The 71101-nt window shown below is 48.7% G+C and overlaps 1 protein-coding gene and 1 long non-coding RNA gene across 3 annotated transcripts; one reads left to right on the forward strand and one right to left on the reverse strand.

Moving 5' to 3' along the window:
* The first annotated feature begins 2415 nt into the window (after positions 1–2415).
* On the forward strand, positions 2416–49203 carry STEAP3 (STEAP3 metalloreductase). Of its 2 annotated transcripts, none has more exons than XM_049615736.1 (5): positions 2416–2520; positions 27999–28498; positions 30140–30667; positions 37835–37999; positions 46373–49203. In XM_049615736.1, the coding sequence occupies exons 2-5, from the start codon at positions 28007–28009 to the stop codon at positions 46652–46654; spliced, it is 1467 nt and encodes a 488-aa protein (XP_049471693.1). In that variant the 5' UTR covers positions 2416–2520; positions 27999–28006; the 3' UTR covers positions 46655–49203. The 2 variants fall into 2 exon arrangements, with proteins under 2 accessions (XP_049471693.1, XP_049471692.1); XM_049615735.1 differs by lacking the exon at positions 2416–2520 and adding an exon at positions 8945–9385.
* LOC125911684 (uncharacterized) lies at positions 48109–50063 on the reverse strand. The gene is made up of 2 exons (XR_007454410.1): positions 49337–50063; positions 48109–48550 (listed from the first exon to the last, which is right to left on the reverse strand). It is a non-coding gene; the product is annotated as an uncharacterized LOC125911684 (long non-coding RNA).
* Between the last annotated feature and the right edge of the window lie 21038 nt (positions 50064–71101).

Below are 71101 nucleotides of genomic sequence, written 5' to 3' on the forward strand. Positions count from 1 at the left end.
GCTCTCGCTCTCTCTTTCAAAAATAAACATAAAAAAAAGAAAGAAACAGGGCAAGGTACATGGATGAGGGGACGATGGGGTAGGTCTCACTGAGATAATATTTCAGCTAGGAACTGAGAGAGGGAGAGAGGGCCATAGAGACGACCAGGGTCCAGGCAGAGGGAATGGCAAGGACTGTGGCCTGCCTGAGGACCCTGCCAAATCTGAGGAAAAGGGAGGAGGCCATCCTGGCAGGATGGGGGTGAGTGGGAGGGGGGGAGCAGAGAAGTAACAGGATCTGCCCAACATCTTGCAAGGATGGCTCTGACTGCTCTGCCCTTGGCCTGACCAGACACGAGGCCGACGCAGAGGAGGTGCTCAGCCAATGCCAACATACCGTCCTCTCCCCTAGATCAGGACAGAGCTCATCTGCTTCCAAAAGTTTGCCTCCCCACCCCCAAACATTCAGGAAACATTTCTTGAACCCTCATCCACACCGGACCCCATGCCAGATAAGCTTCCACTCAATGTGCTCCCAATCCAGGGGGAGACGGACAAGCAAAGCGCCAAAGGCCGACAGGGTGGGTGATGTCTGTCCACTTAAGGGCATTCAATTACCTACGCCCCGTCCCTTTCAGGCCCCTGGATGTTCTTCCGAGGAAGCTCAAGCTTAGGACATTCCTCCCTCTGTAGCCCTCTGCCAGGCCAGCCTTCACCTCTCCAGCTCATGGGGAGCCCCACAAATAGCCCCACCAGGTATCCTTGGAAGGATGCTGGGCAGATCCAAGGGTCCTTCCAAGAATGGCAGAAGACCTCTGAGTGCCTCCATTTCTCAAGCTCAGTCTCCTCCTGCCGTCCGCTGGCATTGCAGGAAGGATGCTCAGAGATGGCCATCAGCCAGATACTTAAAGAACACCTAGTGCGTGGGGGTCACCAAAGGGGGCTAGGAACTGGTTCCTATCTTCCCAAAGTTTATAACCCACTGCAGCAGCGACCCACCATCCAAGGGCAGGGACCAGGCATGGGGCACCTGGGTCCCTGGCACATGGAACACTGTGTGGTATGGCAGGATTCCCCGAGTGTTGAACGGAAAAGGGAACTTTGAGAACTGCTGCAGGAGCTCAGTGGGTGTTGCCTTGGGGTAGGGCGGGGCAAAAGGAGGTGCGAGAGGATCTGGCCCTTGGGGCCTCACAGCGAGAGCTGGGACGCTGGGTATACTAGGCAGGAGGAAACTATGGAGGCGGGGCAGGCTCTGGCTCTCTGGGGCGGATCTCAGAGGGGGGGGGGGGTGGGGAGAAGAGGCCCTTCATAGCAGCCTTCCCACCAGGAGGAGGTCGCGATTCTGCCTCTTCACCCCTCTATTGTGCTCTTTGGGATCCATTTGCAGGGCTCAGCCCCTTGTGTCTGACCTCGGGGCTCAGATAACTCCTCCCCAGGGCTTATCTCCCCGCCCAGCTTGGCTCACCCGGAGTAATCAGAAGTTCCTTATCAGGAGCTGAAGGAATATGTCCCCCAGGCATATTCTAGACCGAGTCCCAGGGTCTGGAAACCCCCAAGTCAGCCTCCCAGATGACGGACCTTAATGCCAACAGTACCCCACCTAACCAGAGCACTCTCACCTGTAAAGGGAGGGGAATAAACCAGCAGCACCTGCTGTGAAGTCGCAGGTGAGAAAGGGCTTCAGATGGGAGCACTTCTAGAAAGATACCCCTAAGGTATTCTCGCCTTACAGCCACCCACATGGGGGAAGGGAGGCCAGCAGACAGTGTTGGGGGCCACCTTTCTCAGGGGCAGGGGATTGTCTGGGGGCCCAGCAAGTCAAGAGAGGAAGGCAATCTCCATTGTCCCCAGCAGCTCCTCCCAAGGGTCCTCCACAAGCTCCCAGGCCTTGAAACCTGAGGACTAGGGGCAAGGACCAAAAGTCTGCCCAATAAGTGGACAAGGGACAGAGAAATGCCAGGACCGTTGTGCCTGGATGCTGCCTGCCTTGCTGAGAAGGGGCCTCTATTGCCTGCTTCCACTGCAAAAATGACGGAAGCAGGATCCAACCTGACACTTTGGTCTCTTACCATCTGTGCAAACCCGACCTACCACTCACCCCCGGTTATAAAATGGTAATGGATTTGAGGTGTCCCTCCGATTAAGGAAGCGGGACACAGAAGTCACCCTGGTCTGCGCGCCCTCATTGTCCTGGTTAAGTGGTGGCCCAGGAGTTTTGCACACTTGAGCCCCGGCGGGGAGGAGGGGAAGTAGATCAGGAAGGGGGCGGTCTGGCTCTGAACTTCGGGCCCGGGGGCGGAGGGTCGTAGGGCGCCGCCGCCCGGCTGCAGGGCCAGAGCACCCTGCAGCTCCCCGATTGCGCTGCTGGGGGCGGTGGCTGAGGCTGATTAGCAGGGGCGGGCTGGCGGGCGGCCACCTCCCCCGCAGGTCCGGCCCCGGGGGCGGGCGGGGCGCCGGGAGGGGAGGAGCCTCCGGGCCGAGCCACCGCCTCCAACGCGGACCTTCAGCCGCCGCCGCTGCTCCGGGTGGCGCGCCGGATTGGTGAGTGACCCCCTCCGCCGCGTTTCGCGGGGCTGTGGGCTGCGCCCTGCCTGGGACCCCCCACCCCGCCCCGGAGGCTGCCCCCGCTGCACCCCTGCGCCACCGCCGCTCCGAAGCCGGGCGCCGCCACGCGTCTGCGGGCGACCGGGGCCGTTGGGACCGAGCCACGTGCGCCCGGCGACAGAGAACCCGGATCCCCGGTCCTCCGCTGCGCGCCTCCCTTCCCTGGGGACGCCAGCCGCGTGCGCGGTGCCGGGAGACAGGGCCCGGGGACGCCCTGCCCGGGGCGGGACTAGGGAGAACGCGCGTGCGGACCCGGGTTGCAGCCTTGCGGACCGGCCAAATGCTCGGGTCCTCGGTCCCCGAGGCTCCGGCCGGCGGGTCTCAGGGAAGGGCGGGGAGTGGTGGGCGGGACCTTCCCCGCCAGGCCTCCCAGCCGCTTGTCGGCCCCAGAGGAGCAGGCCGACCGGGGCGGGGCGCCCGACCTTGGACTGGAAGGGCCAGGCTGACCAGTGCCTGCCTCTGGCCACGAGCTCTTGCCTGGGAAACTCAACTCTCCTGCCTATTTCCCCGAAATGGGGCAGGCTGCCCACAGGGGTGTGGTTGGAACTTTGGGCGCTCTGGGTAGATGAAAGGTACACTGAGCTAATGTCTTTGGGGCCCAAGAGGCGGAAACCACGGAGAAAATGTAGGCAGGTCCTGAAGAAGCCGTGGCAGAGGGCAACGAAAGGCCTCCCAGGTGTCCAGGGCCGCCTCTGAAACAGACTCTGGGAAGTGGGGTTCTGGAAATAGCCCCAGGGAAGTATTTCTATCAGAGTGCAGTGATGATATAATTAATAGCGGACATTTATTGTGCATTTATCTGTGCCAGGCAGCTTGCTACGCATGCACTGTCCCAGTTAATCCTCAGGCCAGGAAGGCACGACTGTCATCTTGTTACAGATGGAGAAACTGAGCCCCAGAAAGCATGGCTATTTGGCAAAGATACGCAGGTAGCAAGTTGCAGAAATAGGGATTTGTACACAGATTTATCGGACTTAGAAGTCCAGAGCCTGCCAGTGAGACCGACAGGCCATGTTCTCAGAGGTGGAAGCCCAAAAAATGCAGTGATGGGGTCCAGGATATCCACAAGGCCAAAAGGGTCTCACAGGGGTGTGCCCCCTCAGCCACCTGCATGGTTTGTTAAAAATACAGATGCCTAGATCCCATCCACCGGCACTGAATCAGAGTCTGCATGACCCTGCACCCAGCCAGAAGCACCTGGAGGACTGAGACTGTCTTACCCATCTCTGTGCCTGTCTCTATTCCCGGTGGCCTGGGGGAATGGGGAGAGGGGTGATGGGGCAGCTGGGAGCATGTGCTTGATCATTGTCTGATGGAGAAATGGACTTAGCGGGGCATCAGTGAGGTATAGAAACTTTCCTGAAGGAGGCTTTGAATGATGGGCAAGTGGCCTTAGCCAGGCAATCTAGGAGGAAGGCCTGGAGTGACCTCAGAGCCAGCCCAGAGCTCATTCCAGGCCACCTGTTTACTAGGAGGTTGGACAGCCAGTCCCAAGCCTGCTGAGCTCCCCAGGACCTGTGGTCACCCTGGGATCACAGATGTGCCCTCTTCAGTTCATTTCCGTTCCTTGCCCCCTGGCCCTTCTCTCCTTGTGCTTATCAGAGTATTGGGCAGGGCTCCAGGTAATTAAACAGTGAGAGTTAAGGACTATAGTCCAAAGCTGCGCACCTGAGCCCTGGGGGGGGGGGGGGGGGGGTCAGGCAGCTTCAGCTGCCTCACGGTAAGTGAGAGCCCCTGGCTTTGCAGTCAGATGGAACCGAGTCTGAATCTCAGCTCTTCACCATGTGACCTTGGCCAAGCCCTCAGCTCTCCACACTTGCTTCTTCATCTACCTTGCTAAAGGACGCTGCACTTGATATCTCTATAAGACAGTGACAATAATACCTGCCTGAGGGATTAGTTGTGTGAAGTGATGAGTTTTAGGAGTGCAAAAAATATCAGATCCTTCCCTCTTCCCCCAGGATTTGAGTGTTAATCAGCTGGAGACCTTCTAGGCTCATTGCTCTTCTAGTCTGAGCCCCCTCAGTTCCCTAGAAAAGGTAGCTAAAGCCCAGAGAGTGGCCTCCACATCCTCTTCTATGTTTCAGAGATGGCCGCGGGGCTCAGGCCTCGAGGCTCCCTGCTTAGTGTCCTGGCCAGTGTCTTCCAGACTGGGAGAAAAAGTCTGTGCCTCCTGCTTCGTTCTCTGACCGGTCTGCAAAAGAACATTTCAGTGGCTGGGGGTGATTTTCAGGCAGGTTGGGATGGAGCCGGGGAGCCGGGTCTGCAGGGATGTCTGGGCTCTCTGCGGCTGGGTCTACCCCTCCCTGCCCTCCCCACTGGTGTGGTGGCCACGTCTCCCTTGCCTGGGCGGTCCAAGCTTCATAAGATGAGCACTCCGTGAAATTGCTTTCTAGCATCTGGGCTGAGGATAAGCCTCTTGATTTAAAACGAGGAAGCTTGCCTTTCAAACCAGTCATTAAAACCTAAAGCCGAGCTGGCTCCTTTCCTCCCTGCCGGGGGGGTTGGAGGGAGGGTGTGCTTCTTTTCCCACTCATATCCTGTCCTTGCCAACCCAGTTCCGAATCCAGGAGGCTGTGGAGGTTCCAGAACTTGGAGAGGGGAACCAAGGCGTGGGGAAACCTCTCTAGGTGGTTTCCAAACATTGGACTACAGAACTCTCATTTCCTCCTGCTGCCCTCTGCAGCTGGGCCCACCAGCTTTCTGACCTGCCCAGACATCTACAGACCAGCCCTTCACATCCTTGGCATGCCATGGGCACTGCTTGGATTACACCTGAAATGACAGTCATCGTCACTGAACATTCAGTTCCCCACCTGTCAGGCCCCAAGCATGACGTATCCATAAGCACATTTGAACCTTCGAGTCTCTTAAGGAGATAGATGTAACTTTCCCAAGTTAAACACGAGACCCCAATCCGTTCTTTCCACCCCAAACTTGAGAGGCTCCTAACTACTAAGTATATCTGCTTGTCCAAATTCTGCCTCATCATTTATTCACTCAACAAAGGGTACTGAGCACCGTCTTGGTGCCAGGTACTCAAGACTGAGTCCCACTTCTGGTGGGATGAGTGTCCATGGTCATTTCTAACCCAGTAAAACCCCACACTCTCCACTTCTTTGTGTTTTAAGTTTTTATTTATTTTGAGAGAGCGAGAGAGAGCATGAGCAGGGTAGGGGGAGAGGGAGAGGGGGGAGAGAGAATCCCAAGCAGTCTCTGCACTGTCACCACAGAGCCCAGTGTGGGGCTCGAACTCACAAACTGAGATCATGACCTGAGCCGAAATCAAGAGACATACGCTTAACCAACCAAGCCACCCAGGCGCCCCCCTCACCCCCCTTATTTCCAATTAGAAGTGAGGGGGCTCAGCATCATTGAGTCCCAGGTCCCACAGCTAATGTGAGCCAGGATCCAAAACCAGAGACGGCAGAGGGCGGGCGGGAGCAGCCACTGCTAACTTATGCAGGATCAAAAAGGCCTGTATTGTCACTTCAACCCCCTGGGCAGAACCCCCCAGGTTCCCCCTGGGGTGTGGAACTCTATCACCGGAGAATTACCTGCTGCTCAGCTCTTCCCAATCAGTCCGTCCTTGTAAATCACCACAGTCACCTGGCAGAATGTGCAACAGGTGGGCACTAATTGTCCTGCAATCAGGCACCAACTTCTTCCTACCCCACCCTTTCGCTTAATGAGAGCCAGGTGGGATGGAAGCACACGTTCCTAAGCTTTCTAGAGCTATCAGATTAGGATAGCTCAGATGTTTAAACTGAAAAACAGAGCCCCAAGAGTATAATAAAATCAATCACGGGTAAATGTGAAGGGATTTGGGGGCTGGCAAACGGGCCATCTCAGTTCCCAGGGAAGACAGCGGTGTCCCAAAGCCGGCGTGCTGGGGTCTGTGGTGGCTGACCCTTCCTGGTGCCGTCACCCCCGATGCTTGTGGTGTGGCCATCAGGCCCGTGGGGAAGGTAGGCTTGTGATTTTACTGGTGGGCTTGGGAGGTGACAGTATGCCCTGCAGTCCGGGTAAGGGTCTCTCTGAAGGTGAATCATGCAGGCACACAGCGGGAAGGTGTTGGCTGGGACACGGGCCCTACAGGTGGAGTCTGCGCAAAGATGGGGTGGCCTGCGGCGTCAGGAGGGTGGGCCGTTTGGAATCCGAGGGGCCTGTGCGGGGACTGGGTGACCAGCCAGGCCTGTACGTGGGATACAGTGGGCAGGGTGGGGGAGTCGATCACCACTGCCCTGTGAGTCAGCCACCAACAACCTGGGTGCAGGGCTGGGCGGCCACAAGAGGTTAAGACCAGGCGCTTTGTGGTTGGTCCCTGCAGATGGCTGCAGGGTGGCCAGAAATAAGGTAGTGGCCGGCCCTGGAAGGGAAGGAAACAGGCCGGTGCTGGGTGGGGCCGCCAAGGATTGTGTGGGGGGTTGGGAACTTCTAGCCAGGAAAGCCCTGCCCTCTCGGTGTTCCTGGATTGGAAGGCTGACAACGCTCTGTTGTGTATTGCCTCTTGGGCCTGTCGTCCTCCTGTAACCTTTGCTACAGTTCTTCTTGGATGTTTTAATCTAGCATGGCTGTGTGTGGCGAAGGGGGAGGGGGAACTCAGGGCACAGCTGAGGGCTCACTGAAAACCCCAGGAGACCGGGAACCACAGCTGACCTGGACCCCTGTGGGAACAGGGGGCGTGCTCCTGTCCACTCACAGCTGGGGGGTTTGCTTTCCAAAGAAAGTGTGAGTTCCTGACAGTACAGCTTCCTCAAAGGGATCAGAGACCACCCAGAAGCTGTGATAGGGACAGAGAGTGCTGAGCCCGCCCGAAGTACTGATTCGGGGCAGGGGTGGGGGTGGGGGGGTGAGAGGGGCCCTCTGGGACTGCCTGGAAATCTGCAGCCTAAGCTCCCCCGCTATCCCGTGTTCACTATGACCCCAATCCGTGTTCACTACCGTTTGAGAACACTGCCTGAGCCCCCGTCAGCCCAACAGGCATCTACGGGCCTCACGGCAGAATTACCGCGAGCAGGGCAGTGTGGATGCACAGGGGTGCGGGACACCAGGTCTCTGCCCTTGGAGAGCTCACAGTCTAAGTGGGAAGCTGAGTGACAATACACAGCACCACCAGGCAGCAGAGGGAGAAGATTCCGGGACAGCATGCAGTGAACGGTCCACAGCAAAACACAGGAAACGTGTAAACCAAAGCCGTCCTGAGATGTGGGTTTGGGGGCTTTCATTGTCACTGTTTTGCTTAATCATCAGAACAGAGAAGGAAAGGAACCTGCCCAACGTCACACTGCTTACACAGCTGAACCTGAATTCACACCTAGGTCTGCCTACCCAGACCCTCTGTGAACACAGAGCCGGGAGAGACAGTTGAGGGGCTATGGGGGCTGGGAGGCGACCTCAGTCCCCAAGGAAGGGGGATTTGGCTGGAGAGGATGTCAAGATGTGAGGTGGAGGTAATAAGCTTTGGCAGAAGTGGGGGGGGTGGGTGGCAGAGACCAGAAAGAAGGGAATGAAAAGTGAGCTAAGGCAAGGGAAGTCTGTCGGTGTGCACTGGCCGACGCTGGACTTGGGAGATTCAGGAATACCCCTGCCCACAGGAGGTTTCTGGTAGAGGAGACAAGGCACTGGGCCACAGCAGTCAGATGGCCATGCAGGTGCTGTTCGGCTTGTAATAAGAGAATAAACCTGCCCGGGGCTCGGCCGTGCATATTCTCGTTATCCAAATGCCCAGGGTGACTCAAAGCTCCTGTTTTCCAAGGTCACCAGTTTTCGAACAAGTTGGAAGCAGTTGCATATACTTGTCCTAAGACTGGGCTTGGCATCATTAATGTCAATGATAAAAAAAGCCTCGAAACCTCTGACCTCCGTTTGTGCCATCAGCCTGGCCGTCAGCCTGGCCCCCAGGGTCACTAGAAAAGCCATCAGCGGCAGGAAGGCACACACGCATCCCTGCTTTGCCCTTGGGACAATACTGTCTTCTGTCTGTGGGTCCTTCCGTCTGTCTTTCTCCACACTGTGGGTACCAACAGGCAAATAAAGGCGACCATGAAGGCTTTGTTGGCACAAAATGCTGAGAAAACCCATCACAAGCCAAGGACAGCTGCAGTGATTGCAATAAATTACCCCCACAGCAATTGATAAATTGCCACTTTCTGCAGCCATTATGTTTGTCTTTGTAATCTGAAGAATAAACACACCTCTTTCTCTTTTTATTTCTTTCTTTCTCTTTCTTTCTCTTTCTTTCTCTTTCTTTCTCTTTCTCTTTCTCTTTCTCTTTCTCTCTCTCTCTCACTCTTTCTCTCTCTCTCTCTCTCTCTCTCTCTCTCGCGCACACACACACACACACACACACACACAGAGGCGGCCCACCCTGCATTGGATGACATTTATTCATTTTATGCATCCTGGGCTCTGCTGGCTGTCCTGCCTCAGTTCCTGTGGCAGAGACGCTGGAGTCTGAGCCACTAATTATTACCAGTGAGGTTTCCTCCCCAAACAGGAAGTATCAACCAGAACTGCTCTCTCCCAGCGCGCTCTGTAACCAAGCATCAGTCACCACTCCCGGGCCAGTCCCTGTGGCCAGGAGCTGGTGTGTAGGCTGAGGGGGGCAGCAGCACAGCTGTCCAAGCCCGGCAGGTCCCTCGCCTGTGAGGGTCAGCCTGAGCCCTGACTTCCAAGACAGGCTGCCCGCACACCGGAGGGAGACCAAGCAAGAAGCTGTGGCCTGGATCCCCGTGGGGCCATCAAGGGACTCATGCGTCAGATACTGGCATTGGCCAAATGTCGCATCAGCCCGTTGTGGGTAAGTCTGGTTAGGGCACAGATCCAGGGGGGCGCGGGTGGTGCATGGGCCTCTCCCACCAGCACCACCAACCCCTGGTCCGCTACGGGTGCCCCAGTATCTCGGGGAGTCAGAAGAACTAAAGCTTCGTGACCTCGGTTCTGGCACCGCTCATTTGCAACTGGCGGCGAAGGGTGAGTGTGGTGAGATGGATGAAGTTCTTGCCAAAAGAAAGTGGGAAATACTATCATCTGTACGTGAAGTCAGGAACGTTACTCAGAATAAAGGGCTCGAGGGTGGATCAGACAATGCCTTCAGTTAGTGAGAGCGGCGGCTTTGTGGACTCTGGCGGGTCAAAACAAAGATGTTCGTGTTTATGATGCAATTCCGTGGAAGGCTGGCTCAGTGGGAATCGTAAATTTTACTTATTGGTAACTATTTCTGGGTTGGTTTAGCACAGAACTGCGGCTCTAAGTAATCGAACCGGATTTTTCTAGAATAATTTTTAAAAATCTAGATGTTTGGAAAAAGCCCTATCAATTATTCATTCACTTCTACTTTGCAAAGCGGTATGGCGAGAAACCTCTTTTTCCTGTCAGCCTAAACTTGCATGTAGATATATATTTGTGTGTGGATGGGCCTGTGTGTGTGTGTGTGTGTCTGCCCAAGCTCTTTGTATTCTCTTTTGTAGGAATTCTCAGTCTTTCTTTTAAAAATATAATGATTTTTTTATAATGTCGAAATAACGATTCCAGGCAGTAGTGCAAGAAATACAACAGTAAAATGTTTGTAAGAGTCCATCAGCAAGGAAAAATGCCCACAGAGAAAATAGAAATGTACCAATTAAGACGTGTGCGGCTCTAACCCAGCTTTTAAACCCGGATTTGAGACTGGCCTCCTCTGTCCTGTCCCCGCTGAGGTCAGCTGTGAGGGGTCTGGGGTGAGTGCCTGGACCCAGGTGGAGCCTCCTTCTTGCCTCTCAGACCCCTCAGGGAGAGGGAGACGGAGGGCCTGGGACCCGTGCTGTGGTGGTTTGGAATCCAGGATAGAGGGCAGCCCCGGATTTGCAGAAACAGCTGAGAATGAGAGGCTGGAAAGTGTGAGTCTGGGCAGCCCAGCAGGGCAGACGGAAAGGCGGGAGGAAGGGAGCAGACCACCCCAGAGCCCCATGCAGACCAGGTGACTGGCTATTATTCATGCCCCAGCACGAGCTGGCCGCCCTCACCACCCAGGAGGCAGCTTGAATGCAGGGACCCAATGGGACTCAGGCAAGAGCCAACTCTGGGACCTTAAGGAAGTCTTAACTGGACCTCAGTTTTCTCATCTGCAAAATGGAAGTGATGATAGCCTTCGCAGGCCAGACCCCAAGGGTGCAAGTCCACTGTCAGGATCTCTCTGCACTGTGAGTCCGGCCACACCTCCCAATGTCTGCTGTTCATTTGACGCCTGATTATTGCAAATGTGCCACGTGCTAGGCTCTTGCTAGGTGCTGGGCTGTGTCTGTCCCACTGCCCCTGTAAGGGAGGGTGGACCTCACAGCCCTGGGGAGGCCCGGAATTTCTACACGATGTGACTTTAGGGGCAATCATGTGGAGGGAAGAGGGAACTAGAAGACTTCCTTTAAGCTGCTTCTATTTGCATAGCAAGTATTGCATAACAATAGATTGTTATTTCAGATTCATAAAATGGGAAAGGTTTTACAGAAGCTGTTGTTCATTTCACCGGACTGGGAATTTCAATATGAATTATATTAGTTTTACTATCAACATTTTTTGTCATTTTTTTTAAATTTTTTTAAATTTGTATCCAAATTAGTTAGCATCTAGTGCAACAATGATTTCAGGAGTAGATTCCTTAGTGCCCCTTCCCCATTTAGCCCATCCCCCCTCCCACACCTCTGTTTGTTCTCCATATTTAAGAGTCTCTTCTGTTTTGTCCCTCTCCTTGTTTTTATATTATTTTTGTTTCCCTTCCCTTATGTTCATCTGTTCTGTCTCTTAAAGCCCTCATGTGAGTGAAGTCATATGATTTTTGTCTTTCTCTGACTGACTCATTTCACTCAGCATAATACCCTCCAGTTCCATCCACGTCGTTGCAAATGGCAAGATTTCATTCTTTTTGATTGCCGAGTAATACGCCAGTGTGTGTGTGTGTGTGTGTGTGTGTGTGTGTGTGTGTGTGTACTACATCTTCTTTATCCATTCATCCACTGAGGGACATTTGGGCTCTTTCCATACTTTGGCTCTTGTCGATAGTGCTGCTATAAACATGGGGGTGTATGTACCCTTTTGAAACAATACGCCTGTATCCCTTGGATAAATGCCTAGTAGTGCAATTGCTGGGTCGTAGGATAGTTCTATTTTTAGTTTTTTGAGGAACCTCCATACTGTTTTCCAGAGTGGCCGCACCAGCTTGCATTCCCATCGTTTTACTTATCAACATTAGCACATGGGGAGGGGTGATCAGGGACCCCATCACCCTCTACTCCTAAGGGAAATTACCCACCATTGTATCTGCCAGACCTTGAATTTTGTCATTTGGAGGGAAGGGGCTTTCCAGGCAAAAAGATTAAATCTGGGCCTCACCTGCCCCTGGACACCCCTGCCTCATGCAGACTGGGCAGACCATTCCGAATGGTTGTTCCCTGCTGGGTCAGAAGCCCAGAGGCTCTGGAACCACTGACCCAGCATCCCTGAAGCCCTCTTTCATGGGTACCCACGTACCAGGCTGTTCCCCGCTCTGGCTCACATCTGGTGTTTGGTTTTCCACTTTGGCCAGAGCTGTGTGAGTCTCGTTGGGTTTAAACCCCTCTGTGCATAATAAGTCTTCTGTGTGATTAAGTTTATCAAAGAGTGAAATGCCTTGCCAGGTCTGACAACCTGATCAGGCTGTGGTAGGGATTAGAAATTATGGTAGTATTTAATCACCCCGGGGTATGGGAGGGCCCGCTAGGTTCTGAGAATGGCCAGGACTCCTAAATACACTCTGCCCTCAGGCACAGAAACTAGCGGTGAAGTCATTCAAGCTGCAGACATTAACTGAGCACCTAGTCGGTGCCAGTCCCCAGTCTAGGTGCTAGAGACACAGAAACGAGTAAGAAGTGACCCTATTGTAGTGGGGTGACAGTGCCAGATACAAAGTGTGTCCCAGAATGCAAGATCCCCTAGGATCCGGGAGGAAGCCGGGACATCTCCCAGGGCTGCCTGGACCAGCTTTTTGAGCTCTCAGGGATTCTTGGCGAAGTCAGAGGTCTGCCTGGAGCCAGCCCATGGTGGGGGGAGAGGTGGGGGGAGTAATTGCATGACCCGCCCCACACAGAGCATTTGGAGAGCGGAGGCTGACTTCCAGTGCCCTTAGGAGCCCAGAGAAAGATGCTACTGGAAGTCAGGGCCTCTCAGAAGCTTCTTTGAAAAAGTGGCCCATCAGCTGGGGAAGCTTGCATCCCCAACCAAGCTCAGGAACCAGGCCAGGGAGGCAGGCTGAGCTCCTTGGCAGAAGCCCCTGGAGCTGCCCTTATTTGTCTTGGCTGCTTCTGCCCCTTTCCCTGCCTCCACACCTCCTTCTGCCCAGTAATCGGGGGCTCCGATCTCTAATTCTGCCAACCCACACAATGGCGAGGGGAGGGGGTTGGGGCGGCCACAGACCACAAGGGACCCCTCTGGCCCCAGGGATTGCAGCTCCAGGTGTCCCTGGAAAGCAAGAAGCCACCCAACCCCAGACGCTGAGGCTTGCAGATTCAGCAGCCGCCGCCTGATAGCCTCCAGCCTGGCTGGATTAACCAGCCCTCAGGGAGCTGGCTGCCCCCGCATGCCAGCGCCCTGACCTCACTGGGCAGAGATAAGCCACTCCCTGGCTCCCCCAGTGCCTGGGCATGCCCTCATGAAAGCACTTTTCTCCTCACCGTAGGATGTAGCTGGCTTTTCCCCTAATTGCCCCAAGAGGCTAGACCATCTTCTGGCCTCCTGCCAGAACACCTCATGGGTACATAGTAGGTATTCAGGGAATAACAAACCATTTGCAGACTAGGATTGGTAGGACCATTGCATAAAACTGCACAGGATGTGCACTGCACAACTGTAGAGGTTGCTGTTTACGGGGATTACAACGTTGGTGGTGCCCCCCGGGGGTCGTGTAGCATGGGAACCTAAGGGCTTACCATTTTCCCTGTGTCAAGACCCTGGCCTTGGTGCTGACCGTGGGGACTTCCCCCTTCCCCCTGCCAACCAGCGCTGACCACCTTCCTGCCTATGTGCTGGCAGCGGGTGGTAATGAACCGGTCCAGTGAACACTTCTTCCTAGCCCACCTGTCAAATTGTGGTAGTGGACGAGCCCTGGGTATGAAGTCAGGCCACCTGAGTTCTTGGCCATCCAGAAAACTCAGTCCTCCCGGAAGACGTCTCCAGTCAGGGTGCTGGGGGGCTCCTGGGCCGCCCAGGATCTGTGTAGTTGCCCAGTGGTACCCCTCTCTTCTCCCTCAGCCCGCAATGGGCCTGATGACCCACGTGCGGGAGGGGAGAGGCCCTGAGAGCACCTTGTGGAGAGTCTGCCCCACTGACTCTGGGAGCAATGTTGCCACGGCCCTGATCCCCTTTCCGCTGGAAGGACCCAGCTCTGGGCGGGTCAGGGGATTGGAGCACATGCACCTGCCTCCCATGGCTGAGAGGAGCATGGGGAGAGAGCACTGATACCAGGGGTCCCAGGGGACAGGGAGGACTTAGGGGAGGAGGCAGGCTAAGGGCTGAGCCTGACTTTAACAACCCAGGAAAAAAGTCACATCTGGAGTGGTTCACCCCTTGCGCAGCCCCTGTTATGCTCATCTTCTGAAGTGGTCTTCAAAGTGTGGTCCTGGGAGCCTCCGCAGCAGAAATTCTGGGGATGGAGCCCAGCAGTATGTTTTGTGTTGTTTTTTAATTTTTTTAATGTTTTATTATTTATTTTTGAAAGTGAGAGAGATAGAACACGAGTGCAGAAGGGACAGAGAGAGAGAGAGGGAGACACAGAATCCGAGGCAGGCTCCAGGCTCCTAGCTGTCAGCAACAGAGCCAGATGCGGGGCTCGAACTCACCAACCTTAGAGATCGTGACCTGAGCCGAAGTCGGACGCTCAACCGACTGAGCCCCCGCCAGGCGCCCCTCCCAGCGGTTTGTTTTAACAAGCACTCCAGATGACCCAGGTGCAGCTCGGGTGTGACCTCATTTGTGCCTGGCCCTGGGCTAATTGCTGGGGTTACAAAAGTGAGTCTGACTCCATTCCCAACCCTGAGGAGCTGAGAGCCCGGGGAGAAGAGAGACGGGAAAGAGAGCAATACCGTCAGTGGGAAAGGGCTACTCTCAGGGGTGTGGAGGCAGAGAGGCAGCTTGTGCAGGTTTGATCCAGGAGCTGGGGATCCTGGTGAGGGAGGGTGGCTTAGGAACACCAGTGGCACAAGGACCGTTCCTTGCAGGGAGCTGGATGTTGGACTAGCGGTCCCCAGAGAGCTCAAGGGGCCAGTCCCAAACCACACTGGTGCCTCACTCCTGACCGCCAACCTCTCTCTGCTGCCCCCCTGTCCGTGTTCTGCTGCCCACTCTTCTTCCACTCCCTGAGCCCCAAAGAGCAGCCAGTCTCTCCCTGCAGTTGCCTTGGTGCGAAATGTGTGCACAACCTCCAGGCCGTCGTCTCAGGGCACATTTTTAGAAAATTACAGAGTAAATGTTTCCATTCAGCAGAGAACGCCACGTATTGATTTAGGTGCGTCTATTTCTGCTTGACACAGACAAAAGGTTTTTAAAAATCCTAGGTAGAGAGGAACAAAATGAAGAGTGACTGAATTTAACAGGCTCACGTTGTGGCACTTCGCTTGTCCCCCATGATCTTTACTACAACTCATTCAAGTGGGTAACGTGCAGATGAGGAAACTGAGGCTCAGGTAACGGGACTCGTCGAGGCCGCCTAGCTAATCAGTGGTAGGGGCTGAAATATGACCCCAGCCGCCTCCAAGCCTGTGTTCTTGCTGGCCTACCTTGCAGTTTACTACGGTGACTGATTCTGAGTAAATCGGGAACACCCAGATGTTTCCCTGAACCGACGATCTAATGGCTGCACTCAGGGGAGCCAGCCTAGCCTGGCTGGACAAGCTCCCAGTGACCACGATGGCTCTCGGGGGGCTGATCCTCTGCCTAATTAAGGAGGGGATGAGTCTGGGGGAATGGATGAGACCTCGCGCTAGGAGATTAGCAGCTCTGTGCTAGTTTCCAGCTGTGTGCCCTTCTATAAACCCTCTGTCGTTTGGCAGAGTAGCAGGGGATGCTTCCCTGCCCCTCTCATTGGAGCACATCTGCCTTGCTCGTTGACCCATCCTGGGGGCCAGAAGGCTCGGCCTGGTACCTCGGCACCCTCCTTGCACGCCACGCACTGTGACCCTGACTGGCCGTCTGCTTGCATGGCACGGAGTGCAGAGGACCAGCTGCGTGAGCGGAAGCCACTCGGAAGCTAAGTGGACTAGCCCATGGTGCCATCTCCCCCACAACAATAATTAATAGTGCTGACTACATAAGCCTCACTTTTCTAGAGGCCGTGGGGCTTAGGAACTCAGATATGTGGGAAACAACTAGGGAATAACTTAGAGCCACCGATGCCAATGTCACAGAATCCACGCACTGAGTTCATGAGAAGCTCTTGGACTCTCACCCAAGGCAAGTGTACCCTTGGTTCACGCACCTCAGTAACGGGCTGTGCTATCTCCATTTCTTTTTTGTGTGTATGTATTTTAAAGTTAGTTATTTTGAGAGAGAGGGAGACAGAATCCCAAGCAGGAACCACACTGTCAGCACAGAGCCTGGGGTGGGGCTCGAACCCACAAACCTCGAGATTGTGGCCTGAGTTGAAACCAAGAGTCAGACGCTTAACTGACCAAGCCACCCAGGTGCCCCTCAATTTCTCTCTCTCTCTCTCTCTTTTTTTTTTATAACAACGTTATTGAGCTACAATTCACATACCATACAACTCACCCATTTAAAGTATACAACCCAGTGGTTTTTGATATATTCTCAGAGCTGTATAACTTTCGCCACCATCCATTTTAGAATAGTTGCATCACTGGGGCGCCTGGGTGGCTCAGTTGGTTAATCTGCTCTTGATTTCAGCTCAGATCATGATCTCCCGATTCGTTGAGTTCGAGCTCCTCATTTGGCTCCACGCTGACCATGCAAAGCCTGCCTGGGATTCTCTCTCTCTGCCCCTCTCCTGGTGCGCGCTCGCTCTCTCTCTCTCTCTCTCTCTCTCTCTCTCTCAAGTATAAATAAGTAAATTTTAAAAAGAGAATAGTTTCAGGGCACCTGTGTGGCTCAGTCGGTTAAGCATCCGACTTCGGTTCACGTCATGATCTCGCGGTTTGTGAGTTCAAGCCCTGCGTGGGGCTCTGTGCTGACAGCTCAGAGCCTGGAGCCTGCTTCGAATTCTGTGTCTCCCTCTCTCTCTGCCCCTCTCCCCTCACGCTGTGTCTCTGTCTCTCAAAAATGAATAAATGTTAAAAAAAAAAAATAGAATAGTTTTATCACTTGAAAAAGAAACCCGGTACCAATGAGCAGTCACTTAACATTCCTCCCACCCCCCACCCCAGCCCTTTTCCTGGCAACCATTAATCTACTTTCTGTCTTTATGGACTTGCCCAGTCTAGACATTTCACATAAGTGGAGAGTCATATGAGCGGCCTTTTTGTGACTGGCTTCTTTCATTTAACATAGCGTTTCCAAGATCCAGCGTGTTGTACCCTGTATCAGGACTTCACTGCTTTTTGTTGCCGAATAATACTCCATCGTGTGGATAGAGTACGTTTTATTTATCCTGCCACCAGTTGATGGACGTTGGGTTGTTTCAACATTTGGGGTATTGTGAGTACCAGGAATCTTGGCGTACACATTTTTGTGGGTTTTCAGTTCTCCCGGGTATACACCTGGGAGTGGAATCGCATCCACATTTTATATTCTTGTTACGTCAACACTGGAGGTGGTTTCTAGAACTTCGAGATCCTCACCAACGCTTACTCTCTCCGTCTTGTTTTTTGACTAAGCCGTCTGGGTGGGTGTGTGGTGGCGTCTCGTGGTTTTTTTGTTTGTTTGTTTTCTATTTTTTTTTTTAATTTTTTTTTAACGTTTTTATTTATTTTTGAGACAGAGACAGAGCATGAACAGGGAGGGGAGGGTCAGAGAGAGGGAGACACAGAATCTGAAACAGGCTCCAGGCTCTGAGCTGTCAACACAGAGCCCGACGCGGGGCTCGAACTCACGGACCGCGAGATCGTGACCTGAGCCGAAGTCGGCCGCTTAACCGACTGAGCCACCCAGGCGCCCCTGTTTGTTTGTTTTTTAATGTTTGTTTATTTTTGAGAGAGAAAGAGCGCAAGCAGGGGAGGGGCAGAAAGAGAGGGAGACACAGAATCCGAAGCAGGCTCCAGGCTCTGAGCTGTCAGCACAGAGCCCGACACGAGGCTCGAACCACAAGATCATGACCTGAGCCGAAGTCGGATGCTTAACCGACTGAGCCACCCAGGCGCCCCAAAGGGTTTTAATTTGTGTTTCCCTGGGAGCTAATGACGTTCAGCATCTTTTTGTGTTCCTCATGACGATTTGTCAGCACAAATGATAACATTTTAAATGTATTTAACTTATAAGTAAAAAGCGGTGATAGGAATGCATCCCAAATTTAATTTTACTGACCAGATAAAATTTAAACCAAGTTTGAAGATAACTGTGGGCCGCTTGAGGGCGAGAGCTGTGCCATAGTCCTCTCTCGTGCCCAGGGCCAGCCAGGGCCAGAAATGTTAGCTCAAGCCCACCTCTGCACAGGAAGGGGTGGAAGGCACCCCGCCTCCATCCAGCTGCAAGGGTGCCTCAGCCAGCCTCCCCACCCCCCACCACATCTGACGCCACCCTGACCCCTTTGTGGCCGTGGACTGCCCTAGCCACTTGAGCCTGAAAGGTTGGTTGCTGGCCACCCAGAAAAAGCTGTAGGGCTGGCTGCCCGCGTCATGACTGGCTACCATTAGTGACCTGCCTGACAGTGGGCAGGAGGGGGCAGGGGAGCCTGCATGGCTCCCAGCCACAAATACAGCCCAGTCATGACCTTGCCGGAAAGTGGGAGGAACCAGGCAAGCCTGGGCAAACACCCAGAGTGTTTGGGACCCGTAGTTTGTGCCAGTTCCCGCACAACTGAGCCTCAGTGCCCTTTTGTGTTTTGTCCGCAGCTCGGTCCAGGGGTGGGGGTGGGGGGCAGGTGGGCAGGCCTGTGTGCCACCTGAGGGGCCCCAGCCTGCCACCCCCACTCCAGCTGTAATTTGATCCCCTCCCTCCTCCCTCCTCCCTCCTCCCTCCTCCCTCCTCCCTCCTCCCTCCTCCCTCCTCCCTCCTCCAGATCTGTAAATAGAACAACCCAGGAGCCAGGGCCCAGCCAGGATTAGTCACTCACTCTCTTACCTTTGGGCCACATGGACAGGCAGCAGGGGCTGCGCTGGACCCCTGGGGCCTCTAGGCCTGCTGCCACCTGACCTCCCTTGGCTGGCCTTCACGCCAGCAGCAGACTTTGTGCTGGGCACCGGAAGGGCAGAGTGCTGAGAGGCGACCACGGCCCATGAAGCACCTCAGAGAACAGTCCATACACATGCCCACGTGCACACACACACACGCGAGCACACGCATCGGCCAGAAAAGCTGACTCCGAGGGGCACCTGGGTGGCTCAGTTGGTTAAGGGTTTGACTTCGCCTCAGGTCACGACCTCAGGGGTTCGGGCGTTCAAGTCCTGCCTCGGGGGTCTGTGCTGTCAGCAGCCCCTCTCTCTGCCCCTCCCTCTCTCTCAGAAATTAATAAACACTGTAAAGAAGAAGAGAAAAGAAAAGCTGGCTCCCAGCCCTCGCACGTATTAACTCATCTTCACAGCATCCCTTGGAGAAAAGTACAGTTAGCACCCCCATTTAAAGGAGGGGGCCTGAGGCCCAAAGGCACCCTGCTAGGAAATGATGCAGGGTCCTGATGTGACCCCAGCACCATCAGAACTGTAGAGGAAGGAGCTGTCCCGGGATGAGAGGCTTCACAAGGCGGGGTGACAACCCCGCATTTTCCTGTCCCTGGGGACTGAATCTTGGTGGCAAGAAGCACTCAGGGGTGCCGTGTTTGGTTTCTATTCGGCCTATGACTGAAAGCAGGCCCCTTAGGACATGAAGTCTGAGGCCTTTAATAGGCCAAGATGTAGGCTGCGGGGCTGGGCGTGGCAGCTCGGTTAGAGAAGCCAACCTGAGAGGCTCCGTGACGCTCCGATGTCCCACGGCCAGTTCTGGGCACATCTGGGACCACCCCGAGTCCCCCTGCCCGGGCTTCCCTCCTGCTGCTGCTGGCCTCCCGGAAAGGAAGCCAATACCAAGTCAGGTTCTGGGCTGTGAGCCTCGAGCGCCAGCCCCAAATAAGCCCTCCCCACCCGAGGATGCTAAATCTGGGGTTCAGTGTGGACAGGATTCAAAGACTAGGTGTCGCCGATTCTCCCCCGTTTGGGTTGGTTCCGTGTGCCGCGAGGCCGTAGAAACCATGTGGGGCTCCTCGGGGGCCAGCAGATGCCCTCCCTGGCTTCCATCTGGAAGTGGTGTCTGTTCCCGGGCTCCATCCGCTGGTCCTCTGTGTCCAGGCAGGCGTGGACACATCTCATGTGTCCCCTACCGCACACATGCACACGCACACGCACACGATTGTAAACAGTCTGAGAGCGGGGACCGCGTCTTTCTCATCGTTTCTTCTCTGAAGGGTGTTCAGCACCTGGTAGTTATTCCAGCGATGGGAGGGAGGCGGGGAAAGAGCAAAGGGGACTCTTCTGTCCAGGAAGGACCCACCTGGGACCCTCCAAATTGCTAGCAGATGATCTGGAGGCTTCAGAATGGTTACCCCCCACCCCCCCGCCCCAGGGCTGGTGTCCCCAGGTGGCTGGTGCAGTGACTGGGGAAGGTCCCCGTGTATCTGACTGACACAGGGAACACGGGCGTCCCCGTGGAGCGGCTTACATTCACCTCCCCCATGCTGGCCCTGGAGCCTGACCCGCCAGGTTGTCCCGATTCTCCCCCTTTGCCCAGGGCTGCAGAGGTTTTGGCAGGGTCTTCTCAGTCCTTCCTTTGCCTCGCCCCTGCTGCTGGTGCAGTGCCGGCACCGGAATTTGCTTATGACTACTGACCAACACCCACCGAGTGCCAGCTGTTCTAAGTGCCTTATGTATATTGACTTACTTATTCCCACAACCTCCCCTTAAGGCAGGTGCTGTGATTCTCTCCCTTGTGCAGCTGGGGAGACCGAGGCACTCACAGGCCCAAGGCCACGGCTAGCGAGTGACAGAATTAGAACCAGGCAGAGTTGGGTGCCGAAGGTGGCCTTCAGCAGACATGCAACTCCGGGCCTGCTCTCCGGGGAGCATCAGGAGCCCCACTTGCATCCACAAAGGGTAGCACATCGCTGTTTGGAAAAATATCCTTGTTCCCAGAACCAGGCAGAAAACTCTCTCCGATTTTGCAGGGAGGGACCGTGCCCATCAGAGTGTGCAAATGAGTCCCACGTGAGCTGCAATGCATGTCCCCTTCGACCCCACCCCCTCTTCTCAGCCACAGCGTCCCAGCTCTGCCGCTCACTGGGGTAGCTCTGGGCGGGCCCTCTGTCTGGGCAGTAAGACTCTTGGGGAAGCTTAGCTGCAGAGGCCGACAGACCTGTGCTCCCTTCTACTTTCCCCGTTACCCTCTGTGCCGCCTGGAGCACGTTCCTCGACCTCTCTGAGCCTCAGTTCCCTCCTCTTCCAGTTGGGAATTCTAACCGCACCTACTTCCTGGGGTTCCGTGAGGCCCAGGTGACTGTCACCGTGGAAAGCCTTAGAGAAGTGTCCGGCACGTGGTAGGTACCCCATAAATAGGAGTTGCTGCCGCCACCTTATCAAATGTCCTGGTCACAGTTTTCAAAGCCTTTTAAGATTGCATTATTTGCCATCTCAGAGCAGAGAGGGTGACCTGCATTTACAAAGGTCGAAGCTGGGGCCCAGAGAGGCACAAGGGCTTGTCCGAGGACACACAGCTAGTCCACGGTAGAGCTGAGGCACAGCCCCCTGGTCCCCCTGCCTCCCCCTTGCATGAGACCTTGAACCCACCATACACACACACACACATGCCTCACCCAGGACACTGCTGTGGAAAATGGGAAGACGGGGTTAAAAGCCATCCCCACTGCTCCACTGGTTTGGCAGTGGCTCTTAGCCCTTGGCCCGAGGATTCGCATGGAACCACAGGCCGGCGAAGCCTCTGAACTTCTGCTTAGAATCATGCTCTTACATACACAAAATAACATAGGGTTACAAAGGAGACCAATTATAGTGAAACCCAGCTCCCAAAATATGTGTTTAAATGTGCAAAAGTACTATGCATGCTTCTTTATGAGTACACTAAATAACAACCTCTGGTGGCAGGTCTGATATTATGATGCTATTTTTTTCTCCCACCCCTATTGAGGTATGATGGACAAAACTGTATATATTCAAGGTGTACAATGTGATGTTTTGCTATCCATAGATGCTGATGTGATTACCACAGTCAAGGTCATTAACATAGCCACCATTTTATATAATTAGCATTGTTTTGTGTGCATTGGGAACACTGGAGGGCCCCCTCAGCAAATTTCAAGTATATAATACCGCATATATACGGTATATACGTATATACAGTTATAGGACTATGGTATATGATCATATACAGTATATACATATATACAGTTATACGACTGTACGTTAGTCACCATGTTAGACATTAGATCCCTCAAATTTGTTCATTTGATAACTGAGAATGAATGCCGTTTGACCCACAACTCCCCACTTCCCCACCTCCCAGCCTTTGGTGACCATTCTACTTTCTGCTGCTAAGTTTGGCCTTTTTGGATTCTACATATAAATGAGATCTTGCAGCATTTGTCCTTCTGTGTTGACTTACTTCAGGTAGTGTTAATGCCCTCCAGGCTCATCCATGTTGACACAAATGTCAGGGTTTCCTTCTTTGTTGAGGTTGAATAATATTCCATTGTGTATCTATACCATATTTCCTTTATCCATTCATCATCAGTGGACTCTTAGGTTGTTTCCGTATCTTGTCTACTGTTAATAGTGATGCCATAAACATGGGGTGCAGATATCTCTTTGAGATAGTGATTCTGTTTCCTTTGGATAAATACCCAGAAGATGGATTGCTGGATCATATAGTATTTCTATTTCTAATATTTTGAGGAGACTCTATGCTGTTGTCTATAATAACTGCACCAATTTACGTTCCCACCAACAGTGCACAAGGGTTCCCTTCTCTGCACATCCTCATAAACATTGATTATCTTTTGACTTTTTGATAAGAGTCATTGTAACAGGTTTGAGGAGATATGTCATTGTGGTTTAGATTTACATTCCCTGATGATTAGTGATGTTGAACATCTTTTCCTATAGTCAGCCATCTTTAGAAAAATGTCTATTCAGGTTCTTTGCCCATTTTTTAATTGAATTATTTGTCGGGGGAGGTTGTCTTGTTTTGTTTACTATTTTTTTTAAATGATTATTTTTGAGAAAGAGAGAGAGAGTGCAAGCAGAGGAGGGGCGAGAGGGGGAGACACAGAATCCCAAGCAGGCTTCAGGCTCTAAGCAGTCAGCACAGAGCCCAATGGGGGGCTCGAACCGTGAGGTCATGTCCTGAGCCTAAGTCAGATGCTTAACCAACTGGGGCACCCAGGAGCCCCTGTTTTGTTTACTACTGAGTCGTATGAGTTCTTACATATTTTGGAAATTACTCCTATGTTGGATAGATGGTTTAGAAATATTTTATCCTATTCCATAGGTTGCCTTTTCATTTTGTTTCCTTTGCTGTGCAAAGGCTTTTTAGTTTGATGTCATCCCACTTATTTGTCTTTTGTTGCCTGTGCCTTTGGTATTAAGTCAAAAACCAAAACAAAATAAAATCATTGCCAAGACATATGTCAAGGAGCCTTTTCCCCATGTTTCCTTCTAGAAGTTATACAGTTCAGGTTTTACATCCTTTTTGAGTAAGTCCTTAATCCATTTTAGGTTGGTTTCTGTGTATGGTGTGAGGTAAGGGTCTAGTTTCATTCTTTTGCATGCGTATATCCAGTTTTCCTAGCACCATTTATTGAAGAGACTGTCCTTTCCCCATTGAGTATTCTTGGCACCTCAGTTGAAGATTAGTTGACCTTATATGCATAGGTTTATTTCTGGACTCTATTTCATTCCATTGATCTATGTGTCTTTTTATGCCAGTATTACACTGTTTTGATTGCTATAGCTTTGTAATGTAATTTGAAGTCAGGAAGTGTGATGCCACCAGCTTTGTCCTTCTTGCTCAAGATTGCTTTAGCTATTGGGGTCTTCTGCAGTTCCATACAAATCTTAGGATTGTTTTTCCTATATCTGTGAAAAATGCCATTGGAATTTTGATAGTGATTGCTTTAAGTCTATGGATCACTTTGGGTACTATGGACATTTTAACAACATTAATTCTTTCAATCCATGAACATAGGCTATCTTTCTGTTTATTTGTGTCTTGAATTTCTTTCGTCCTTGTTTCATAGTTTTCTATATACAGATCTTTCACCTTTTGATAAAATTTATTCCTAAGTATTTTATTCTTTTCGATGGTATTGTAAATGGAATTGTTTCCCTAATTTCTTTTTCAGCTAGCTCATTGTTAGCACTTAGAAACATAACTTGGGCGCCTGGTGGCTCAGTCGGTTAAGTGCCTGACTCAATTTCAGCCCAGGTCATGATCTCACCATTGGTGAGATCGAGCCGTGCTTCCAGCTTTGTGCTGACAGCATGGAGTCTGCTTGGGATTCTCTCTCCCTCTCTCTCTGGCCCTCCCCACTTGTCTCCCTCTCAAAATAAATAAATAAACTAATAAAAGAAACACAACTGATTTTTGTAAGTTGATTTTGTATCCAGCAGCTTTACAGATTTAGTTTCTTAGTTTTAACAGGATTTTTTTATGGAGTCTTTAGAGTTTTCTATATGTAGGATCATGTGATCTGCAAACAGAGACAAATTTTACTTCTTCCTTTCCAAAATGGATGCCTTTTCTGTCTTTTTCTTGCCTAACTTCTCTGGGTAAGATATCTCGTACTATGTTAAATAGAAGTGGCAAGAGGGGCATCCTTCCTGTTCCTGATCTTAGAGGAAAAGCCTTCAGCTTCTCACTATTGAGTATGATGTTGGGTATGGGGTTGTCATATATAATTTTTATTATGTGGAGGTATACTCCTTCAATACCAATATTTTTGAGAGTTTTTATCATAAAAGGATGTTTACTTTTGTCAAATGCTTTTTTTCGCATCTATTGATATGACCACATGATTTTTATCCTTCATTCTGTTAATGGGTATCACATTTTATTTATTGGTTTGTGCATGTTGAACCATCTTTGCATCCCAGGAATGAATCTCATTTGATGGTGCTATAGGATCATCTTTTTTTTTTTTTTTTTTTTTTAATGTTTATTTATTTTGAGACAGAGAGAGACAGAGCATGAACGGGGGAGGATCAGAGAGAGGGAGACACAGAATCTGAAACAGGCTCCAGGCTCTGAGCCATCAGCACAGAGCCCGACGCGGGGCTCGAACTCACAGATCGCGAGATCATGACCTGAGCCGAAGTCGGACGCTTAACCGACGGAGCCACCCAGGCGTCCCAAGTATAGGATCATCTTAACGTGCTGTTAAATTTAGTTGGGTAGTAGTTTGTCGAGGATTTTTTCGTCTGTGTTCATCAAGGATATCAGCCTGTAATTTTCTTTTCTTATAGTGTGCTTACCTGGCTTTGGTACCAGGGTAACACAAGCCTCATAAAATGAACCTAGAATAGTTGGAGAAGGGTAAGCATTAAATCTTGAAATACATGGTGGAATTCACCAGGGAAGCCAGCCAGTCCTGGGCTTTTCTTTATTGGGTGATTTTTTTGTTTTGTTTTGTTTTGTTTTTCCACTGATTCAGTCACCTTACTCATTATTGGCTTGTTCAGACTTTCTATTTCTTCATGATTCAGTCTTAGTGAATTGTAAGTTTTTAGGAATGTATTCATTTCCTTTGGGTTGTCCAATTTGTTGTCATATAATTGTTCATAATATGGTCTCTTATGATCTTTGGTATTTCTGTGGTATCAGTTGCAATGTACCTTTCATTTTTTTATTTGGAGTCTTCTTTTTTCTTTTTTTTTCTTTTTCTTTATTTTTATTTTTATTTTTATTTTTTGAGAGAGAGACAGAGTGCAAGTGGGAGAGGGGCAGAGAGAGAAGGAGACACAGGATCCGAAGCAGGCTCCAGGCTCTGAGCCGTCAGCACAGAGCCCGACACGGGGCTCGAACTCGGGAACCTCAAGATCACCCATGACCTGAGCCGAAGTCGGACACTCACCCGACTGAGCCACCCAGGCACCCCTCTTATTTTTTCTTAGTGTAGCTAAAATTTGGTCAATTTTGTTTGTCTTTTGAAAAAAAAAAACCAGGTCTTAGTTTTGTTGATCTTTTCTATTTTTCTAGCCTCTATTTTATTTGTTTCTACTCTGAATTTTATTATTTATTTCTCCCTGCTAGAACTTTGGACTTTCTTACTCTTTTTCCAGTTCCTTGAGGTGTAAAGGTAGGTTGTTTGAGAACTTTCTTTTTTCATAAGGTGGCATCAAGCTATAAACATCCCTCTTAGAGCTGCTTTCGCTGCATCCCATAAGTTGGGTGTGCTGAGCTTCCATTTTAATTTGTTTCAAGATTTTTTGGATTTCCCTTTTGATTTCTTCTCATCGGTTGTTCAGGAGTGCATTGCTTCGTTTCCACTTTCTTGTGAATCTTCCAGTTTTCCAGTTACAGGCCATTGTGGGCAGAAAAGAAACAGGGGCGCCCAGGTGACTCCGTCGGTGGAGCGTCCGCCTTAGGCTCAGGTCACGATCTCACGGTTCACGGGTTCGAGCCCCGCGTCCAGCTCTGTGCTGACAGCTCGGAGCCTGGAGCCTGCTTGGGGTTCCGTGTCTCTCTCTCTCTCTCTCTCTCTCTCTCTCTCTCTGCCCCTCCCTGCTCTCTCTCTCTCTCTCTCTCTCTCAAAAATAAGTAAACATTAAAAAAATACAGAAAAGATGCTTTATATGATTTAAATCTTCTTAAATTTGTAGGACTTGTTTTATGACTTAACATATGATCCATCCTGGAGGATATTCTGTGGATATATGAAGAAAACTTGTATTCTGTTGCTGTTGGATGGGACGCTCTGTGTGTGTCTGTTGGGTTTATTTGGTCTGAAGTATAGTTCAAGTCCAGTTTCTGTACTGATTTTCTGTCTGCATCCATTGTTGAAACCAGGATAGCGCAGTCCCCTATCGTTATTGTATTACCGTCTATTTCTCCCTTCACATCTGTTAATATTTGCTTTATATGTTTAGGAGCTCATAGGTACTATGATTTTAAGTTAGTGAAAAGCTTAAATAGTATTTGAAGAACTCTTTCACAATTAAACTTGGGATACGACACCGGCCAGTACTGGTGACAACCTCACAGGTCCTGCTAATACTATTGTGTTTTGCTACGAACATTCATACTTGAGGGAAATTGCAAATTTCAGTTAGAAGTCGGTGACAGGGGAAGCTTGGTGGCCCAGTCAGGTAAGCATCTGACTCTTAATTTTGGCTCGGGTCACCATCTCACGGTTCTTGGGACCGAGCCCCGCATTGGGTTCCACGCTGACACCACGGAGCCCGCTTGGAATTCTCTCTCCTGTCTCTCTCTCTGCCCCTCCCCTGCTCGCACACTCATGCTTTCTCTCACAGTAAATAAACTTAAAAAAAAAAAAGTTGGTGACAATGACAGCAGAATGTTCCCTTATCCAAGTTTATTAGAAGCTTCTGGCCCAAGTCCGGTTTTCCCCCATGTTCTCTCATATGTCAGGCTCAGTAAAGGAGATCTCAGGGCCCCACTCACTGTCATGTCTCACTCCCGTTCTACCCTCTGAGAGCAGGATTTCAGTGTTCACTCATTCATTCAGCAAACATTGAGCACCATCTCTGTACCAGGCCGTGTGACCAATGGGGAGACCCAAAGTCAAATAAGATGAGGTCCCCCTGCCTTCAAGCTGCTCATCCTCTCCTCAAGGAAGAGCACAGAGGTGCCTTCCCAGAATGCAAAATGTAAACAAGCACAAGAACACATCGCCCTTCCTGGTAATCAGAGAACACCCAGCGGTGGTGAGATGGGGGTCCCTTCTGGGCGGTAATCGTCACACCCTCCTTTGAAAAGAAGGATGGCACTGTGTGGCACCCCTCATGGAAATTCTATACGCTTCTCTCGCAGCACGCTTGCAGATTTGTCCCAAGGAAACAGTTCAGGATGAAGGCCAAAGGGTGGAGGGCAGAGGTCTTCCCCTTTCTTCCTGAGTTTGGGCCCTCCCTGGGAAGGCGCTAGGTCTCACCCAGCTTGTCCCTCTGTGCTGGCACATGTTAACACTCCTGAAGGGCTGTTGGGGATTCTTTTCCCACCATGTGGTTACAGTGGACAAGAAAGAGGAAGGTGCTATGAAAGACGGTCATCGGAGCTCTCCGCTGATCAAGTTCTGTTTTTCTTTCCAGCCACCAAGATGTCAGGAGAGATGGACAAGCCGCTGATCAGCCGCCACCTGCTGGACAGTGATGGGAGCCTTGCCGAGGTCCCCAGTGAGGCCCCCAAGGTGGGGATCCTGGGCAGCGGAGACTTCGCCCGCTCCCTGGCCGCACGCCTGGTGAGCTCTGGCTTCAGCGTGGTGGTGGGAAGCCGCAACCCCAAACGCACGGCCGGGCTGTTCCCCTCGGCTGCACAAGTGACTTTCCAGGCAGATGCAGTGGAGTCCCCTGATGTCATCTTTGTGGCCATGTTCCGGGAGCACTACTCCTCACTGTGCGGTCTCAGTGACCAGCTGGCTGGCAAGATCCTCGTGGATGTGAGCAACCCCACAGAGCAGGAGCACCTTCGGCACCACGAGTCCAATGCTGAGTACCTGGCTTCCCTCTTCCCCACCTGCACGGTGGTCAAGGCCTTCAACGTCATCTCTGCCTGGACCCTGCAGTCCGGCCCGAGGGATGGGAACAGGCAGGTAGGTGCCAGGGGAATACCTACCATCATCACAGTAAATATAAGTGGCTAACATTTGTCGAGGGCCCTCGGTATGCCAGGCTCTTTACGCGCATTATCTCAGCCCACCTCCCGTCGCTGCAAGGTTCCATTTTACAGAGCGGGAAACTGAGGCTCATGAATGTCAATTAACTTACTTACACCAAGTCCCACAGCTGGAGAGCTGGGTGTGAACCGAGTTCATATGGATCTGAAATCCATGTTCGTTCTTCTGTGACAACTTGATTTCCCAGTGGGCCAAGAGGAAGAGGTTGATGGCTTTCTTTTGACTACTTGGAGTCGAGGAGAGGAGAGACTTTGCTCTGAGAGTGGACTTAGGAAAGTAACACATTTATGTGCCAGGTTCTGAGGAAGCAGGCAAGTCCCAAACTTCAGCTCTTTGATTCCAAGAGCTTCCAAGAACTGAGTCGGTTTCTCAGAATTGTCAATAGTAGGTTTTGTCTAGAGGTGGAAAATGGCTCCAGGAAATGGCCAAAGCTGCATACAGTTCTTGGCAGGAGGGGCTTTTGTGAAGATGAGGTGGTTTTAAACGCCAAGAGGCCACCTCCATTTTCCTGGAGGAAGGATGTCTGGCTCTAGTGTGAGAACCTCTACCAATTTGTCCGGCTCAGATGCCTCCTCTGCCCAGCTCTGTGCCAGCCTGTGGGGGAGCCCACAGGTGTCTCTCTACCCCTGACTGAAGCACCCTACCTACGTCTGCGTCATGGGACTCCCACATGTGAATAGGCAAGGGACAGCAGGTGAGGGCTGGGTGGCAGGGCCTGCAGGGAACAGAACTGGGGTAGACTTCAAGGTCAGCTTTGGCTCGGTCCCGCTTCATGTTGTCAGGTTCAGGGAGCAGGGAGGACAGTCCAGGCTGAGGGGACAACCTGCAAAGGTACAGAGGTGAGAAATGATGCTTCTAGACCGTAGTTTCCTCATCTGAAAAATGGGGACGTGCTAACCTACAGGCTTGAGGGCTGCCTGTGTAAAGCCTGGCCCATAGTAGGGGCTGAGGCAGTGTTGGTGGACCAGACCGACCATAATAGTGTCAGCAAGGCCACAGTGTTCAGAGATCTGAGGACGCTAATGTGCCCACGGGGAGCTCATGGTGGGAAGCCGTGGGCGACGAGGCTGGGGCTGGCTCATGGGTTGGCTGAGGGCCACAGGGGGCTGAGGGACACCATCGAAGGGGACACTGTGGACCGAGGGATGCAGCTGCAACCACAGCTGCACGCTCTGGGCCACATGCAAAGCCCAAGTAGTGGGCGACCCCCAGAGCAGGCCACCGTTCTCAAAGCACCCGTTCCAGGGACCCCTGGAGGGCTGCCTAGGGGGGTACGGTGCTTGCGGTTGCTGATGGCAATGAACCGGACGAAATGCTCACTGTCAGGTGAGCCCTGGGTCCTCTCTTTACGTAGGGGGTGTGCTGGAGCGGGGGAGCTGGGAGGCTATAGGGGGCCGAGGAAAGACCCTGGCCCGGGAGTCAGAGACACCTTCTGTGGTTCCCTGGCCTCGGTTCTCTCAGCCGCTAGTGAGGAGTTTGGCCGAGAAGCTCTCGGAGGCCCTGTCCGCCCCCGGGGCCTGTGACCTGATCTGATCCCCCGCCCCCGCCTCCCCACAGGTGCCCATGTGCAGCGACCAGCCGGAAGCCAAGCGTGCTGTCTCGGAGGTGGTACGGGCCATGGGCTTCATGCCCGTGGACATGGGGTCCCTGGCCTCGGCCCGGGAGGTGGAGGCCATGCCCCTGCGCCTCCTCCCGGGCTGGAAGGTGCCCGCCCTCCTGGCCCTGGGCCTCTTCACCTTCTTCTACGTCTACAACTTCATCCGCGACGTCCTGCAGCCCTACGTGCGGGACGGCAAGAGCAAGTTCTACAAGCTCCCCGTGTCCGTGGTCAACACGACGCTGCCGTGCGTGGCCTACGTGCTGCTGTCGCTGGTGTACCTGCCCGGCGTGCTGGCGGCCGCCCTGCAGCTGCGCCGGGGCACCAAGTACCGCCGCTTCCCCGACTGGCTGGACCACTGGCTGCAGCACCGCAAGCAGCTGGGCCTCCTCAGCTTCCTCTGCGCCGCCCTGCACGCTCTCTACAGCTTCTGCCTGCCCCTGGGCCGCGTTAACCGCTACGAGGTGGTCAACCTTGCCATCAAACAGGTACGGCGCCCGCCAGCCGCCCTCGGCCGGTTCTGGCCCCGCCGCGCGATGCTGAGGGTCGGGGAGAGTCCCAAAGCCGGCGGCCACGGCGCCAGGCGGGGGAGGCTGAGGAGAAAAGCCAGGCAGGGAGTAGAGTGGAGCACAGCTTTAAAGGTGGGCAGGGGAGGCCTTGCCGAGAGGGGGGCGACGGGCGAGCAGAGACGAAAGGAGGGGGGAGTGGCCAGTGGCGGCTGGCCCAGGGGGTAGCGAGAACAGAGGCCCTCCCGTGGGCGAGCTTCCTGGCGCATTTGGGGAACCTGGGGGAAGCCCAGCGCAGCGGGGGGTGGGCCAGGCCTGAGATGTTGAAGCCAGACCAGGGAGGCCCCGAAGGCCAAGGAGGGGCTTTGGCCTTAGACTCTGGGTGAAACCGGGAGCTGACGAGGGGTTCTGGGTAGGGGAGGTGATCTGCCTGACGTTTTACCTGTCTCACGGCCTGTTGTCCATGCGGCACGGAGAACCACTCTTGTAGAGGGGGTCAAAGGCAGGTGCCGAGAGACCCGTCGGGAGGCTGCACGGGAACCCAGACGGGAGTCCGTAGGGGCTTGGAGTGGGGTGGGAGCAGCCGGGGGCACGAAAGTACTGAAAGCATATTTTGAAGCCAGAGTACACAGAGTTTGGAAGCCTGTCGGTTTCAGGGTATGTGGGGTGGTCAGGGATGACTCCGAGGTTTTAGCCAGAGCATCTGGACTGATGCAGTTGCCAGTCAGCGGAGGTGAGGAAGGCTGCAGGAACAAGGTGTTTTGGGGGGAGGGAGGGGCGTGCTCAGTTTCATTCATTTAGGAAACCCACGTGGTGCTTTTTTGCCAGAAGGATTCCCCCGGCATCCTTGGAGGGGCCCTCAGGCCAAGCCGGGTAGCAACACAGGCAGGGTCAGCTGGCACCTGTACCCACAGAAAAGGGCCCCCTGCTGCTCCCTCCTGGTTTACAAGCTCACAGGGCCTGGTTCTGAGTTCCAAGCTCAGGTCTATAAAGCAATACCGCTTTTCTTTATTTTCCCCCATCTGCTTGATTCGACCTCCAGTCCCCCGCCCCCAGCCAGGGACATGGGTTCCTTCCCACCGTAGTCCACTCGTCACTCAACGGAGTTTGGCCCAAGTGCCGGGGAGATACTTTTCATCCACCTTTCCTTCAGCCCAGGTAGCCCCTGAAGTTTCTGTTGCTGCTTGGGATGCAGGGATCTTACCAGGGCCGGGCCCTTCCCTGCCATGCGGCCACCTCCCCAGAGCAGGAGCTGGAGGCAAGGCTGGGCCGCTTCCAGAGAACCACAGATCCCAGCTTTTATTCCTCTGGGGGCCCCTGCTTCCCTGCTGGCAGCTTCTCAGATGCCATGGTTCTTCCCCACCCACAGACACCTGGCATCATTGTGCCTGTGGGCTTAGGCTTTCCTAAGGGAAAGGAAGAACCCCAGATTTCAGGCAGAGAAGCAATACACCCACTAGAAATGAGAAAAAGGGAAAAAAACAATAGTCACAAACCCTTAAGAAGAGCGTGCTATGTTCCAGGTACCATTCTAAACGCTTTACATACCGTGAATTCATTTAACCCTTATTCCTGTAAGGCAGGGGCTATATACTACCCTTATTTTATGGATGAGAAAAGTGAGGCACAGAGAGGTTATGTAGCTTGACAGAGTCACACAGCCTGGGATTCAGATCCGGCCATTCTGCGGACCCATGCTCATACCCTTCCTGCTTCCTGTGGGGAAAATAAATCCGAATTCACAGTTGAGCAAATGATTTCAGAACTCAGGTCATTCATTCATTCCCTGAGCACCGGCTCTACCAGGCCCTGGGGCCCCAGAAGGGAGTAAGACAGTCTGGTCCCTTGCCATAGCTGACATGGGGTGGCGTGGAGGCCTGAAGGCCAGAGTCCTAAACTCTTTGGCCCCCAGCATCACTCATTAGCACAAAGACTTTGACCTTCAGCAAGTCACAGTCCCTCTTTTGTCCTCAAGGCCCTGATGTCGTGAGGCCCCTCCCAGTGCTAATGTTTTTGATGCTCTTTGATGAGATTTTCTTCTAAAACGAGCCAGCCTGCTGGCAGGATGCTCTGCACGGCTCCTTGGGGACTGGCACCGTGTTTGCTGCCCGCAACGGGTGGCAGGTGCTTCAAGCAGTGGGTGGAGAAGAAGGTGATGCCTCCTCCCTCCTAGAGCCCCGGGTAAACCCCTGCGCCCGCTGTACCCCCGTCCACCCTCTGATTGCCACTCTAAATTCTCTGCCCCACCAAGGCTCCGCTTGATATTACGTTAACCCAGTTTTGCCACCATGCAAATACCAGAGTGCAGAGGGGCACGTGCAAGGTAATTTTCCCGAGGTCCACAGCCCTGTAGGGCTGCAGGTCCCCGACAGAGGTTGCCAGGCAACCATCACTCCCATAGGACACGATCACTTGGAGACGGTGAAGGCCTGTCATGCAAAGGGGCTTTACATTGTCCTACAGAGTTCTGGAGGGCAGAGCCAGGGCTGGCAGAGTATGTTGGGGAGGGGGGGGGGGGTTAGATGGAGGTGAGGGGTTGACACAGAGCAGCCCGGAAGTGGTGGGTCTCCTGAACCTGGGGTGGTTGGAGTAGAGGCTGGATAGTCTGTGGGTCAGCCACACCCCCGGGCTCTGAGATGGAGGGCTGAGGGCTGAGGCTGTTCTGCCTCTTGCCTGTTCTTGCCAGGCTCTTGCCTGATCTGTGGCTTTTCCAGCCTGTCCTCAGGGGCCATCCTCTCGGGGCCTCCAGGCAGGCAGGCGGTCACCACCTCAGCTGCCCTACTGGGCCACTGGAGAAAGGGACCACATTAGCCGGGACACGGGAGACTCTGCAGGGGTCCCTTCCATCCCCGGAGTCTACAGATTTGGAAGCAGAGCTACATCCCAGCTGTAGAGAAAGCCCCCGAGACCGTGTTTGTGGAAAGTAGTATCACCTAATAATTAATATTTGCGTAGCGCTTTCTGATTTGCTTATGTGGTTCCCTAGAAGTGCGTTTCAAGATCAAAATCGAGATCAGAGGAAATGTTTAACCCACACAACTGTTTTCTTCTTCCCCTCGCCCCAAACCTAGTCCAGGCTGTTAGAGAGTCTAAAATTTGCGTCTTAGCTGTGTCCCTGCTGAAAAGCGCTCAATGGTCCTGCACTGTCCTCGGGATAATGATAGACTCCTCACAGCACAGCTGTGCTCTCTCCCCGCTGCTCCTGTGACACTCAGGTCCCATGTTGTCCTCCGAGTGGGCAGAGCTCATTCCTCCTGGCCCAGAGTCCCCACCCTGGGACACCTCGACAGTCTGACGAACTTTTATTCCTTTATTTATTTATTTTTTTAATGTTTCTCTGTTTTTTGAGAGAGAGAGAGAGAGAGAGAGAGAGACAGAGCATGAGCTGGGGAGGGGCAGAGAGCGAGGGAGACACAGAATCCGAAGCAGGCTTCAGGCTCCGAGCTGTCAGCACAGAGCCCGATGCGGGACTCAAACTCACAAACTGTGAGATCATCACCTGAGCCGAAGTCAGACAGACACTCAACCGACTGAGCCACCCAGGCGCTCCTTTTATTCTTCCTTTATTTTTTTTTAAATGTTTTTATTTATTTTTGAGAGAGAGAGAGAGAGAGAGACAGAGCATGAGCAGGGGAGGGACAGAGAGAGAGGGAGACACAGAATCCGAGGCAGGCTCCAGGCTCCAAGCTGTCAGTACAGAGCGCGACGCGGGGCTCGAACTCACAGACTGTGAGATCATGACCTGAGCTGAAGTCGGACACCCAACCGACTGAGCCACCCAGGCGCCCCCCTTTTATTCTTCCTTTAACACCCAACCTCTGTTAAGCTCCCCCTGCCTGCCTGTCTCACCCACACCCACCTTTGTAATCTGTTGTATTTCGTCCACACTTCTAGGGTTATTATCATGCACTCCTTTGTAATCACTCATTTACAGGTCTGTCTTCTGCCCCCACTCAGTTCCACGACTGGGTCTTCCACCCCTTGAGGTCCACAGTTCCTAACACAGATTCCCGGTGCATGTCTGTGCCACTATGAAGCCAATACTAGGCATCTCTTAGGAGGAGGACACATTGAGTGTAGGTAGGTCAAGAAGTAATGTAACTGCCTCGCTGCCATTAAAAGCAACAGCACAGCCATTTATTTTACTAATCACCTACTGTGCGTCAGTCACAGGCTACTCATTTCACAAACATCATCCTTTTTTCCCCTGCAATAAACAAAGTGAGACAGCGGTGCGATTAGCCAGGAAGAGACTGCCGAGGGTCTCGTGACTGTCCCCTAGTGGCAGCATCGGCAGGAACACCAGCCTTGAGATCGAAGCCATTCTCCCACTGCCAAAGGCTGCCTTTCACACCCTGCCTCCCCCTTCTCCGAGTTTGGCTGGTGGTCAGCACCACCCTCTTCCCACCCACCGCCCACCCTTGGGATGTGGAGAGGGACTTCAGCCACAGCCTCACTGGTCCTCCTGCCCCTGGGTCCTTCAGGATCTAGCCTTCAACGCGCAGGGAAAGGAATCCCCACGTGTGAACGCCACCATTCCATCCCTTGCTGGCAAGCACTACCCTGGTCATTCTCAAGGTGGCCAACTGGGTTAGCAGTAAACGTGGGAGAATTACCAGGGGAATGAGGAGCTGTCGAATCTATATTCCAGGCAGTCGTGTGTGACACTGGTCACTGGGGAGCCCACCAGATACAGCACAGTGGCCCAGGAGGTTGGTTAAGAATCCCACAGGCTAGGGGGCGCCCAGGTGGCTCAGTCGGTTAAGCGTCTGGCTTCGGCTCAGGTCGTGATCTCGCGGTTCGCAAGTTCGAGCCCCGCATCGGGCTCTTCTGTGCTGACAGCTCAGAGGCTGGAGCTGGCTTCGGATTCTGTGTCTCCCCCTCTCTCTCTGCCCCTCCCCTGCTCGTGCTCTATCTCTCAAACATTAAAAAAATTTTTAAAAAAATCCCACAGGCTATAGAAGGCAGCCGGGATACAGGTCCTCATGCAGGTTCCTCGCCATCCATTGCTCCCCTGCCCACCTCACCCCTCCGCTTCGCAGAGTCACTGCAGAGTGGAAATATCAGAGGAAAAACACAAGACATTTTGCAAGCAAGTGTGGTATGTGTGTGTAATCATCCAGACTCTGACTTATGACATTAACTGCCTGATTTTACCGAAACGCAGAAAGGAATGACTAATGAGGTGTATCTGAAGAACAAACAACTTACAGGGAGATGACTTTACTCAGTGGCAGTTGTCAACACTGCGAAGGTGTAAGACTCGGAGCCCGTGACGCGGGGGGACCTCTCCGCCCTCTGCAGGGTAGTAGCGGTCAGACCCTTCTGGCAAATGCTGACACGTGCTCAGTACACAAGCACCGTTGTGGGATTTCAGACGTGGCCTCTTCTAGCCCTCAGCGGAGAAACAGAGGCCCAGAGCTGGGATTGGCCAGTCACATACAACTAGTGGTCAGGACGAGAACCTGGGTCCCGGACTCCTGGTCCCTTAGTGGCTTAAAGACACCAGTGTGAGCCAACCGGCCCTAAAATAGAACAGAGGCAATCGTGTTTCTCAACTGCAGGAAAAGCACCGGGGGAGGCAGGGGGGAGGATGGCATTTTCTAGGTTTCTTTAAACTTTGTCCTATCAGGTTTTCAGCCATTTTGCTCAGCTCACCAGATTTTTTTTATTTTATTTTTTTTAATGTTTATTCAGTTTTGAGAGACAGAGAGCAAGGAGGGGTGGGGCAGAGAGAGAGAGGGAGGGAGACACAGAATCCGATGCGGGCTCCAAGCTGTCAGCACAGAGCCTGATGCGGGGCTCAAACCCACGAACTGTGAGATCATGACCTGAGCTGAAGTCAGACGCTCAATCCGCTGAGCCACCCAGGCACCCCTCACCAGATTCATTTTTAATATTGTCTCTGGTAACTGGACTTGGGTCATTTTTTTCTTTCCTGCTGAAATAGTGTCTCAAAAACCTGTATGAGTCATTCTGTTTTGCACAGCAGAGACCTGCCGGCTGAGGCAGAGTCACATTTCCTGACAGAAAATACTGTTCCTCGGTCTGCAGCTGTAGCACGAAAGCAGTGGCATTTCGTGGTGCTTCTCAGAGAACACCTTGACTTCCAGGAACTCTGCTACCTGGTCTAGATGGAAAATGACGGTTCTGCTGCGAGGACCTTAATGGAAGCTTCCTCGTGTGTGCTGTTCATGGCGTGGCAGGCACGCGGGCACTCCACGTGGGGAGTTGGGGGGGAGAAGTCTCTGGGCCCTGCAGACCTCCCTGATGCTTGTGCCCTTTGAGCTCCGCAGGGGATCCCAGAGCTCCGTGAGGGCAGGTACCCTTGCTCCCGGCAGCCCAGGGCACAGCACACAGCAGGTGCTTCATAAGTGCTCATTGCTTGGCAATGGATGTCCATCCCTGTTGCCTGGCACGATGGTTGAGCCAAAGCTGTATTCCTTGGGCAGAAATGGGGGACAGAGTGGAAGATGGTAGCTGGTGGCTTTGAGTCGGGAAGCGCCGAGGGCTTTAGTGTCTCTGCGTGTCTTTGTGTGCGTGCCCTCAGCGGAAGCCAGTGGCCGGGGCAGCTTGGGGGAACAGGAAGGTAAAGGGTCGAGGGTAAGACAGTCTGGAAGGGGAGCCAGGCAGCGGAGGCATGAACCCATCTGGCTGAAGGGATTCCAAGCTAGCAGAGCTCTTCCTTCCTTTGGGGGATCTGGGGCCCGGAAAACCACGTGATATGGTCATGTTTGAAGGGCCTGTATGTCTTACTGACTTCTCGGACCCCTTGCTGTTAGCTCACGTGACTGTGTTGCTTCACGGGCCCCGGGAAGCTTTGTGAAAGCCGAGACCCAGACTGCCCGGGTCCTAATCCCAGCCCCGCCGTCCACTACCCTGTGTGTCACCTTGGCAAAGTTACGTGATCCTCGTGCCTCATTTTCCCTCATCTATAAAGTGGGGATCACAGCGACCCCTACCTTGTGGCGTTGTAAATTGGGGGAGCTGATGCCTAAGAAGCACTTCGAACAGGACCAGGCGCACGTTGAGTGTGGCGGGCACGTTAGCTAGCATGGCGTGTCTCCAGTCCTAAAACCCCAGCTCGCCCACGCCCCAGGCCACCGACCTCTGCCACTGTGCTCACGGTTTTTCTTCCATCTCCATTAGGTCTTGGCCAACAAGAGCCACCTGTGGATTGAGGAGGAAGTCTGGAGGATGGAGATATACCTCTCCCTGGGAGTGCTGGCCCTCGGCACACTGTCCCTGCTGGCCGTCACCTCACTGCCATCCATTGCAAACTCGCTTAACTGGAGGGAGTTCAGCTTCGTTCAGGTAAGGTAGTTCTGCCTGCGCTAGTGAGCCCTAGCTCACTTCCTCAGCTTACGTTGGCCCCGACCCTCGTGTGCAAGCACCTTCCCTTCTGGGAACCGCCTCGGCTTTCACAATGTGTGCAACAGGACAGTTCAGTCAGATGCCAGGGCCTCCCGGGGCCTTGAGGGCTCAGCCAAGTCTCTTGATAAAGGGGGTGCAGACGAAGCTCCGTCCTCATGACATCTGGGGAAGCCGGGTATAGGCGCGTGACAAAATCAGACAACAGGGACGCCGGGGTGGCTCAGTCGGTTAAGGGTCTTGATTTCGGCTCAGTTCACGATCTCACAGTTGGTGAGATACAGCGCACAGTCTGCTTGGGAGTCTCTCTCCCTCTCTGTTTGCCCCTCCCCCGCCCCCCATCCCTCTCAAAAGTAAATAATTTTTTTTTTTTTTAAAAAGAAGAAAAATTTAGATGACAGAACACTGAACCCCGGGCTAAAACATTCTCAGTTTCCACAATCCTTGAGCATCTCACCCGTCTAGCTGGGATCAGTGAGCCAGTGAGTGAGCCTAGCCGGCCACCTGGCAACATCATCTCAACCTGGCCCTGCTGTCCCCTTTAGGCCCTTGATTCACACAGGGCAAAGAGGAGGTGAACATGAGGTTCACCAGGGTATCGGGGGTAAAACACAGCATTTCCCAAAGGACCACCGTTCCTCTGAAAACTCCAGAGGAAAGGAGGTCTCTTGTCAAATAAATTTGAGAAAAGATTTGCCTTCCCCTAAGAGCCTCACAGTGCACTTTGACCCAGCAGAGATTCCGGTAACGTCTACAAGACACCCACCTTATTTCACCATTAGCCCCTTCCCTCCCCCGTTTTTTGTTTTTTTCTTTTTCTTTTTTTGTTTTGTCTTGTTTTTTTGTTGTGATTTTTCAGATAACGGTTACTTACGCTGCAGCAAACACAGTTGAGGAGATGCCGCTGACGGCACAGGGTCTTTGCACCTGTATTAGTTCAGCAAATACTTATTGAGCGCCTACTGCATGCCAGGCGTCGTGTTAGGTCTGTGATGTGACAGGGAACACGACAGGCATAGCCGCGTTGCAACTGAAAGGACAACTGAGACGGGGACATTTTTTTTTTATCTTTCTTTGGCATCTCCCACTGTTCTCTGCACAAAGTACGCGGTCAGCCCCCATGTGTTGGTGGATTAACTCATCCCCTCCGTGGATAGGTGCTGACTAATGCTGGGTTCTGCCATCGATACTGTATCAGGGCAGAGAACAGCTATCATATCCACCCCCATTATCAACAAAAAATCTGTCACACATCCTGTCTGTGTGGCGAGGACATGGTACAGGATAAGCAGAGGGATCATAAGAGCAGTGCTCTTACGTAATCCAAATTAATTGTTCCTGACTGGGGACGCTTACATACCCTAGAACAAAACAAAGTTGTGGTGGTTTTGTTTTGTTTTGTTTTTTAAGTGGATGTTTCTGAATCTCCCTGGCTCTGCTCATCTCCAGAGGTTCCCAGAGGAGTACTCGGGGCTGACGCAGGCCAGCATTGGAGGGGGGAGAAAGGAATTTTATTTATCTGCCGCTAATCCTCATGTGGCGCACACCCAAATCTAGGATTTTTCCGTTCCTGCCCAGAGTATCCTGGGGTGCGGGGTTCATCCACAATTAAAACAGATGGTGGGTTGCCCCCCTCACCAGCAAGTTGCTCCGTTAAGCAGCTGTAGATTACAGGCCCCGGCTCTGGCTGCCGGAGAAAGCCAGAGGATTTGATTTTGTTAGCAAAAGGTGCCCGGAACCTTGGCAGCCGCGCTCGACTTTACATATTTAAGAGTTGAAATCTAAATATGGAAGCCCCTCTGTCACTGCAAGAGCAGGGGGGTTGCGAGGCCAGGAGATGGGTAGGTAACAATGGCAGGGTTTTACTTGTGGAAGTCAAACGCCCACGTTCCGTCCAGAAAATCAAACGCTCTGTCTCCCAAGAGTGCAAACCGTCAGCGCGTGGAGCCCGGGGTCCAGCTCTGCCTCCCCCTGTCCCAGCTCGAGCTGGGGGCCGATGACCCGCGCCCTCCCCCAAGCCTCGCTTTACACTCTTAGAAGATGGGGTTAATGCCTACAGAGGTGTCCTGAGCCACCGTGGGAGTGATATGTGGAAGAAAACAAAAAGCATTTTGCTATTATGCTTGGGGCGTGTGGCCACATCTCCACTCTCCCTGACGAAGCTACCAACCACCCATTTCTGAGTTCACGAGATGCCGAGACACTCCAGCCCTGGGAGTCCAAATGGTCCAGGGCAGTGTTGGCAAACTGGGGTCGATTCTCACTGGTGGGTCACGAAATCAATTTGGTGGATCGCAACCAGCTTTTTACAAATGAAATAGGATGTTACAGAATGTCAGAGTGCCTTGCATGTTCCCCGGATAGATATTTTTTCCAATAGTCATGTTTGCATACGTGGTTGTGTACTGGGCAGTAATGAAAAATGTGATGGTTCCCGTAAGCCTCCATCACAAAGTTTGGAGTCCCAGAACTCCCTTGGAGAAATAGATACCCAGACCACCCCTGACCTAGACTGTGGCTGCCCCGTGAGATAGTTTCTTAGCCTGTCAGAGCATCAGTGTCCCCATTTATGTCTGTGCCCCCCTCCTGTGGTCCTTGGGAAGGTGTGAGCTGAGGACACGTCAAATGCACAATACATGTATTTAGTAGCGGCTGAATGAGTTTTGAGATAAGTTGCAACCTTCCCCATAAGATTAGCACTCCCATCTCCTTCCGCTGCCACACATAACCACCGCAGGGTACTAAGGCTTAGAAACTGGCTGTTGGAGGGGAGCCTGGGTGGCTCGGCCAGTTGAGTGTCTGACTCAGGTCCGATCAGGTCATGATCTCACAGTTCGTGAGTTCGAGCCCCACATTGGGCTGGCTGCTGTCAGCACGGAGCCTGCTTCAGATCCTCTGTCCCTCCACTCTGCCCCTCCCCAGCTTGCATTGTCTCTCTCTCTCAAAAATAATAAATATTAAAAAAAAAAAAAAAAAGAAAGAAAGAAAAGAGAGAGAGAGGAAGGAAGGAAGGAAAGAAAGAAAGAAACTGACCATGGAGAGCCATGGTTCTCAATGGGCTTGGCCTGCCTCCTGGGTCTATGGTTTATTTAGCTAAGAGTCACCAAAACGGTGTGTTGACTCCAGAGCAGTGACTTGTGTTTATCCTTTTGGTCCTAGGACTGTTTTCAAAGTTTTGAATTTTGTTTGCTGTTGTTATTGCTTTGGTTTGGTCTCAGCTGTGCTAACTGCTCTTACTAAGCCAGGTAGACGTTAGGTGGCAAAATACCCGGATCAATGCAGCCCACCTGGACAGAGAAATCGGGGTTCTGCTCTTAGAAGCCCAGGTCGGCCCCAAAGGTAGGGGAGCCTCCTGTGACCTTGCCCACTCCGGCCACCAGCCTGAAATAATGATAGAGACCAGCTCTGACCCCGGCTTTGTGAGCAGTTGGCCAAAGCCCCTCTGTGCCACAGTAACTGAGCACCAGCAGAAACCACTGACAATCTGGCTGTTTCTTTTTTGCTAATGAGCTTACGTATAATATAAATGGCTTTAGCTTGGGGAATACAGGCGTTGTTGGGATGGGGGCAGTGTGTGGGATCTTCAGACTGTTCCCAAGGACAGAGAGTTTTAGGAGAACAGACTCGCTGGAATCATCCAGGCATCCCATTGGGACTGGAAAGTCAAGAGGCCCTTTGTTACTGGCTGGTCTTTGACTTTCAGCCCTCCCTGTAAACCATTAGCCCGAGGCTGGGGCTTGCTGCCATCTGTCAGCATGGAATTTTGGATGGCAAAAGGATGACGTATGAGCAGGAGCAGCATCTCTGGGCCCTCCCAGTGCATGTACACATGCCCAGCACAATCCATGACTCCAAACTAGGAGCTGGGGGTGGTGGCCCACGTGGGTAGGGAGCTTCGGGGCATGTCACTGAGGGAGACCTGAGGCCTCACTGGGGCTACAGGGGCTAGGTTCCTGGGCCTGGGTGGGTTCTCATTGCTGCAGCATCTGGGGCAACCCCACAGTGCAGAGTGGGGGCCCATCAAGGCCTCAGTGGATCTTTGTGGAAGGCAGGTGTAGGGCCAGGTTGACCCTAATCAAATAGCCTGGGCAGAGGGCACACAGGGACTTCTCGACCTGACGCTAGAAAGGCTTGGGTGATGAGAGTCTCCTAAATTAGTTGTTCTTAGTCCTCCCCGCACAGGAGCATCATCACTGAATTTCTAAAAGCTAAAGATGCCTCAGCCCCACCCCAAACCAATCTAGTCTGCATTTCCGGGCCAGGCGTGGGCATTCATATTATTCCCCAGCCCCCCAGGCGATCTTACCATGTAACCAGATCTGAAAACCACAGTCCCAGACTCAGGGGTAAAAGGCACTTCCCAGGCATCTGAGCAAAGCCCAGTAAATCCACCTGAGTTAGGCAAGCAACAGTTTGGGGCCGGGGAGCTGGTTGAGGGACCCCAGCATGGCGTCTGGCTTGTTCAAGATTTTTTCCTGATGGTCTGTGTTGGGGGCTTTTCCTTCCCCCTCAATTTTTTTTTTTTTTAATTGTAGTGAAATAACACAAAATTTACTCTCTTAACCAGTTTTAAATGTTCAGTTCAGTGATATTAAGTACATCCACGCTGCGGTGCAACCCTCCCCACCATCCATCTCCACGGCTCTTTTCATCTTGCAACACTGACCCCATGTCCCCATTAATCACTAACTCCCCACTGCCCCCACCCCCAGCCCCTGGCAATCACCACTCCACCGTCTCTGACTTTTACTGCCTCACAGAAGTGCCCTGATGTAGTATTTGTCTTTTTGTGACGGGCTCATTTCACTTAGCATCATGTCCTCGGGGTTCGTCCATGGCAGAGCAGGTGTCAAAACTACCTTCCTTTTCATTTTTTAAAAAAAAAAATTTTTTTTAACGTTTTATTTATTTTTGAGACAGGGAGAGACAGAGCATGAACAGGGGAGGGTCAGAGAGAGGGAGACACAGAATCTGAAACAGGCTTCAGGCTCCGAGCTGTCAGCGCAGAGCCCGATGCGGGGCTCAAACTCACAGACCGCGAGATCATGACCTGAGCCAAAGTCGGCCGCTTAACCAACTGAGCCACCCAGGCGCCCCCCTTTTCACTTTTTTTAATGTTCATTTATTTATTTATTTTGAGAGAGAGAGAGCACAAACGGGGGAGAGAGAGGGAGAGAATCCCAAGCAGGCTCAGCGCTGGCAGCGAGGAGCCTGAAGCGGGAGCTCGATCTCACAGACCATGAGATTGTGACCTGAGCCGAAATCAAGAGTCAGGCGCTTGACCAACTTGAGCCACCCAGGTGCCCCAAAACTGCCTTCCTTTTTAAAGGCTGAATAATATTCCACTGTTTAGAGTGATGACACTTTGCCTATTGATTCATCTGTTGGTGGACGCTCGGGCTGCTCTTGCATTTTGGCTATCGGGCACAGTGCTGGTACCAGCATGGGGTATATACCAATCTCTTCAGGACCCTGCTCGTAGTCCTTTGGGGGTGTATACCAGAAGTGAGAGTGCTGGAGCCCATGGTAATTGTATTTTTAATTTATTGAGGAACCTCCCTCCTGTTTTCCATAGCAGCTGCAGCCTTTCATATTCCCACCCACGGTGCACGAGGTCTCACATTTCTCCATATACTTTCAACACTTGTTTTCTGGTTTTTTGATGGTAGCCATTCTAACAGGCACGAGGCAACATACTGTGGTTGGATTTGCATTTCTCTAATGATCAGTGATGCAGAACATCTCTTCCATTGCTTATTGCCCATTCAGAGATCTTCTTTGGAGAAACTTCTGTTCAAGTACTTTGCCTATTTTTGAATTGGGTTGTTTGGTTTTCTTTTTCTTTTTAAAGTTTATTTGAGCGTGAATGGGGTAAGGAGAGAGAGAGGGAATCCCAAGCAGGCTGTGCACCGTCAGCACAGAGCCTGACGCAGGGCTCGAACTCATGACCCGTAAGATCATCACTTGAGCCGAAATCAAGAGTCGGACGCTTAATCAACTGAACCACCCAGGTGCCCCTGTGTCATTTGGTATTCCGTTGTTGAGTTTAGGAGTTCTCTATGTATTGCGGATATTAATTCTAAATATTTTCTCAGTGCTGGAGACCTTTGTAACCCCAGTCTTCAATATCAGTAGATCAGAACTAAGAAAAAGTTGGTGTGGTTCAGAAGTTGCTAAGAGATTTGGCGTTCTTGATAGATACATCTGGAAGTGACGAGGATTTGGCTGTGACTCGCAGGCGGGGAGCCTTCCACTTTGGGGACTGACCATTTTAATTTGACCTGACTGTGGGGAGTAGCACAGATCCAACGATGGCTTTTCCCAACAGGCTGTGTTGAGCCAGGAAATTGTTAAAGATGGGATAAAGACATCCTTGAAGTGGTTAAAAGCTAAGGAAAAACAGAGATGCCTAGGAGGATAGAAACTGGGGGTCTTCCGGCAACTAGTATTTTTCAGGGCTCAAGAATGCTGTGCTTGGGAACCTCTCTATGAACATATAGTGGCTGGTCATTAGAAAATGTTTGTTTTGGGGTGCCTGGGTGGCTCGGTCGGTTAAGCGTCCGACTTCGGCTCAGGTCACGATCTCACGGTCTGTGTGTTCGAGCCCCGCGTCGGGCTCTGAGCTGACAGCTCAGAGCCTGGAGCCTGTTTCAGATTCTGTGTCTCCCTCTCTCTGTGACCCTCCCCCGTTCATGCTCTGTCTCTCTCTGTCTCAAAAATAAATAAACGTTAAAAAAAAAAATTATAAAAAAAAAAAAAAAAAAAGAAAATGTTTGTTTCTTCATAGAAGTACTGTAAGCAGTTCTCCCAAACAATGTTCTTTCGCATACTGAGGTGTCACATCTTTGGTGTCTGTACTGGAGTGGATATCAGCAAGGCGTTCCCCCGCGCTAGGGAGGAGCGAGAATGAGGCACGGTAGCAGAATTGGACCCACTTCGAGCCGTGCCTGAGGGGTGTGCGGACAAGACCGTCTCTCAACCAAACCCCTGGATCGATGCTGACAAGCTGGGCTGGAAGGAAATCCAGGAGGCCCAATTGTAGCTTCCCCATGGAAAGCTCAAAAGCAACCCATAAAGAGTACCCTGAGGGACTGTCATACTGCTGCATTTCAATTAAACCCTTACAGGCTCTCCTTGGAGAAAATGCAAATGTGTGCACTGCTTGATAGGTCCCTGCTATTTTCATCCCTTATGCAATGAACACAGGGCTCTCCTGCCCCAAATCTCTTGGTGGTTCCTCAGTACCGCACAGTGCCTCTCCCCCCCACCTGCCATGAAGCCCTAACCCTTGGTGCCCTGTGCTGTCCGTCACCCCGGCCTCATCTGGGGGGCTGCAGAACGCCGATCCATACAGCGCTTCCCCCACATCTCCAGCTCCAGCTTTGGGAAGCACGGACTTCCCACTGAGGCTGATTTAGTGGCTTGCCCGGGATCACAGTGTCATGCGAGACTATACCACCAACAGTAGACTCTGGAACACCTCATTTGTCGTCCACAAGAACTTGACCTGCCACAGAGTCCGAGGCTAGAGCTACAGATCAGCACTTCCCAGCTATTTACGGGCCGCAGCTTCTGTTTAGGTTCGTGACAGTCTCCATCTCTGCGCATCCCCTTCCAGGCAGGAGAGTGCCCTAGTGGGGTTTCCCGCGGAGGTGTTCGTGAGTCGGGGTGTGGACTGGAGGGGAGGGACCGGCACCCATCAAGCCTAGGGCTTCACAAATAGCGTCAGGTGACCCGGCCCGCAGGCCTCTTGAGCCGCTCTCACGACTGGTGCCAAAGCCACCTGCCAAGTACGCTTGTCACTTTGTGTTTAAATCAACCTAAAACCAGTTCACCTTTTTATCTCCCCTCATCTTAGGCCAATCATTATTTGTGAAACTATGGCTTTGGTATGCTGGGAGACACCTGGTACTCTAAGATACGTTGAAATATGAGCAAAACTAGTACAATGTTTTTAAACGTCTTTGAACTGCATTCCATCGAAGTCCTCTGGTGGCTGCCAGAATAACACAGTTTGGGGAAGAAACCGCCTCACTTTATCAGATGCTCATGATTCAGTCAGTCCCTACACACCTGCAGGCTGGAGGCATGATTGTCATTTTTCCATTGGGGAAACTGAGGCTCAGAGAGTTCAGGGAGTAGTAGTAAGATCATGCAGAGAGGGGGTCATGGGGCTGGGACTGGAACCCAGAGTCTTGACTACCAAAGCAACCCCTGCCTTCCTTCCCCTCTGCCAGGCAAGCCAGTGAGCCTTTGGTGGGATCGCTGTGTCTGTCGTCCCCCTGGCCCTAACTCCATGCTTCCTTTCTTCTGCAGTCCACCCTGGGCTTCATGGCCCTCGTGCTGAGCACCCTCCACACGCTCACCTACGGCTGGACCCGTGCCTTTGAAGACAGCCATTACAAGTTCTACCTGCCTCCCACCTTCACGCTCACGCTGCTGGTGCCCTGTGTCGTTATCCTGGCCAAAGCTCTGTTCCTGCTGCCCTGCTTCAGCCGCAGACTCTCCAGAATCCGGAGGGGCTGGGAGAAGGACGGTGCCGCCAAGTTTATGCTGCCGATGGACCACGCCCTGGCCCAGAAGACGAGCCACGTGTGAGGTGCCTGCCTCTGGCCCCAGAAACCAGACACAGGCAGGACAGTGCCCTGGGCCTGCCGGGGCTGCTTTTCTCAATCGAGCAGGATGGTGAAATGGTGCACACATTGGTGGTGTGAGGTCTGAATTCCTGGGACACCAGTGTAGGTGGCAACATTCAGAATGGCACACACACACGTGTGTGTGATATATATGTTCATGTATATTTCATATATATATATACACATATATATATATATAACAGGATTTGCATTTATACTTAAAGAGTTGAGCCCCTGAGATTTCAACTTGTAGATTTAAAAGCAAGGGCCAGATGTTAGAACAGCAGCTCACAGTGTTGTGATCTCTGCAGAAATAGACACACACTCTTTGCACAGAAAAGGCAGTAAGAGGCTCGTACCTTGGTGGATTCCATCCATTTGTGTCCCACTCCCTTTTTGCTGCTTTCCCAAGGCTTTTGTCGAGTTGGAGCCCAAAGGGGGCAGATAAGAGCTCTGCCTGGAGCCTCATGGGATCACAGGGTGGAAGGGTCGCCAGCGAGCAGAGGGTGGGCTCCTCCCTCATTCACCTTCAGCGGCAGCAGGAGGTCAGGCGGTTGCTAGGACCCTGGGGGGGTGAGCCTGGTGTCTGTGCCCTGGGAGCAAATTAAAGATGAGTCCTTTGCGGGGTCGGGGCTGAAGCTGTCCCCTCTAATCCTCCTTGAGCTGGGGAGATTTTTTTTTTTTTTTTTTTTCCTGAAAGTCAGAAGTCACCACAGCGGCTACACATTGATCCTCCTGCGGGAGTGTGAAGTCACCTCCGCGTAGGAGCCACTAATGAACCGTCTTGAGAACAAGGGTAATTTTTTTTCCCTCCTTTAAGTTGGTGATGACTGTTCTTCAAACCACTGTGCCTTCTCACCTTTCAGATCATTAGTTTGGATATCTCTTAGGAAGGCCCAGAGCAGGCCCTCTGGAAATCAGTTCGAGGGGGAGGGGGAAACATAGCAGACAGCCCTCAGCATCACAGCTGAGGCTTTTCTCAGACCCGCCCAGGGCACCGAAGGACTGTCCCCGCTGAACTGGTCCTGTGGAAAAACCTTGGGACCTCATCAGATGCCCTCTGCTGCTGCCAGGCAGAGAACCTACCAGAAAACTTCACTGGCTCCAAGTTCCACACTGCTCCAGGGAAAACAGGGAGCACGTGGGCAATGGTGACCCCAAGGATCACCAACCCCAGTCAGTTACACTCAGAATAGTTGGGAGGGTCTTTTCTACCAAAGCTGCAAACTCGTCAGTCTGCTGCCCCAAAGCACAAGAGGCTGGACCCCAACCAGGGCCGCAGGACACGTGTCCTCGAAGCCCATGCCAACCCTTGCTGGTTCCTACTGAAACTGCTGTGATTTCCCCTGTGGATAAATAGCTGTTCTTGGCTGAGCCCCCCCGACCCCAGAACCAGGATGATCTGTCCTCTCCACCAAAAAAAAAAAAAAAAAAAGGACTTGTAGCCACAGAGGGGACAGGGTCCCAACGGAAGACATGAGTGAGACAAACACTGACCTCTGCTCCAAATGGGGAGTGTGGGTCTTCTGGGCCACAGGTATCTTAGGAGCACGGTCGAGCCAGCAAAGGCTGGCGAGACAGCGAGAAGAGGATGCCCCTGCCTCCCCCAGAGAGGCTTCATGAGCTCATGTCTGCAGAACGCATTAGGGTCCTTTAGTGAAAAGGGGGTGGAAAAAAAAAAAAAAGCCAAGTGCAAGAGTATCTCATTAGGCCGGTGACTGATGGAGGGAAGGTGGCGCAGGCGAAGTTGTCTGCTTCCTGCAGATGTTTTCCTTCTGCTCCTGCAAGGCTGAGCTGCAGAAGTTTGCCTTCCACATGGGCCCCCATGAAGCGGCGCCGTGATCCTCGGAGATGCTCGCTGAAAAGGAGGCAGGCGAAGCACAGATTCCAGCATTTGCTTAACACAATGAGGGCCTTTCAGTGTCCTGCTGATTGGAAGCAAGGAGAACATGGGCGACTGGGATCCACCAGGATCTCCAACCCCAGGCAGTACTGGTGGCCTTCCTTCTCTGACCCTCCTCCCTGGGCCCAGGGAATTTCCTTATACCAAAGATGCTGACACACAGCAAAATCCAGCATGCTCCCTCCCCTTCCCCGTCCACCTCCTGCTGCAGGTGCTCCTAAGAGAAGAAAATGGTTCCAAGGTGGGGGTGGCAGGAGGGAACAGGTGCAGCAGGGGACCTGGCCACCCACCAACTGGACAGTCGACTCATGAAAGGCGGGGGGGGGGGGGCTGTGTGTTGGGCCTTGATCTGGTGTCTGCTGCTCTTCCCTACCTCACCAGGCAGCTGGCAACAGCACCCCCCATGAGAGTGGGTCATTCCCTTTCAGCCTGGTAAATTCTATGTGCCTCTGGGTACAAAAGTGCCTGAACCAATGTGCTCCAGAAGTCCTAAATGCCATGGTCTGAGGTTTAAAATCAATGCCATTGAAACAGTCTGTATTTTGTGTTTGAAACCTTGTAGGGCTTGTCTAAGAAGCAACAGAAATAAACCCCTAACCTTCTGTGAACTTCAGGCTTTCATTTCTGTCCCGCCGATCACCTGCCCACTCATTCGCTCATTGGCTCAGTGAGCCTTCTGACTGGCGCTTGCTCTGAGGCAATATGTAAGGTGAGTACAGAATGATCTGGGCTAGAGCTCACCTCTGAGGAAGGGTAGACATGAAGATCTTCAGCAACAGGCAAGGAAGGACATGGAGGAGATCCAGGTGACAACGTGGTGGCGGTGGCAGGATGCAGAGGAGGGGGGATGCGAAAGGGGCATCCGAAGCCCCTTCCTGGAAGGCTTCCTGGAGGGGGCGGCATCTGTGCTGCTGTCAGAAGGCTGCAGCCTTGAATGCAGGTGAGAGCTGCAGTGCTTCTCAAACTAGAATGTGCACAGGAGCGCATGTGGATCTTGTTCAAACGCAGCTCTGAGTCACGGATGTGGGATGAAGCCGAACCTGTGCATTTCTAATAAGCTCCCAGGTGCCCTGGATGGTGTTGATCCTCAGGGATCAGGGCTGAGATGGCTTCCTTTGTCCCCCTTGTGCTGCGTCTCTGCCCTGTTACCAACTTCTCCAGGACGTTGGTCCCCTGGCTGCCCTGGAGAGCTGTGCCCCTGCACACTGCAGATGTGGCTGCGACCCCTGTTCTCTGAAAGGCAGAAGGAGCAAACGCGCACCCCACCAGAGCCACAGGCTTGCGCTCTGTGTGTTCCGTGTGGGATGTCCCCTGGGTGGTCCCACAAGTCGGTCCTGGGTCCATCAAGAAAACAAGAACTCTTCAGAGAACAGCCACCTATCATACAGTCAACCTTTTCTACTGAAACAGAACTGGCTTACAGTATAGGGAAGAAAAAACCCATACGCACAAAGCAGTCTAGTGGCTAAAAACCATTTCCTGGGAACAATGACTGAAAGATGGCCTTGAGCCCCTGATAAGAGTTTTCCAAAGAAAGAACCATGGTCAGAAAACAACTTCACTACAATAGTTTTCAACAACAAAACAAATCACATGCTTAGAGTTTTGCTTTTCTGCTCTGTGTCCTTCCACACATCACGGTGAGAGAGTTAAGCTTTAAAAGTGATAGAATGTCCATTATTAAGTTCTTGTGTGGTTTCACACAAGAACTAAGGAACGACCAGAATAACTCACGTAAGTTTAAGAGAAGATCACTCAGCTACTTGATAAGCTGAATCTTTTCCGAAAGCAATGACGTGGGCCCTTGGAAGTACAGAAGCTTGCTTCTACTGGGTCACTGCCCTGGTGTCTTTACAAAGAGGAAGCTAGAACCATTAGAGCAGAAATTCTCAATCTTACCAGACCAGCACTAACTTGTTCTAATGAATACTTGAAAATCTATTTTTACTAACCTAAAATGAAATTCAGAAATAGAACCTACCTATGCATATATTTTTTAAATCAATATAATAAGTTCTTAATTAAAACGAAATAGAGGGGCACCTGGGTGCCTCAGTTGGTTAAGCGTCTGACTTCGGCTCACGTCATGATCTCACGGGTTGTGACTTCGAGCCCTGCGTCAGGCTCTGTGCTGATAGCTCAGAGTCTGGAGCTTGCTTCGGACTCTGTGTCTCCCTCTCTCTCTGCCCTCCCCAGCTTGCACTCTGTCTCTCTCTCTCAAAAATAAAAAACGTTAAAAAAATTAAAAAATACATTTATATAAAATGAAAATAATTTACACTAATATATACAATACTGATAATAGTAATTATGAGTAATAATCATACAGTAATTGGTTTCAGGAGACATACAATACTCAACATTGTTGACCTTTATAACTGACATTTTATTTTTTTAAGTTTATTTATTATGAGAGAGAGAATCCCAAGCAGACTCTGCAGTGTCAGTGCAGAACCCGACATGGGGCCTGAACTCACAAACCAGGAGATCATGACCCAAGCCGAAATCAAGAGTCCAATGCTCAACTGACTGAGCCAACCAAGTGTCCCTTTGACATTTTAAAGTAAGGGCTAAAGAGGGGCACCTGGCTGGCTCAGTTGCTTAAGTGTCCACTCTTGATATCAGCTCAGGTCGTGATCTTGGGGTCATGGGATCGAGCCCCATGTTGGGGTCTCCCTGACAGCATGGAGCCTGCTTGGGATGCCCTCTCTCCTCCCTCTGGCCCTTCCCTGCTTGCATCTCTCAAAATAAATAAAAGAAATAAGGGATAAAGGAAGTGTAAGTGTGTGTATGTGTGTGTGTGTGTGTGCATGCACACGCGTGCACTGAGTGTCTGAAACAGTATTGAATGCTGTGGAGAAGCAACGTGCAGAGCAGTAAGTGTCCACTGAATTTGAAAATAGGGAAACTTTACGGTGAGAATGTCGATGCGGTGTTGGAGGACTGGGGAGGAATGGAGACGCTAAGGAAATGGAGACTAGTTCTGGACAACTCATCCAAGAGTTGGTTATAAAGTGGGAGAGAGAGAGGATTGGTAACTGGGGAGAAATAGAAGGACAGAAAGAGAGCTCGTTTTTTTTTTTTTTTTCCATGGTTTTAATCTGAACGTGTTTTGGGTGTTCCTGGAAAAGAACAAGATAAACCGGAGTGGCTGAAGACAAGAGAGACAGAGACAGAATGGGAATCCCAAGTCCTAGAGGATATGGAAAGAGCACAGGTGGCTTCAGTGAGAAGGAGGAGTGGCCTGTCTTTTAAAACTAGGTTACAAATAATTGTTGGATAAAGTGAAAAAGGAGCTGTCCAGGGAAGCTTAATAGGGGGTTAACCAAATGAAACGACTGGTTTATAACATTTTTTTGTCTAAGGTGAAAGATACTAATTTTGTTTCCTGGAAAGTGTGCCAAGTGGAGGTTTTGCCCAGTTAAATTCTGTTTTGCCCAGTTAAATTCTGTTAAATTCACTTTCTGTAGTAACTCCAGGTCCTTTATCTGAGTTCAGGTTGACCTCTGATAGTTATGCAAAATTCTTTGGCTTCATGTTTGTGTCCTCTGTCGAGAAATGGGCAGTCACAAATGGAACCTTTGATACACTTCACAACCAAAAGCCTCAATGTCAATCCTCCCGTAAAGTGAATTATCAACCCCTTGTTTATTGAGTGTTGATTTCATTTACCAGACCAGAAGCCTAGCTTATTTCTATAATCTCTATCATAGGCAGAGCTTACTTTTAAAGGTCTAATCTAGGGGCACCTGGGTGGCTCAGTTGGTTGCGGCTCGGGTCATGATCTCGTAGTCTGTGAGTTCGAGCCCCGCGTCGGGCTCTGTGCTGACAGCTCGGAGCCTGGAGCCTACTTCAGATTCTGTGTCTCCTACCTCTCCCCTGCTCACGCTCTGTGTCTGTCTCTCAATAATAAATAAACGCTAAAAAAAATTTTTGTTAAATGAAAATAAAAACAGTTAAAACTGTTCCCTTACTAGAGAATTCATTAATGCTTTCACTTCGTGAGGAGTCTTCCTGCTACACAGCAACTAGTTCCTGAATAAAAGACATACTTTTTAAAAAATTTTTTTAATGTTTATTTATTTTTGACAGAGAGAGAGAGAGAGAGAGCATGAGTGGGGGAGGGGCAGAGAGAGGGAGACACAGAATCCGAAGCAGGCTCCAGGCTCCAAGCTGTCAGCACAGAGCCCAACGCGGGGCTTGAACTCACAGACTGCGAGATCATGACCTGAACCGAAGTCGGACGCTCAACCGACTGAGCCACCCAGGCGCCCCAAAAGACATACTTTTAAATGTACTGCTAAACTCTCAGGAGGTAAGAGAAACCACCATGGCAGAAAATAAATGAGAGCATGCATGCACATACAAATAAGACAATGCTGTCCTTGGCTCCTGGCAAAAGCAAATTTAAGTCCTTTCTGGAGAAGAGCAACCTCAGTTCAGACCAACCAATGAAAGCTCCATATCAAAGATCAACAAACCACAGGTGAGAATCAGCAGAGACACAACTCCCAAGGACTTCAAAGAATAGAACTATCAAATAGAGAATAATGATAAACTAAAGGATTAAAAAATAGAATCACAAAAATAAGAAATAAGGCACAATGAAAGGACTTGATAGGATGAAAAACGAAAATTCAGGAATGAAAGATTGTTGGAAACAAACCTAATTTGATGGATTTAACTGCAGGTTGAAGAAAATTAGTGAATTCTAAATTGGAGCTGTAGAAATTACCCAGAATGAAAAAAAAAAAAAAAAAAAGACAGATAAAAAATACAAAAGAGAGGTTAAAAGGTTAAAATGAAAAAGTCTAACATACAAATAAATGGAGCCCCAGGATGAAAGAATGGTAGAGAGGCAAATTTTATTTTATTTTATTTTATTTTATTTTTTTTAATTTTTTTTTCTTCAACGTTTTTTATTTATTTTTGGGACAGAGAGAGACAGAGCATGAACAGGGGAGGGGCAGAGAGAGAGGGAGACACAGAATCGGAAACAGGCTCCAGGCTCCGAGCCATCAGCCCAGAGCCTGACGCGGGGCTCGAACTCACGGACCGCGAGATCATGACCTGGCTGAAGTCGGATGCTTAACCGACTGCGCCACCCAGGCGCCCCGAGAGGCAAATTTTAAAGAGATAAGGGCTGAGGATTTTCCAAAAGCAATGAAAGACTGAAATCTAAAAAAAGCAGAAAGTGTAATGCATGCCATCGAGCAGGAAAACAAATTTGGAAAATGAAACCACACCCAGACACACTAAGAAGCTCAAAAAGCAGCTGGAGAAAAGTGACAGATTATTTGCAGTTATGAAATTATAACAAACTTAACCAATGGAAATCAGAAAATAGTGATCTAATATCTTGAAAGTGCAGAGAAGAAATAACTGTCAACTTAGAGCAAAACTAATCTTTAAGAAAGAAGGCAAAATAAGGACATTTCAGATATAGAAAAATTAGAGAGTTTACCAATAGTTCTGATCTCAAGAACTACTAAAAAAGTACACTTCAGACAGAAGGAAAACGATCCCAAACGGGGAACAAAAAAAAACAAGGAATGATAAGCAAAGAAATAGTGACCATACAGGTACATCTAAACAAGCCATGTCTATATGAAATAATAATCATGTCCACTTACATGGGTGCTTTTTTAAAAGGCACACTAAAAGACTAGACAACAATGACATGTAAGGTGACTGAGTAAATGATTGAGTTAAAATGTTCTGAGACTCTTGTATCTGTTTGAGAGTGGGAGAAATTACGGACTAATTCAGATTTTGTTAACTAAGCTTGGAAAAATGCCAAAGGTAACCACTAAAAACCTTAAAATATAACATCCAAATCCTAAGGGGAGGAAAAAATGAAATAAAACAAAAATTTCAATTCTTAAAAAAGCAAGAAAAGAAAAATAGCATAGAAAAAGCAGCAGATATCAAAAACAAAAAGCAGATGTTAGAAACAAATCCACCTATACCAATAATCACAATAAATACAAATGCATTAAACTCTTGAGTTAAAAGATAGAGACTGCCAGATTGGATTTTTCAATATATGCTTATATAGTTATATGCTATCTATAAGTGGCATACCTAAAAACTAAAGATAAAGCTATAGTAAAAAATGTGTTAGGCAAAAACAAACCAAATGAAAGTTGAGGTGGCTAGATTATTATACAAAGTACACTTTATGTCAAAGAACATTATTAGGGATAGAGATAGTCACGGTATAATGATAAAGATTTAAATATTTTAGAATTGTATGTATTTAATAATGCAGCTTCAAAATACATAAAGAAAAAAAGGGAGGAAATATAGGGAAATTTATCATTACTGGGAGATTGCAACAAACAAAAAGTTGTCTGTGTGTGGGTTTAATTTTTTTTTTAATCTCTCAGCAAAATAAGAATAGAAGGGAATTTCCTTAATCTGACAAAGGTAATCTATTAAAACTTTACAGCAAATATTATTCTTAATGGTGAAATGTTAGCAGCAGTTCACTTACAATCAAGAACAAAAATGCTCACAATCACCACTCCTACTTAAGATTGTAAAGATTGTACCAGAGGAAGGGCCGACTGGGTGGCTCAGTTGGTTGAGCGTCCGACTTCAGCTCAGGTCATGATCTCATGGTTCGTGGGCTCAAGTCCCATGTTGGGCTCTGTGCTGACAGCTCAGAGCCTGGAGCCTGCTTAGGATTCTGTGTCTCCCTCTCTCTCTCCCCCTCCCCCACTTGTGCTCTGTCTCTCAAAAATAAATAAAACATTAAAAAAAAAAAAAAAAAGGATTGTGCCAGAGGTACTAGCCAATGCGAAAGAAGAAAATAGTACATGAAACAAATGGTGTATATAGAACAAGAGAAAAAGACACAAAACTCATTATTTACAAGTAATAATAATTTCCTATACTGGAAACCCGAAAGAATCTACAAATCTTTATAGGTAATAAGAGTGTTTAGCTATTCTTCTTTTTTTTTTTTTTTTTTTTTTTTTTTTGAGAGAGAAAGAGCAAGTGGGGGGGCAGGGGCAGAGGGAGAGGGAGAATGTTAAGCAGGTTCCATGCCCAGCTTGGAGCTGACTGGGAGCAGGGAGAGGGTGGGGGAGGGCGCCCATGGTGAGATGATTTGAGCTGAAATCAAGAGTCAGATGCTTAACCGACTGAGCCACTCAGGTGCCCTGAGAGTTTAGCTATTCTTTTTATTTAAAGATTTTTTTTTTAATATTTTTTTTACTGATTTTGAGAGAGATGGAGGGAAGGGCAGAGAGAGGGAGAGAGAGAATCCCAAGCAGGCTCCATGCTGTCAACACAGAGCCTGACACAAGGCTCGACCCCACAAACCTCGAGATCACGACCCAAGTTGAAATCAAGAGTCAGACACAACCAACTGAGCCACCCAGGTACCCTGAGCTATTCTTAAATACGTTTGAATAACTAAAGGAAATCATGTCTAAATAACTATGGGGAAGCATGAGAATGATCCCTCACCAAACAGTATCAACAAAGAGACAGGAACTGACCATGTTGGACCTTGAATCCTGGACTTTCCAGGGTCCAGAACTGTGAGGAAATTAATTTGTTGTTTATGCCACGAGTCTATGGTATTTGTTATGGAAGCCTGAGGGAGGCCAGAAGGCAGAAAGATAACATATTTAAACTGCTGAAAGACAAAGAGAGTCAACCAAGAATTCTAAATCCAGCAAAACTATACTTGCCATATGAGGGACAAGTAGATTCACTTCAACATGACAGTGTGAGGAGCTCCACTGACCACTCCCTAATGAAACTGGTGAAAATTAGTTTTTAAACCAAGCATTTAAGGCATCTGGAAATGGTATTTAGCAAATCACAAATGACAAAACATAGAAGAAAATCTACCCCCCAAAATTGGTAAGAAAGGCAAGAGTGTGTGGTGTCCGAACCAAGACCTCTCCCTCTCTCCCTCTTCCAGCTCGGTAAGGTGAAGAATCCAGAATGCTGCAGCCAAGAACCTCAGACCACCAGCTGAAGCAGGTAAAGAGCTCTCTTCCCAGGAGAAGCAGAACTTCAGGGCTTCCCATTGTATCCCCAGCTTCCTATTGCTGAGGCTAATTCCAAGCAAGTACTGTTGAGAGGTGCAGCCTCCTTTCTTCTGCTCAGCCCCCACTCGTAGAACAGAGGCCCCTACCTTGGGTGTGGCATGCTGAGAATACTGGGCCCCCAATTACCCTTGTTCCAGCTCATGAGGTAGTGGCTCCATGCCAGGAGAGGCAAACCAAAGGGACTTCAGGCTGCTGCCACCACCCTACAGTCATCACTCAGCTCCTAGAGCTGGACTCAGAAGCTTGCCATTGTTCCCACCCATAGCTCTAGAGCCCTGGCTCAGCGATTTGTCTAAGCCAGAGAAGCAGGCTATAAAATGGGAGAGCTCCTAATCTTTTCCCAAAGGAACTGACTTCATTTTCAACAGAGCATGGAGAAGTTCAAACCCAAGGGCGCTGTCAAGAACACTGGAGGTTTTGAAAAAAGGCAACGGGGAGATTTCATGGATTTTTAAGAAAATACAGCCTAGCTGTCAGCTGGCTAGTTTACAAGAGAACCATGGAGAGAGATGGCGGGAAGGAACCCTCCTGGGGTCAGAACAAATATCAAACACAGAGCTTAGAAGCTACTCCTTCTAAGGAGCCACACTTTGATTGGATTAGTCTGTAGAACAATTTGTGCCCCAGGGCATTACTGGAAACAATAGAGCAATCATCTAGCAGTTAGTGGAGTTTAACAGCTAGACTGTGGTCTGTGAAAGAAGGAGAACCCTACCAACACCACTGTCATCCCAAGGGAACTGTGGGTATTTCCAAGTTGGAAATACACTGTACAGCAGGGAGGAAATAGATGTCATTAAAATAATCCACTCACTAAAAAACAAACAAGCAAATAAAAATAAAATAAAAATAAAAAGCCCTGGGTGTGTGTGTGTGTGTGTGTGTGTGTGTGGCGGGGAAGGGGAGGAGTTATACACTACATTATCTAAAATGTCTAAGTTTCCAACAGAAAATTAGGAGGCATGCAAGAAACAGGAAAATATAACCCATACATTGTGAAAAAATAATTATAAGGCAACAAAAACTGCCTGTGAAAATGACCAGATACCAGATTTCACAGAAAAAAACTTCCAAATACCCATTAGAAATATGTTCAAATATGAAAGAGAAATGAACATATTCACAGGTAAACAAAAACATTAGAAATATGTTCAAATATGAAAGAGAAATGAACATATTCACAGGTAAACAAAAACTAATATTATTAGTATATATATAATTAATATAATTAAATATAATATAATATAATATAATATAATATAATATAGAGATAATTCATCACTAGCATATCTGCTATTACAAGACATACGAAAGGGAGTCCTTCAGGTCAAATTAATAGGACACTAGGTAATAACTCAAATCCACATGAAGAAATAAAGAACACTGGTAAAGGTAACTACAGAGATAAATACACAAATACACCTTTTTTATTTGTAACTCTTTCTCCCATCTTGTCACCGAGACCCCAAGACCTGGCCTGCGTACCTGCTTGTACCCACTGACCTTTGACCCACATTTTTCCTCAAGCTCTTCTTTCTAGCTTATCTCTGAATTCAGGCAAAAGACCCTACAGGTGTAACATCCCAGTGAGGGAAACCAAAACTATCCCTCAAGCAATAATGACTGATTTGCTGCAAATAAAGTTTCCTTTTGTTCAACAACTCACCCGGTGTAGTTTCTGTGATTCACCAAGGAGTGAATACATATTAGTTTGTTTGCAATCTGAAAGACAACACAAAGCAATAATTACATATCTGTGTTGATGGGCACACGGTGTATAATGATGTAATTTGTAAAACAGCACAAAGGAGGGAGGACAGAATAAACAGGAGCAACGTTACTGAAATGAAGTTACTATTGAAACCAAGTTGGTTACAAGTTGGTTATTAGCCCAAACTAAATGGTTATCAGGCAATATATCAATTATAAGTCCCAACACAACCAATAAGAAAATAAGTTAAAATATATAGCAAAAGAAATGACAAGGGAATTGAAATTGCACACGAGAAAATGTCTATTTAACACAACAGAAAGAAAGAATGGAGAAACCAAGGAATAAAAAAGAAGACAGAAAACAAATAGCAAGATGGCAGTCATTAATCCTACCTTATCAGTAATTACATTAAATGTAAAAAGATTTAAAATTCCAATTAAAAGGCAGAGATTGGCAGAACAAATTTGGTTTTATATGACCCAACTATCTGTTGTCTGCAGAGGCACACAGTAGACTCAAAGTCACAAATAGGTGGAAGTAAAAGGATGGAAAAAGATACACTGGGCAAACAGTACAAAAAAACAGAACTACATCATGAAAGACTATACAATAAAAGACTACTAGACTTTAAGACAATATTTGTTACTGGAGACAACACTTCATAGTAATAAGTGTCAACCTATCAAGAATTTATAACAGTTATAAGCATATATGCACCTAACAATAAAAATGCATGAAGTAAAAACTGTCAGAATTGAAGAGAGAAACAGACCACTCAACAATAATAGTTGGAGACTTCAAGAGCCCATTTTCAGTGACGGGTAGAAAATCTTGATAAAAGATCAATAAAGAAATCAAAGAATTGAACAATATTATAAACCAACAAAACTTAACACACATCTATAGAACACTCCATCCAACAACAGCAGAATATACGTTCTCAAGTACACATGGAACATTTTCCAGGACAGACTATGCAGTAGGTTATAAAACCAGTCTCAATACATTTTAAAAGACTGAAATACAAAGTATGTTCTCCAACCACAGTGGAATAAAACTGGAAAACAACAGAAAAACACTTTGGGAATTCACAAATATGTGGAAATTAAGCAACATACCAGCTGGGCAAAGAACAAATAACAAGTAGAAATTAGAAAATAATTTGAGATGAATGAAAACAAAACCACAATATACCAAAGCTTATAGGATACAGCTAAAGCAGTGCTTAGAGAAAAATTATAGGTATAAATACTTATATTTAAAAAGAAGAAATAGGGGTATCTGGGTGGCTCTGCCGGTTAAGTGTCCGATTCTTGATTTTGGTTCAGGTCATGATCACACAGTAATGAGATCAAGCCCCACATTGGGCTCTACACTGCCAACAGCACGAAGCCTGCTTGGGATACTCTCTCTCCCTGTCTCTCTGCCCTGCTCACTTTCTCTCTCACTCACACATTCTCTCTCAAATTAAACTTAAATAAATACACACATACATACATACATACATACATACATCTCAAATCAGTAACCTAAGAAACTAAAAAAGCAAAAGCAAAGGAAACCCATAAAAAGTAGAAGAAAGGAAAATAAGACAAGAGAGTGGAAATAAGGAAAACAGAAAAGAGAAAACAATAGAGAAAAACAATTCACAAAACAAAAAATCGATTCTTTAAAAAGATCAGCAAAATGGACAAACCTAGACTGAGCAAGAAAAACAGAAAGAAACCTTAAATTACTAAAATCAGAAATGAAAGTGGATACATTACTACCAACCTTCCAGAAATAAAATAGATTATAAGAGAATACTATGAGCAATTGTCTCCCAACAAATTAGATAGATTTCTAGGACAAATTCCTAGTAAGTCACAAACTACTGACACCAAGTCAAGAAGAAAATTTGAACAACCTATAACAGGTAAAAAGATTGATGGGGCACCTGGGTGGCTCAGTCGGTTGAGCGTCCGACTTCGGCCCAGGTCATGATCTCGTGGTCCGTGGGTTCGAGCCCTGCATCGGGCTCTGTGCTGACAACTCGGAGCCCGGAGCCTGTTTCAGATTCTGTGTCTCCCTCTCTTTCTGACCCTCCCCTGTTCATGCTCTGTCTCTGTCTCAAAAATAAATAAACATTAAAAAAAAAAAAATTAAAAAAAAAAAAGATTGAATTAGTGATCAAAAAAACTTCCTACAAAGAAAAGACCTAGAGAAGGAGGCTCCACCAGTAAATTCTAACTAATTTTAAAGAAAAATTAATCATAATCCTTCACAAATACTTTCAAGACATAGAAAGTATGAGACATTTCCTGTTACGGGTTGAACTGTGTTCCCCCCAAATTCACATGTTGAATTTCTAATCCCCAGTACCTCGGAATGTGACCTCATGTGAAGATGGGGTCTTTATGTTTTCTTTTTAATATTTACTTATTTTTAAGAGAGACCAAGTGCAAGCAGGGTAGGGACAGAAAGAGAGGGAGACAGAGAATCCGAAGCAGGCTCCAGGCTCTGAGCTGTCGGCACAGAGCCCGATGCGGGCCTCAAACTCATGAACCACAAGATCATGACCTGAGCCAAAGTTGGAAGCTCAACCAACTGAGCAACCGAGGCACCGGAGATGGGATCTTTACAGAGGAAGTAAGTTAAAGTAAGGTCATTAGGGTGGGCCCTAATCTGACTTATGTCCTTATAAAAAGGGGAAATCTGGATAGATGTACACATAGAAGGAAGATGATATGAAGGCTCACAGGAAGAAGATGGCCATCGACAAGCCAAGGAGACAGGCCTGAATAGATCCTTCCCTGGCCATCTCAGAAGGATACAATCCTGCTGTCACCTTGATTTTAGATTTCTAGACCTAGGAGAACTATGAGACTATATGAGTCAAGAACTATAAGACAATGAATTTTTATTGGTTAAGCCGCCCAGGTTGTAGTACTTTGTTACTACAGCAGCCCATCTAATACACTAATACACTTACTTCCCAGCTCCATCTATGTAGCCATTATCACCCTGACAATGAAACCAGACAAAGGCATCCCAAGAAAACTACAGATCAATACCCTTTATAGATACAGACACTCAAAACAAATCCTTAATAAAATACTAGAAAACTGAACCCAGTAACATATTAAAAAATGTTACAAATCATGGCCAAGTAGGAAAATCAATGCCATATGCCATATTAATGGAACTAAGAACAAAAATCACATAACCATCTCACTAGATGTGTAACAAAGCATGTGAAAAACCCAACACTTTTTCATGGTAAAGATACAGGATAAATTAAGGATAGAAGGAAACTTCTTCAGCCTGATAAAGGGCTTCTATGAAATATCCTTACCTAACATCATAGTTGATGGCGAAAGACTGGATGCCTTTTTCCTAAGATGAAGAGGAAGACAAGGATGACCTTGGCTTGTCTTACAAGTCTCACCAAATTGTACTGGAGCCCTAGCCTGGACAACTGGGTAAGAAAAGACATAAAAGGCATCCAGATTGGAAAGGAAGAAGTAACTTATCTCTATTTACAGGTGACATGATCTGTATATAGAAAATTCTAAGGAATCTACTAAAAGATTAGAGCTAATAAATGAATTCAGCAAGGCTTCAGGATAGAAGATCAATACATAAAAATTAGTTGTACTTCTTATCTGAGCAATGAACAATACAAAAATGCAATTAAGTAAACAATTCCAGTAATAATATCATCAAAAATACTAGAATACTTAAGAATAAATTTAACTCAAGAAACAAAAAAAATCTCAAATTAGCAATCTAACATTACACCTAGAGGAACTAGAAGAAGAACAAAGATAGCCCAAAATGATCAGAACAGAAGCAAAAGAAATACATAGAGGCCAAACAAACAAAAAATAGGAAAAAAAAAAAGTGTAAAAAAAATCAGTGAAACCAGGAAACCAGGATTTGGTTATTTTAAAAGATAAATACAATTGATCAGTCCTTAGCCAGACTCATCAAAAAAAAAAAAAAAAAGAGAAAGGACCCAAATAAATAAAATCAGAAATGAAAGAGAAGTAACAATTAACATACAAGGGACTGTAAGAAAATACTACAAAAAAATTATCTGCTGACAAATTGGACAACCTAGAAGAAATGGATATATGCCTAGAAACATACAGTCTTTCAAACTGAATTAGGAAGAAACAAAATCTGATTCATTACTGATTACTGCTGATGAAATTAAATTGGTAATCAAAAGCTACCAAAAAATAAAGTCCAGGGCCATATGGATTCACAAGTGAATTCTACCAAACATTTAAAGAAGAATTAATACCTTTTCTCCTCAAACTATTCCCATAAAGAGGAAGGAAAGCTTTGAAATGCATTCTATGAGACCAGATTACCCTGATACCAAAACCAAACAAAGACACCACAAAAACAAAAAGAAAGCTACAGGCCAATATCCCTAGTGAACACAGATGCAAATGAGCCTCAACAAAATATTAGCAAGCTGCATTCAACAATATATTCATCACAATCAAGTGGGATTTATTCCAGGATGGCAAAGATGATTCAATATTTGCAGGTCAATCAATGTAATACATCACATCAACAAAATGAAGGATAAAAATCATACGATCATCCCAATAGATACAGAAAAAGCACTTGACAAAATCCAACATCCATTCCTGACAAAAACTCTAAACAAAGTGGGTTTAGAGGGACCATACCCCAACATAATAAAGGCCATATATGAGAAACTCACAGCTAACATCATATTAAAAAAAATATGATATTAAAAATGGTTAAAAAAGTGAGAGGTTTTCCTCTAAGGTCAGGAACAAGACCAGAATGCCCACTCTCACCACTTTTATTCAACTAGTATTAGGAGTCCTAGCCATGGCAATCAGACAAGAAAAAGGAATTAAAAGCATCAAAATTGGTAAGGAAGAAGTGAAACTGTCACTATTTGGAGATGGCATAACACTATAAATAGAAAATCCTAAAGACTCCACAAAAAAACTACCAGAAGTAACAAACGAGTTCAATAAGGTTGCAGGATACAAAATACCCAGAAATCAACAGTGCTTTAATATCCTAATAACAAAGTAGCAGAAACAGAAATTAAGAAAACAGTCCCATTTCCAATTGCACCAAAAATAATAAAATACCTAGGAATCAACTTAACCGACTAAGTTAAAGACTAAAACTATAAAATACTGATGAGAAACAATTGAAGACAACACAAATGGAAAGATATTTCATGCTCATGGATTAAAAGCATTAATATTGTTAAAATGCCCGTACTACCCAAAGCAATCTACAGATTCCATGCGATCCCTATCAAAATACTAACGCATGATCTCGCAGTCTGTGGGTTCAAGCCCTGCATTGGACTCTGTGCCAACAGCTCAGAGCCTGGAGCCTGCTTCAGATTCTGTGTCTCCCTCTCTCTCTGCTCCCTCCTCCACTTGCGCTCTCAGTCTCTCTCTCTCTCTCAGAATAAAATAAACATTGGAAAAAAAAAAAAAAAGAAATACAAACAAGTTATGCAAGTGGCCAAAACTGCAAGATTTTATAAGACATCTATGTCGACCATTTGCACAATATTAAAGAAGAGAAGAAATAAGGGGCCTAGATACAGCAAAAGGAGTCATGAGAATATCAAAGCAATGGCTACGTGTTCTGGAAGACGTAGCAAAGTTGCTTCTGGTTTGGATAAAGGAGAAGCAACTAGGAGGTGATACTGTGACCGAGAACTTTACCTGCGAGAAGGCAAAGGCCTTGTGTGCTGACCTAGTAAATAAACTGCCAGGTGCATCAACAGAAAACAAAGAAGGCTTCAAGGCAAGCAGGGGATGGTTTGATAACTTTAAGAGAAGTGGCATCCGTAGTGTTGTGAGGCACCGAGAGGGTGCGAGTTTGGACGCTAAGGCAGCTGAGGCGTTCGCTATCAAGTTCCAGAAGCTCATGGTTTCTGAATGTTATCTGCAGAAGCAAGTTTTTAACTACGATTAGATGGGGCTTTTTTTGGAAAAAGATGTCAAAGAGGACCTACATTACAGAAGAAGACAATGCAGTGCCCGGTCACAAGCCCGTGAAAGACCATCTCACCCTCCTGTTTGTGCTAAGGCAAGCAGGGATTTCAAAGTCAAGCCCCTGCTCCTGTATCATTCCAAGAATCCATGAGCCTTCAGGAAATGCAAGGTGCAGAAGAGCCAGTTAAACGGTCTGTGGAGGTCCAACAACAAGGCTTGGGTCACTTATATCTTGTTCGTTGAGTGGATCAACGAGGTCTTCGGCCCTGCAGTGAAGAAATACCTTTTAGAAAAGAATTTGCCATTCAAAGCCTTGCTGGTTATGGGTAATGCTGCTGTTCATCCTCCAGGCTCTTAAAGCGATTTACTGGAGGAATTTGAGTTCATTAGGGTCAAGTTCCTTCCTCCCAACACCACTCCAATCCTCTAGCCCATGGAACAGCAAGTCATTTAGAACTTTCAAAAGCTTTACACCAAAGTACTCTGTCAGTGATGCTTCGAGGTGACCAAAGGAACAAACCCCACCTTCCAAGAGTTTTGGAAAAATCATTTCCACATCACGAACTGCCTCAAGATCATCGATGAAGCCTGGGATGGGGTTACCAAGAAAGAGAATCCTCAATTCTGCTTGGAGAAAACTGTGGCCTGATTGTGTTCTTGCCTTCTTAGAGGGGCTTGCCATGAACACGAGCCACCTGTTGTCAATGAAATTGTGTCTTTGGGGAAGACCATGGGACTGGAGGTGAATGAGGACGACATTCAAGAGCTGGTGGAGGAAGATAGGCAGGAGCTGGCCACCGACAAACCAATGGAGATGTCGTCTGCAGAGGAGGAGGAGAAAAAGGTAGAGGAATCCCTCACTTCAAACGAGATCAGGGAGATGTGTGAAATGTGGGAAACAGCGCAAAATCTTGTAGAAAAGCACCACCCGTATAAGTCTGTAGCGGTGCGAGCAATGAATCTGTTTAACGACAATGCAATGTCACATTTCTGCGAAATCCTCAAAAGGAGGCCAAAGCAAGTGTCATTGGATAGGTTCCCTGGTAAGTTCTACAAAAAGAAAAAGTTGCACAAAAAAGAAAAAGATTCATAGAGAGCAGTGATTCCATTAGTGATAGTGAAAGCTGTCCTACACAATAACCCTCCTCTCTCGTCTCCCTCACACCAGCCACAAAGGTTTTCAAAGGCAAGTGCAGGTTAATTTATTTTTCTTACTATTTTCTATTTTCCTTATTTCTATATTACAGTATTGTAATCATTTTATATGAATATTTTTGGGTTGTGGAATGAATCATCTGAGTTTCCATTATTTCTTATTGGGAAATTCGCTTTGATAGACAAGTGCTTGGATTTCAAACATGTTTCCAGAATGAATTATGCTTGCAAACCAAGGTTTTACTGTATTTTTATTTATTATTATTTTTAAAGTAGGCTCCACGCCCACTGTGGGGCTTGAACTCACAACCCTGAGATCAAGAGTCAGTTGGGGCGCCTGGGTGGCTCAGTCGGTTAAGCGTCTGACTTCAGCTCAGGTCACGATCTCGCAGTCCGTGAGTTCGAGCCCTGTGTTGGGCTCTGGGCTGACAGCTCAGAGCCTGGAGCCTGCTTCCGATTCTGTGTCTCCCTCTCTCTCTGCCCCTCCCCTGTTCATGCTCTGTCTCTCTCTGTCTCAAAAATAAATAAAACATTAAAAAAAAAAAAAAAAGAGTCAGTTGCTCTATTGACTGAGCCATCCAGGCACCCCACTAGGTAAATTTTATGATATGTGAATTATATCCCAGCTAAAAGAAAGAAAATGATTCAGAAGTAAATGGGAAGAAATTTTAAGAATACCTTAACCAATTTAATTAACATTCTCCTTATATGGATTCAGAAGAGTGATTTATGATGAAACTGCTTTTCAAATAAACTGATAAGAGAGAATTATGTCATTTTTTTAAATCTAAAGTAATTTGCCTTTTATTGCTGCACCAAAATCATGTTACATCTTACATGGCTTCTTAGAGTCAGTGGAATATGGCATGACCAACGTGGCATTGCAGGTTACTGGGGAAAAGGAGGTAATGAAATAAATGGTTCTTGGCAAATTGATTACATATATGGAGAAAAAAATCCCACCTCACACCATTTACTAAAAACAATTCCAGATAAAGACTCAAGCTTCAAAGGTAAAACATTAACACTTAAAGGAGAAAGTACAGAACATCTTTATGACAAAGGGGCAGAGAAAGACTCCAACAAGACACAAAAGGCACTAAGCATAATAGAAAACAATATAGGCAACTACACTGTGAATTTTTTTAAGCCACTGAATTGTACATGTTAAAATGGTGAACTTTATACTACAGGAAGTTTACCTCAGGAAAAATATTAAAAACTCTTGTTTATCAAAAGGCACCTTAAATAATATTAAATAATAACTACACTGGAATTAAAATAAAAACTTAACATTAATTAAAGTCTCATATTTAAAAAAAGAGAGAAAATATATTTTGCAAAAACTAAAATCAATTTTTGAAAAATGACACCCAAAAAAAAAACTGGAGAAAAGACGTGAACAGGCAATTCATAGAAAAAGATATATGGGGGCGGGGGGGGGGGGAATAAACCTATGAAGAAGAAATGAAAATGAAGGAGAATGCCAATGAAGACCACAACAAAGAGCAAACTATTTCCACTGAGCAAAGGTGGAAAAGACGTCTGACAAGTATTGGCACACATGTGGATCTGTGAAGACTTTCGTATTCTGCCAGTGACAGCATAAATTGATGCAACAACTTTAGAAAACAATTTAGCATTACCTTGAAATGTCAACTATTTGCCAACTAACAATGTGTGATTTTCCCCCCTGGCTATACTTAGAAACCTTCCTGTAGGTGTACAAGAGCAAACGTCTATACAAGAATTCATGGGCATTCTGGGAAGGCAGCAACATTGTGGTGTTGTAAACGTGTAATCTCTCCAAATTCCCCATAAAGACACAGGGCAGCCAGGATTGCAAAACTAAAATCCCCTGGGCAATAATTATGACAGACGATCACATAGATCTTGCAAACCTAAAACTAAACGGGTAGAAACACACCTACAAGCCCTGCATGGCGCAGCAGCTGAGTCAGAGGAAGCAACAGAGTATGTGTCAGACCTAAGAACTTCAAAACAAACCAACAGGCAACCATGGGAAAGCCAGTGGGCCAGTTAGAGAAGGACACCTGACATGGGCAGGGATCTGCTTTCTCTGACACCGGGTGAGTCCAAGGGGTGGAGTGTAAAGGGACCCTGGAAGACTGAGTCCAAAAAACACTCAGAACTGACCAGCCCAGGCTCCCCACCAGGACAAACCCCCAGGTGAGGCACAACGGCTAGGAACAGAATCCAAAGGGAGCAGGTCAGGAAAATAGAGAAAAGAAAAAGAAGATCCAGATAAAAGTAGCAGAGGCAGAGTCACTCAAAAAGTGAGGTGCTGCTGTTCTTTACTACTTAACCTAAATGACAGAAGGTACTCTAAAGTTGTGAAATTAGAATAACTCTTTTTTTAAAGTTTATTTTTTTGAGACAGAGCATGTGTGTGCGCGCGCGCGCACACACACACACACACATGAGCAAAGTGGGGGAGGGGCAGAGAGAGGGAGAGAGAATCCCAGGCAGGCTCCCCACTGTCAGTGCAGAGCCAGATACGGGGCTCGAACTCATGAACCATGAGATCATGACCTGAGCCGAAGTCAGATGCTTAACCGACTGAGCCGCCCAGGCACCCCAGAATAACTCATATAGAACTCCTTTCTATAAGTTCAGGAAATCTAATATTATGTAAATGTAAGTCATAGTTAAAAAATCAAATCCCATACTGTTATTCAAGCAAAAAGGAGCAGAATCACATCCCTGTGGACAATGGAAGCAGTCCAGAGACACGCACAGATGGAAACTGTAGCCTAATATTTCTAAATGGCAAGAAGAAGGAGAGGAGATGGAAAGGGAGCCTACAGATTAAGGGAGATTAAAAAGACACTTTGAGGGGCACCTGGGCGGCTCAGGCAGTTAAGCATTGGACTTCGGCTCAGGTCATGATCTCACGGTTTGGGAGTTCAAGCCCCATGTTGGGCTCTGTGCTAACAGTTTAGAGCCTAGAGCCTGCTTTCAATTCTGTCTCTCTCTCTCTGCCCCTGCCCTGCTGGTGCCTTCTCTCTCAAAAATAAATAAGGATTAAGAAAAAAAATTTTTTTAATAAAAGACACTTTAAAAAGAAAAAAACAGGCAAAGCTAAATTGTAGAATTTAGGAATGGTTGATAATACAGCAAGAACAGAGGTAATCAGCACAAAAATCAGGCTGGAGGAGGGAGAGCACTGTGTTTGGAAAAGGGAGCGTGTCAAGCTGATGAGGTCAGAGTCAGTCTCCTTGCCACAGGGGTGTTTAAATGCATCCCCTTGTTAATTCATTAACTTTCATTTTGTTTTATGCTACATATACATGTATATGTGTGTGCTCATATAATGTTATTTTAACAAAACTTTTTTTTAAAAAAGAATGTTTACAGAAGTATTATTTATCATTGCTTCAAAATGGAAACAACCCAAATTCCATTGACAGGGGAATGCATGAATAAATTGTACTATTCACATGATGGCTGAATATTCAGCAATGAAAATAAAATATGCCTTGCTCTAGTGAAACTTAGAAACAATATATAGACTGAAAAACACAAATCGCAAAAAAGGAAACAAACAAAAAAGCCATGGGATACCATTTTTAGAAACTTCAGAAACCAAGCAAAAGCTATACAATACATTGTTTAGAGTATACAGACATATATGATTTTAAAAACTCTTTTGCGGGGGGGTGGGGCGGGTGGTGCCTGGGTGGCTCAGTCAGTTAAGTGTCCGACTTCGGCTCAGGTCATGATCTTGCAGTTTGTGAGTTCGAGGCCCGCGTCAGGCTTTGTACTGACCGCTCGGAGCTTGGAGCCTGCTTCTGATTCTGGGTCTCCCTCTCTCTCTGCCCCTCCCCTGCTCACGCTGTGTCTTTCTCTCAAAACTAAATCAACATGAAAAAAAATTTAAATAAAAATTCTTTTAGGGAAGCACGGGTGGTAAATACAAAATTTAGGAAAGAATACTCACATACAGTACTTTTTAAACTACATTCTAAAGGGAAGAGAATGAATGAGAAACCCAAAATTCAGTATGCTTTTTATTTCCAGGGAAGCAACGAGGATGAGATAACGTAGGCGCTCACGAACTTTCTTCTTAAGCTGTGTGGTGGGTTAGCAGTGCACCTCCCATTATGGTTTCATAATTTACAAATATGTTTTTTTTGTGAAGAGTTTATCATATCTGCACACAAAGAGGAAAAAAATGAAAATGTAATTCTCCCCTTTATCAGCCATTTGCTCATTCACTCAGCCACTCAACAAATAGTTGTTGTGTGCCTACCGTATGCCAGGCACTGGACGAGGTTCAAGGGCAGGGCAGTAAACAGAAAAGACACCGCTGCTACCCTCTTGGGGAGCCCAACCTCCAAGGACTAGAGATGGTGCTGAGGGTGAAGTGGCTTTCCAACATCCGCAGAAGAGCCAGCAGCATCCACAGTCAGCAAATCAGTGTCAGGAGGAGTGGGAGATACCTTCCTGGTATCCCTTGACAGAGGTGGCTTTCAAATTAAGGCAATTAAACAGCCAACACGAAACAGCAGAAAGGTCAGACTGGCGCTCCAAGACAGCGGCTCCCAGACACTGCCGACTTGGTTCCAAGAGGAAATTTTAACTTTCTTAAAAATGGAATATACATGGGGCGCCTGGGTGGCTCCATTGGTTGAGTATCTGGCTGTTGATCTTGGCTCAGGTCATGATCTCACAGTTGGAGAGCTCCAGCCCCGAGTTGGGCTCTGTGCTGACAGTGTGGGGCCTGCCTGGGATTCTCTCTGTCTCTCCCTCTCTCTCTGCCCCTCTCTCACTTGCATGCTCTCTCAAAATAAATTAAAAAACTCAAAGAAAATAGAATACACACACACACACACACACACACACACACACACAGATTATTCCAAGTTTATGTCTTCCCTCCATTTCTGGGTTAGGATCTCCTTTCATTTATCTATTGACAATGATGATGGACAGTTGCCAGGCTTTGTTATACTTTGGAGAAGTACCGTTTAAAAAAAATTTTTTTTTTAGTTTTCTTTATTTTTGAGAGGCAGAGAGAGATAGAGTGTGAGGGAGGGAGGGGCAGAGAGAGGGGGAGACACAGAATCCGAAGCAGGCTCCAGGCTCTGAGCTGTCAGCACAGAGCCTGACTCGGGGCTCGAACTCACGGACCGCAAGATCATGACCTGAGCCGAAGTCGGACGCCCAACCGACTGAGCCACCCAGGCGCCCCACCGTTTTGTTTTAAATGTGCCTTACTTGGTAGAATGAAGACCTGGCGATTCCAAATCAATCTCCAAGATTTAAAGTATTCATTATTTAAATCTCAGAGTCACAGAACTGTTGTCAGAGTCGTATTTGAACCCAACGCTTACTTTTCTGGAAGAGAATGTAGGGAAAGTGGGCTCACTCTGCAATAACAAGGAACCGACAGTGTCACGCGGTGGGAGAGAACTTGCCTGGGGTCAGGGGCAGCCGGGCTGACCTCCCAGCACGGCCGTCAGGGTGGACAAGTTCAGCAGCTTCTCCTCCTGGGCTTGGCGTCTTCATCCAGCAGTGGGAGGTGAAAGCCACCACACAGGCCGTTGTGACA

The sequence above is a fragment of the Panthera uncia genome (assembly GCF_023721935.1).
Source record: "Panthera uncia isolate 11264 chromosome C1 unlocalized genomic scaffold, Puncia_PCG_1.0 HiC_scaffold_3, whole genome shotgun sequence".
In the NCBI taxonomy this organism is placed as follows: Eukaryota; Metazoa; Chordata; class Mammalia; order Carnivora; family Felidae; genus Panthera; species Panthera uncia.

Coding starts and splice junctions, on each gene's coding strand:
- STEAP3 (XM_049615735.1), top strand. CDS start 9,364: ATGTCGCATCAGCCCGTTGTGG. Junction 9,386..27,998: donor GTCGCATCAGCCCGTTGTGG/GTAAGTCTGGTT, acceptor TTTTCTTTCCAG/CCACCAAGATGTCAGGAGAG. Junction 28,499..30,139: donor CGAGGGATGGGAACAGGCAG/GTAGGTGCCAGG, acceptor GCCTCCCCACAG/GTGCCCATGTGCAGCGACCA.